General features: G+C 38.4%; 1 protein-coding gene across 1 annotated transcript; it reads left to right on the forward strand.

Annotated features, from left to right (window-relative positions):
- The first annotated feature begins 8383 nt into the window (after positions 1-8383).
- BLOC1S5 (biogenesis of lysosomal organelles complex 1 subunit 5) lies at positions 8384-55982 on the forward strand. The gene is made up of 5 exons (XM_046641154.1): positions 8384-8508; positions 14785-14867; positions 36438-36567; positions 43483-43541; positions 54013-55982. The coding sequence occupies exons 1-5, from the start codon at positions 8394-8396 to the stop codon at positions 54190-54192; spliced, it is 567 nt and encodes a 188-aa protein (XP_046497110.1). The 5' UTR covers positions 8384-8393; the 3' UTR covers positions 54193-55982.
- The last annotated feature ends 16107 nt before the right edge of the window (positions 55983-72089 follow it).

The following is a 72089-nucleotide window of genomic DNA, read 5'->3' on the forward strand; positions in this document are numbered from 1 at the left end:
CTCATTCGTGCTGTCTCTTCCACTTCAAAGAGGCTGGGTCCCTAGGGCTGGCCAATTGTATTATGGATCCTGCAGATTTGGCTTGCCATTCCTGCTGAGTGTCATCTGTCCTCGAAGTCTTGCAGTGGATAATTTTTGTCCTCCCTAACATCATCTGCTTGAAAAATTTGTGCCTGGCAGGCCTGTCTGTCCACATTAAGCTTGAAATACAGTAGCCACACAACTAATTTGACAAGGCATAGCTCTAAACAATAGGGCTGCAGGCTTCCTTTGACCAAGACCACAAACTTCCAGCCATCTGATTACAAATTCCAAAGTTTCTTTGGTGCAGTCCACAAACTAGTCTGTTCACGCAAGGGAGGCTATCCTTCTTCCACTGCCCCACTTTTCCTGACTTTCTGCAGTGCGTGCACACACACACACACACACACCCTTATCTTAAAGGGCCTTAGAGATTTTTAACCCTCTGGTTGGCCTCACCAGTTGCGAGGTTCTGACTGTTTTCTGCGTGGACTTGAGCCTTGTCACTTGGATAAAAGAACTGTGGAGTTGACTATCACTGTCAGAAGGTTGGGGCATGGGTAATAGACATTGCACTAAAGCAGTGGTTCTCAGACTTTAACATGCATCCTAATCACCTGAGGCTTCTCAAACCACAGATTTCTGGGCCCCAATATGAGTTTCTGACTCAAGAGGTTTGGTGCGGTGACCACCCCATAAGAACCACTACACTACACCTGTCCGAAGCTTAGGTGAAGTTAGACATAGAGCAGCTGCTCTCATCCAAAAGCTTGTGCTTTTGTCTTTGTGAGAAGCTGAGTCAAATTTTCTGAAGGTGTGACCAGTGTGGTGATGGAGCACGCCACGTTCCTACTGGTTGGCCCTGTCACAGGAGCACAGTTTCTCTCCATAATGGCTCTTGCAGTAAAGCACTGCGTGTTCTCCAGGTGATGTACTTACACCTGAAGCGTATCTCAGTGGAACAAGTAGGATTCAGTACAGGAAGGTTCAGTGCAGACCATAAAGTTGCAGCCTCTGAGAAGACCACTGATGCCAGTACACAGTGTCCTACTTCCCACCAAACGGCCCCGCAGGCCTAGGGTGCCAAACGCATTTCCAAAACTTCATGAAATTAACATGCAGTAACATTTAGTAGCTTACCCCAAAAGACCCTCTACTTTTTTCCCTCCTTTGCTTTTATCAGTTTCTTCCATTTTTAATTCTTTTAACCTGCTTCAAAAATAGGTTAGACAAAAGGGGATAAACAATAATGCCAACAGAAAACATTCCAGAGGAAATCGCATGGATTTGATAAAAGCAAAATAGATTCAGGAGTCCCCTCCCCCAATTATGCTTATCCTTGGGTTTATACTAATGAATGAATTTCAATTATGTTCTCAATATGTATGTAATTAAATATTCATTTTATTTTTATTTTCTAATTTTCATTAGATTCAATATGGAGTTAGCAAATAATTTACGCTGAAGTTAGAACTTCTACTAAATTAACAGTATTTCCATGATTTCTATGTCTTAACTCTCAGAAAGCACAATAATTGCAAAAATCCCTTTACAATTCCGTAGCTTAAAAGGTCCTAGGTACTTTCACCATAAGCATCTTTGCCTCAAGCATTTCCACCACACAACCAATTGGCCTCAAGGCAATTTTGCTGTAAAAGACAAAATCACAAAGAATAAAAGAGAGCCATTAATTTAAAAGGACATAATGAACCATGAAAAAATGAATAACAAAGTTAAAAAGACTTTATTGCAAAATACAAAATATTTGAATACACATAAAATGTATGTTTGTAGATTCATGGCAATACTGCACAAAGAACTGATTTTATTTATTTCTTGTGGATTATATCTAACTAAGCACTTGTCTTCCTTCTGTGCGAAACATGGGTTCCACTCAGTGCCCTCAAAGAAAAAGCCCTCGGCCCTGTTTTTCTCCTCCAATGTAGTGTGTTTCAAAATAAGAAACCAACTCTTGGGGCAAATCATCATCATCTGTCAGCTCGATAAAGCCATCAATAAATGTCACTAACTGGAAGAAATGCTAACTATTTTAAGACCACCACCGCCATCACATCTACTTGTCACTGTATAGACCATTGAGGGCTGGCTAAGATTTATCATACAAAATTGGGAATAACTGTGAGAAGTTCATCAGTGGAGAAGTGAGACGATAAAACAAAAATCTGTCAACCAGTTATTTTATCTTTTATAGCAAAACTGCCTTATGGACAATTAGTTATGCAGCAAAACCGTTTGCAGCAAAGATGTTTACAGCAAAAACACCAGTTTAAAAGTGTCTGACATTGAGAGACTCTGAAAAATGATCTTGTATAGAGTGCTATAAAGGTGGGAACATCTATTATTAAAAACAGGAGAAATATTTAGTATATGATTCCATGTATGTAATATTTTGAAATAAAGTTTTAGAAATAGAGGATACATTGTAGGTTGCCTGGGGTTGGGGCAGGACAGTGAGGAAGGTAGGTGTGGTTACAGAAAGGCACTGTGGGGGATCCTTATGGCTTTGGAACCATTCAACATCTTAACTGCAACGATGGATACGTAAACCTACACATGTGATAAAACTGTATTGAATTAAATACACACACACAGTGAGTGCAAGTAAAACTGGGGAAATCTGTGTAAGATTGGTGGATGGCATCAACGTCAATATCCTGGTTGTGATATTAACATTTGCAAAATGTTACCATTGGAGGGAAACTAGGCAAAGTGTACAAAGAATCTCTCTGTATTATGTTTTACAACTGGATGAGAATCTACAATTATCTCAATAAAAGTTCCAATTAAAAAATACACAAAAATCTCATCAATCCAGAGACAACAAGAGATAACACAAGACCTTCAAGGAAATGATATAGTCCTTTTTAGCCTCAAAACTGCGAGATTCCATGGGACAAAGACCAAGGACACACACATAGCAGCCCCAGCTCCAGCCCCAGCCAAAGGTGTAGGGCAGATCAGCACTACCAATGTGGCTCTTCTCTCACTCTTCACTGTCTGAGCTACAGTTTAAAGAGGAGAAAGAAACAGAGGCAGACACGACCTGAGCATCCCAGAGAACAACGCAACTCAGTACTGTGCAGCACAATACAACCAAACAGGTAGAACACGTATCTACAGGCTATAAAGAAAAGTAATTGTATAGTGATTTAATGTCGTCCCCTGTGGTGGACCGTAGCCTTGTGAGAGAACGAAAAGGCTGAGTCAGTCTTGCTCACCACTGTGGCCCAGCTCCTAGCACTGCACTCAGCTCATAGAAAGTGCTCAATACTTACTTGTTAAACATGCTTGAATGAGGAAATGAAAAGCTCTTATGGCCTGAGTCAGTAAGGCTTCTCTCTTCCTTCTCTCCAGATCTCCCTTCCCCACTCTCTTCACCCACCACCTAACCTTAAACACTTACATAGGGACCAAAGCTGTTTCTGCCCCATACAAGTTGGGCAGTCATTTAACCTCTCCATGCCTCAACCTCCTCATCTGTAAAATGAGGATAATAGTAATACCTACTTTGAAGGACTGCCGTGAGGATTAAATGCATTAATACATGTAGAGCATTTCCAACATGATCTGGCATGTCGTAAGTACCAGGTAAGTGTTTGTTCAATTACAACACAATTCTGACTGACTACCAGAGTTAGCACCATCCTCCACAAGATGGCCCTCACTTCCGACACTAGCCACAAGCTCCGGGGTTCCCAAGCCACCTGTGCTTCTGTCGAGCTGTCTACAAATTTCGGGGGTTCTCACTTTACCCTCTCAGTTTCAATAATTCACCAGAACAACTTATAGAACCCAGGAAAGTGCTGTACTTATGATTACAGTTTCATTGTAAAGGATACAAATCAAGATCAGCCAAATGAATAGATGCACAGGGTGAGGTCTGAGAGGGTCCAAAGCTCAAAGCTTCCGTGTCCTCATTATGTGTCTACACTCTCTTGGCACATCAATATATGACTACCAACCAGGAAGCTCACCTAAGCTTCAGTGTCCAGAAGGTTTTCATTGGGGTTCGATTACATGAAATTTCATGATTGAATCACTGGCCATGTGACTGAACTCAATCTCAAGCCCTCCTCTCCTCTCCAGAGGTAAGGCTGATATTTTGTGGCTCAAAGACCCAACTCTTTATTTTATTTTATTTTTAATTCTTTTTTTATTGCGGTAATAGTGGTTTACAACATTATATAAATTTCAGGTGTACATTGTCATATATTTAGATTTCTGTGTAGATTACAACATGTTCACCACTCAAAGACTAATTATAATCCATCACCACACACATCCCCAATTACCCCTTTCCCCCTCGTCTTTCCACCCTTCCCCTATGGTAACCACCAATCCAGTCTCTGTTTCTATGTGTTTGTTTGTCATTGTTTTTATCTTCTACTTATACGTGAGATCATATGGTATTTGACTTTCTCCCTCTGACTTATTTCACTTAGCATAATACCCTCAAATTCCATCCATGTTTTCACAAATGGTAGGATTTCATCATTTGTTATGGCTGAGTAGTATTCCATTGTGTATATATACCACATCCCTTGATGGGCACTCAGGTTGCTTCCAAGTCTTGGCTATTGTGAATAATGCTTCAATGTACATGGGGGTGCATATATCTTTATGCATTCATGTTTTCATGTTCTTTGGATAAATACCCAGCAGTGGAACAGCTGGATCATATGGTAGATCTATTCTTAATTTTTTGAGGAATTTCCATACTGTTTTCCATGGAGGCTGCACCAGTTTGCACTCCCAGCAGCAGCATATGAGAGTTTCCTTTTCTTTACATCCTCTCCAACACTTATTATTTCCTGTCTTGTTAATTATAGCTATTCTGACAGGAGTGAGGTGATATCTCATTGTAGCTTTGATTTGCACTTCCCTGATAGTGATGTTGAATATCTTTTCATGTGCCTGTTGGCCATCTGTATATCTTCTTTGGAAAAATGTCTGTTCAGATCTTTTGCCCATTTTTTAATTGGATTGTTAGTTTTTTGTTGTTGTTGAGATGTATGAGTTCGTTATATATTTTGGATATTAACCCCTTATCTGATATATGGTTTGCAAATATCTTCTCCCAGTCGTTAGGTTGTCTTTTCATTTTGTTGATGGTTTCCTTTGCTGTGCAGAAGCTTTTTAGTTTGATGTAGTCCCACTTGTTTATTTTTTCTATTGTTTCTCCCGCCTGGTCAGACATGGTACTTGAAAATATGCTGCTAAAACTGATGTCAAAGTGTACTGCCTATGTTTTCTTGTAGAAGTTTAATGATTACAGGTCAAAGCCCCACCCCTTTAATCACATGTTGGTCTTTCAGGCATGGCCAGCCCCAACCTTGAAACCATTTCAGGGGCCCAAATAAGTGACCTTGTTAGTATAAACTCAGGCCCACCATGAATAACAAAGACACTCCTATCAGTGGGGAAATTCCAAGGATTTAGAGGTTATCTCCCAGGAATCAGGGACAAAGATCAGCCAAGTTCTTCAACATAAATAAAGTTTATAGGCAGAGGGTGCAAGGAAGGCATTCCAGGAAGGGGTGATCTGAAAAGAAAGAGGCAGAAATAATGCCTGGCATGGTAGAAAGACCTGCCTAGGTGACTGGGCTTTGCTATACTGGAATGCACCAGCCTTGAAGTCTACAGACCAGTGTTCTGACCATGGTTCTGCTATTCGATAACTATAGCACCGTCAGGTGGGAGTATATGGATCATTACAGGCCATTGTAAATCCTGTCTATGAGAAGTGGGCATAATTTAAACACACACACAATTTAGTGGATTAAAACAACAAAAATGTATAATTTCTCACAATACTTCATTAGGCAGTTTTGAAACCAGTGGCGAGACAGCCATGAATGATTACTCTTAAAAGTCCTGTAGATAAGTAATATATTATCAGACTCCCACTAGGTTCCTTATAGATAGTATCTCTGACATTTGGGTCACCATGGTAACGGGTGCTTAAGTTGTTTTTCAGGAACTGAGAATCGACTCCTTGTCCAGTTCAGGCTGGTTGAGACCACTGACCCATAAACTGGGCCTGTGCAAATGTCTGATAGGTGACCTTTTGACATCAGAGGAGCTGAAAACTGCACCCTCAGATCATGCTAAGGCTGCCGTATTGTGAACATGTGTCCTATGAAGCGCAATGAAGCTTGACTGTGCTTGCACAGATCATCAAATACCTCACTTTTCCTTACCTCCAATCATCTATCCCCACACTTCAGACCACTCTGCCCCTCTAGCCCATAAATATCTGGAATCCCCATTTTCAGGGAGGCAGATTTGAGACTCATTCTCCTATCTCTTCCCTTGGCTGCCTTGTGAATAAACCCTTTCTCTGCTGCAAAACTCATCATCTCGCTGATTGGCATACTGTGTGGTGGGCAAAATAAGCCTGGTTCGGTAACAGTTTTCTGGCTCCATGTGGTGGTATCAGCTCCACTGCAGTGCGTGTGACTGCATTCAGCTGGCTAATAGCTGGGCTGAAAGATACAACTGTACATTGTAAAGTGCTAAACAAGTACAAAATATTATAGCGGTGGGTGATAAAAGTGGACCAGAGAATGAAAGCAGATTATACAGGGCTTTAAAAGGAGATTGAGGACATTATTGTAAGAATAATAACAGTTATTGAGCATTTGCCATGTGCCAGGCACCATACTAAGTTCTTTACAGGTATTGTCTTCTTTAATCATCACAACAACCTTATAAGATGGATATTTTATTGCCATTTTACAGGAAAAAAAACTGCAAGCTTGTGGCTCAGCCAGAATTTGAACCTAATTCTGTCTGGTTCCAAAGTCTTAACTATCGCATCCTGAGTTCTTTTATCACTTGTATCATAATCAATCAGCAACTGGATAAGGGGAGGTAGCAGCTACCCCAGAACTACTGAAACAGTAGTTTTGGAGACAGAACCCAGAATCTGCATCTTTAACAGCCACATTAATGTGGGAGAAACTCACAGCACTATAGTGAACCTTCTAACTATAGTGAGAAGTACAGTTGTTCAAAGACAATAAGAAGACAAGCTTAGAGGAAATTTAGTCTTGCAGGTGCAGAAGAAAACTTGAACAAGGAAAGTGCCTAGAAAAGGGGAGAATAATGAAGGGCTTTAAAAATAATTATGTTTTCTAAAGGTTGATACTAAGCTAGGGAAATGGAAGTAAGACTAGAAAGGTTAGAAGTCAGACCCAACAAACTGCAATTAACCAAGTTTACATTTTATCTATTAATTCATCTATTTAATGCCTCTTTGCCTTTGGGCTCGATATTTCCTCTGCTAGAATACTGCATGTTCCATCTTCGCCCCACCCCCGTGGCTAACATCTCTTCATTTCAGGTCTGACGACAAATATAGGCCTCCTCTGGGAAGTCTTTCCTGGCACCTCTCACCCCCAGGGGTCCCATATGTGTGCTGCACCTTCCTCCATCCTGTCGTTTATAAGCCATATATTGTACATGTTGGTTTATGTTCCCTCTTCAGCACAAGACTGTCAGACCCTTGAGGGTAAGGACTGTGCAAGAAGAGGGGAGGGAAAAAGGAGAGAGTAAGAGATGATTCTTAGAAAGAACCACTGGGTAAACATAGGAGGCAAAGGAGCCACAGCAAATTTTCATATTGTCTCAACAGGCAGAAGACTTGTTGAGAATACAAGATGAACTTTATGGAGTTCGCCAAAGAGCGGCAGTTAGACACCTGCCAGCCTTGTAGATGTCTCTTCATGACTACAACAATTCAAAGGAGCATAGCAAACCGGTCCCTTCTGTAATTACATGTATTTTAATCGTAGCTCAGGTAACAGCTGGTTGAAATTTTGTAAATACAAATGCCAAGAACAGATAATTTTTTCCTCACATTGGCACGAATGGGTCTGATAAGTGATTTGGGCAAATTAGTTAATTTGTTCGTTAGAAATGATAAAAACTATTCCTCCGAGTTGCTATGATGATCAAACGTGGCAATGCACGTCAAAAATGCTTTATAAAAGATTGGTGGCAGATAATGACATATTTATACCATTACTAATATTATTCCGTGACTGTATCCCTTCTCCTTCAACCTCACTAAACCAAAATAAATTCTAGCAAGTTTAAGGAGGAATAATAGAGTTCAGCTCTTCTAGGCATCTTCCCATTCCCGCAGCATCTGCCCTAATCCAGCATGGCGGCATCAACTTCCTCAGTTCACATCCCTGGCTATAGTACAGAAGCCTTACCGGAACCACCCGCCGGGTAGGCTCAGCTTCTCCGGCGCCCTTTGATGACGTTAAACTCCGTGCCTGGAAAGCGGTCGGCGCAGGTTTGCGCAGGCGCAACGCGCCCGCGGGTGGGAGGAGCTGGTCGGGATGAGTGGTGGAGGGACGGAGAGCCTTGTGGGCTATGAGGCCGCCACGGGCGGCAGCGACAAGAAGAGGGACTCCTTAGGGACTACAGGCTCGCCAGCGCACCTCATTATCAAGGGTACGGAGTAGTAGGGCTATCGTCCTCGTGGATCCCAGCGCAGCGCCACCTCCGAGGCGGCGCCCTGTGACCCGGGGCCGCGCCCCACGTCGTCCTCCAGACCCCGGGGGGCCTTTCGTTTGTGGGGGTTGGGGGAGTCGTGGCCCGTGCCCGCCTATTTCCCGGTGCCGGATGCCTCCCAGTAACAACCACCAACCCAGTCCCTCTTACTTCCTCAAAAAAGCCGCGGGTGGGAGCCGTCGGGCCCGCCTCCTCTCTCTCTCTCCCCAAGCCCGGGACCCCGGGACGCAGAGCCGCTTTGGACGCGGCCTCACGACCCACCTGTAATGCGAAGAGCACCGAGCTTGGGAGTCTGGGAGGGCTTGCTCCCCCAGGCGGGTCCCTTAGGGGTTGTGTGACTTTGGGTCGTTCGCTTTACCCGCTCTGTGACCCTGTCTGCTTCTGGGTCATGCAAGGAGTAAATGGGACAACATATGAAAGCGTCTTTAAAGCCCTAAAGCGCCGTACACATGTACAGATGTCCCTTTGTCCTGTCTGCTTTGAGCTGGGAGAAAGTTACAACCTAGTTAAAACCTGGATCCTCACAGATCCTGAATTAGAGTCGATTCCCAAAGATCACAACAGCCCGTTTCCTGCAGCAAAATCTTTGCCGGTTAGATACTGCACTTTCTCATCACCGTCGTCTCTGAACCCCATGCCTGTCCTGTCAGTCCCACCGTCCTGCATTGTTGGAGCCCTTGTAGGCTTCCAGAGTCCTTCAGCACCACCCAGGGAATGACATCTTTCCGTCTCTGCCTATTTCATTTTAACCTTATCTGTCAAGATTGTAGGCAGCCCCAGCACAGCTGGCTGTGGCTATTGCTAGACTTCAGGTTGACTCTTAAATCTAATTAGGAGTGCGGGAGTGGTGCATGGGTGCTAGTGCTAAATTGTAATTGTTTATACGTGCAATCTTAGTGAACTATTAAATTTTTTTAAAATTGTGGTGAAATACATGTAACAAAATTTATCTTAACCATTTTTAAATGTACTGTTCAGTGGTATTAGTACGTTCACATTGTTGTGCAACCATCAGCATCATCCATCTCATTTTCCCATTTCTCTAATGATTTCTCTAATGATTACTGATGTTGAGCATCTTTTTATGTTTTTTATGTACTTATTGGCCATTTGTGTATCGTCTGTGGAACCTTCTCGTCTTCCCAAACTGAAACTCTTAACCAATTAAACACTAACTCCCCGTCCTCTCCTTCTCCCCTACCTCTTGCAACCACCTTTCTACTTTCTCCCTGGATGTGACTACTCTAGGTGCTTCATATAAATTAAATCATACAGTATTTGTCCTTTTGTGATTGGCTTATTTCACTTAGCATATTGTCCTCGAGGTGCATCCATGTTGTAGCGTGTGTCAGAATTTCCTTTATAAAGCTAAGTAGTGTTCCATTGTGTATATATACCACATTTTGTGTATCCCTTCATCTGTGAACAGTCGGGTTGCTTCCACGTTTTGGTTACTGTGAATAAGGCTGCTGTGAACATGGGCATGCAGATATTTGTTTCAGTTCCTGCCTTCAATTCTTTTGAGTGTATACCCAGAACTGCAATTGCTGGATCAAATGATAGTTCTATTTTTAATTCTTTGAGCAATCGCCATACTGTTTTCCATAATGGCTACAGTATTTTACATTCTCACTAACAGTGCACAAGGGTTCCAATTTCTGCACATCCTAACCAACACTTATTTTCTGTTTCTTTGGTAGTGGCCCTCCAGATGGGTATAAGGTAGTATTTTGTAGTTTTGATTTGCATTTCCCTAATGATTAGTGATGTTGAGCATCTTTTTATTTACTTATTGGCCGTTTGTGTATCATCTTTGGAGAAATGTCTATTCAAGTCCTTTGCCCATTTCTTAATCAGGTAGTTGTTTTTTGTTGTTGTTGAGTTGTAGGAGTTCTTTATACATTCTGGATATTAACCCCTTTTCAGATGCACGATTTGCATATATTTTCCCCCATTCCTTGGGTTGCCTTTTCACTGTGCTGATTGTATCCTTTGATGCACAGAAGTTTTTGATTTTGATGTAGTACTTTTTTTAAAAAAGATACTTCTGAACAAGTTTTTCAAGTTAATCCAAAATTGAGTTGTAATTGAAAATATGTCTAGAACTGCCTTGGCTTTTTTTATGGAACCATTAACTCATCGTTCTGAAAATCTATTTTCAGTTCATCTTATTTGAAGACCATCAATTGTGAACAGATACTTGTTGAATTTTATTGCCACAGTCCAGTGAAAGGGAAGCATATAAAGAAGTGATTTCGATCCTTATGCCCCGGGTCTTTGAGGGTTTCTGACCCATGGGTGGGCGTTTGGAGATTGGGACTGGAAGACAGGAGGTGCTTCCTGGAGGATGGAGTGTCTGATCTGAGTCTTGAAGAATAAAGTGTTAGCAGTTAAGAAAAGAAGGCAAGGGTATTTTGGACTTGGTTTGGAACAGCACGAGCCTGGGTATGGAGGCCTGAAGCAGCCTAGCATATTTGGGAAACTACACATATTGCTGCAGTGTGACTCTGAGAGAGGTGGGGTTTGGTGAAAATCGCACCATAGAAGACTTCTTGCCTTTTTAAGGAGATTGGACTTTTTCTTGAATGGCAGGAAACTATTCAACAGTTATAAGTACAAGAGTCATGTGGTTAGATTTGTATTTTAAATAGAGCACTCAGGCAGATATCAGTCTATCTTCCTCTTGTGCATTGTGTATTTGTGAGTTTGCCTGCTTGCTAAAATGAATTTGTGACTCCACAGTCAATATTGACAGTGCTGTCAGGGTCTGTCTCACATACGTGGAGATTTCAGTCTCCCTATGCACACATTCCTGGCTGAAATTGAACAAGGCCACACTCTGCTTTTTGATTCAGCTCTCATACTGTAAACAAGTATCCTTTTTGCTTTCTATTTAGTGCCACATTTGCATTTTTGTGCTTTTTATTGGTGATTTCGCTGTTTAAAATGGTCCCCAGATGTAGTGCTGAAGTGTTCCTAAGTGCAAGAAGGCTGCATTATGCCTTGCAGAGAAAGTACCTGTATTAGAGAAGTTTCTCTCAGGCATGAGTTACAGTGCTGTGTGCTTCGTAGTTTGTGTTCAGTGTTAATCAACAATCCAGAAAAAGGAAGGAAATTTACTCATCTGGATGTGAGGCCACTCTGGAAAGTACCAAAGTAACATTTATAGTGTGTGGTGGAAAAGCAGTTAAATTTGTGGATTCATGAGATGATGACCAGTAAAGAAAGTATAGTGGACAGCATTGTTGTGAAGCAGAAAGCTGAAGAAGTTTATGTTCAGTTACCAAGGGTCGGGAAAATGTTATTATACTTGTGGGTTAGTGCTGGCTGGCACTTTCAAAGGTGGTAAAGTGTGAAAAATGTTAAACTTGGAGGTGAAGCGAGTTCTGCAGATCAGGAGGCTGTGGAAGAACTTTAAAAATACCTACTAAGTGTTATACAGGAGACAGTGTTATTGGAAGAGCAGATTTGCAGCGCTTAGATTGGCATGTTTTCCGAGGATGTTGGTAAGCAAATATATGTGACACAAGCGGTGTTTGGTTGACAAAAATGTGACCAGAGGCTTGCAGGAACCTAACCCTATATTTCCTCTGGGAGCAACAGTTCAATACTTGCTAGTTCAGTGTTTGAGGCAACTTTATAAACATCACTACTGCAAATAACGACAATTGACTCTATATGGAGTGGGTTATAACGAGGTATGACTAACTGTTGGAATAGTTGAAATGAGACAAGCAGGGGTGGAAAAGGGGATGGAATTGAGAAGCAGTGAGGAAGAATAGCATCTGTATGGTGACGCTGTGGGAGTTACCAGGAAAAATTGCTATGCAGTAAATTGTTCTCTGCGATATGTGAAGATCCACATGTTACATTAAAGGCCTCCAAGTTCAGGGCCAGAGAATAAACTTCTCCTTTTATTAGATCGTGAGAGATCTGCACTTTACTGTATTTCTCCTTGCTTTATAGTCACATAGTGTGTTGACCTTCTATTAAAGTGCTTATCTCTGTCTATTGTTTGAAGGGATATTTGTCTAACTCCCACATTAGAGAATAATTTTTGGAGAACAAAATTTTGTATCTTTTATCTTGTATATCAGACAACAAAAGAAGGCTTTGCATGTAGCAGGGCTAGAGTTAGACTTACGTGAAACTCTGCCGCTTACATTTATATTATGAAACTTAGAGAATTTATTTGTAATCCTTGGGATTCCTGCAAACTCTGAATTATTATAACCTGCTTGTTTTGTTATTGTGGTGTCATAACAGAACTAGTTAGTGGCTCAAGTTCTATGGTAATATGTATTTTAGAATCTTTTTTTCCCCCCAAATCTTTACTCTCTTAGTTTGGAGCATATTTCGGGTTGTAGAAGTGGTCATTATCCACTTCTAAACAGAAATGAATCTCTCTCCAAAGGCTTAGTAAATCCCCGTTATCTCAGGCCACAGAAGCAGATCTCCCTAAATCAACAAAGCTTAATGGCTTCTCAGTCATATAGAAAAATGCGTGTTGACCCCTGTGTCCTCTGTGGATAGTGTAAGTAATTTGGTCTCTGAGATGCTCACAAGAGGAGGGTAGAATGTCAGGGCAGTGTAGTAAGTGGTTTGGTCGCAGTCTATGCCCGGGGGCGCTTTGGGAGCATAAGCAGGGGCACTCCCTGAAACCTAGGAGGAAGCTGGATAGAATAAATGACAATTCCAAGGAAGTTTGATATCTGAGCAGTTTCGAAGGAAGAGCAAGGATTAAGTAGTTGGGGAAGGGTTCCAGGTGGTGACAGTAGCATTAACTGTGGCAAGGATGCATGAGGCAGCATGGCGTGTTTGGAAAGCTGCAGGTAGTTCAGAATTGCCGCCAGGGGAGGTGAGGTTGGAGCCAGACTGGGGAGGACCTTATGTGGCTTCTAGGAGGCTCAGACTTTAGCCTCTTAGCCAGCTGCGTTTGAAAGACACTGGTGTTCCTTGAGATGCGGATAGATATTCTTTGCAGAGTAGGTTCTCTTGTCAAATAAGGTCTATAAATTTCTGCATACAGTGGCCCTCACTTGGGCATTCGTAGTTTGTGTTAATACACTATAAGCTCCCAAAAGATCTCAGGTAATGGAACCTGTCTAACCAGGCTTTATGTGTTTCCCAAACTTAACTAAGCATAGCACTTTTTTTTTTTTTAATGAACTTCTATTATCTTCTACTAGAAATGTTCTGGGTAATGAACCATTGAAGGATTTAGGCAAAAGTAATACTTCTATTTTTTTACTTAGCATACTTCCAAAGATGTATCCTAAAAAACCTCACTAAAATAGACGATTGGAATGTGCCCAGTTGTATGTCTGCAAAAATAAAAAATTTGAGGAACAGATTATACCAGTGAATGAACATGAATGGTACATATTCTTATTTGGAGATTTAATTTTTCCAGGAATTTTGAGGTTACCACTTAAACTATACAGTTATTAACAAGTAGAATAAATAGAATGAGTCACCAAAAACAGTTAAAATTCAGAACTTTTTTTCCTTAATTGCGACTTTTTCAGACCTATCAAAAAGCATAGACTTATAATGAACACTCACCACCCATCTTAATAGATAAACATTAAGAGCCCACTGTGTACTTGTCTCCAAGTGCATTGCTCTCCTTCCTCCCACAGGTAACTGCTGTCTTGAAATCAGTGTTGATTGTTTGTTCTCCTGCATTTCTTTATAGTTTTATTGCTTCTGTGTGTGCCCCGAAGGTAGTGATATTTTGCATATTTTTAAAGTTTATATAAATGGCTTTATCTTTCTGAAACTTGCTTTTTTGTTCAACATTATATTTGTGGGATTTATGCATGTTAATAAATGTAACTCTAGTGTGTTCATTTTTACTTGCTGATTTGTAGTGTTCTCTTGTATGAGTTTGTTTAGGTTGTTTCCTTTTGACATTACACTCCTGCTGTAGTAAATATTTATAAATATCTCTTTCATTTGTGTGAGAGCTTTTCTAGGGTACCTACCTAGATATGAAATTGCTGAGTATGTATGTCTTCAACTTTATTAGATATTGCCAAATTGCTCTCAAAAGTACTTGTATTAATTTACCGCCCGTGGATGAGATTTCCTCTTATTCATAGTCTAACCTACATTTTAACCTTCAAATATTCATGGAAAATGGGAAGACTAAAACAAGCTAGAGATTGTGCCACTTAGCATGGATTAATGTTGAATTTCATTTTGTCTTTATAGATCTTGGAGAAATTCATTCACGGCTTTTAGATCACAGACCAGTTATTCAAGGTGAAACCCGTTATTTTGTGAAAGAATTTGAAGTGAGTATTTAAAACTTATTTTGTAAAAATACTGCCCTAATTGTTAGCTTGTTATTATATGGAAGAGAAATTCTCTAGTTTTAAAACCTCTGATTTCCGTTCATGTGTTTGTAAAGTATACAAAGTAAAACTTATTAAAAGGCATTGCCATTAATGGAAGGAGCGCGAGAGTAGGAGACAAGAGACTTAAGCTCAAGTTCAGCTGCCTACTCCTGGGGTATTTAATGTCTGTCGACCTCAGTTTTTTTAATCTATAAAATCAGATATAGTGAACAAAAGATTTTAAACATGAAAGAGTCTAGGTTTTCCAGATCCATTTTCTATATTTATTTTCTCAGTGGGAGCATCAGCACCCATGCAGAGGACTCAGGTTAAAACGTGAGAATCATTTTTGGCTATTAGGGCCCACAATCAGTGACCGCTTGTTCTAGACGTGACCTCGTAAGTTTCTTTCCCTTCTGACTGTGTGCCTGCTTTATCAACCCAGTCAAATCCAGTCTTTACTGCTGCCAGAGTGCTCTGACATTATTTCACTTTTTAAAACCCTTTGATAATATTTGCTGTCTATAGGATCAAGTCCAAGCATCCTTCTGTGCCCTGGCCCCTAGCTTTCTAGCTTTACCATCTGCCACCCCACCTTGCGTGCTATGGTCCAGCAGTTCTGATGCACCTCCCTGCCATCCTGTTTCATATTACGGTTGTTTTGCACGTGTGTTGGCTCACTGTGTATTAAACAGTAACATCCCAACCTACTGTTGGATAAATGCTAAATGGTCTTATACAAACAATTTTGTGATTCTGTGGCAGTTGAGATTCTGTTTTCAAATGAAACTCCAATCAAGCAGGAAGTCTAAATCTCCCAGAAGGGGAGAACTTTTTCATTAACACTTTAAAACTCCAGAAAGCCTGGTACAGAGCACTCAAGATAGCATTAGATACTACTTCTGGTTTCAACGGACACTGTTACACCAAATCTGCATAATACCTACCTCACAGCGTTGTTGCGAAGATTAAACGTGTGTGTGCATGTGCACCCACGTGTGTGTCTGTGTCTGTCTCAGAACAGGAGCTGGTTCTTATGTATAACTGACTGTTAGCTGTCTTCATGATTACTGTAGTTGTGGGATAAGAATAAGGTGAACACAGAATGTCATCCAGAGACCATTCCCTTTTCATGCTGTATAAGGATGATTACCGATCCCTTAGAATAAAGTAGTGAGAGTCAAGTCTGGGCGTGGCATGACTGTGTTCTCTGCACAGTCTCTCAAGGCTAAAATCAAGGTGTTGACCAGCCTTTGTTCTTATTTGGGGCTCGGAGTCCTCTTCCTTCATGTGAGGGTGGTGGGACTCAATGCCTTGCCGCAGTAGAATGATGTCCTCATTTCCTTCTTAGCTGTCAGCCAGGGCCCCTGTCAGCTCCTAGAGGCCACTCACATTCCTTGCCACATGGCCCTTTCCATCTTCGAAGCCAAGTAAACAGAGTCTCCTTCATGTGGAATCCCTCTCTTGCCGAGAAGATCCCGTTCCTTTTAAGGCTCACCTGATTAAGTCAGGCCCACTAAGGATAATCTCCCTGTCTTAAAGTCAGTTGGTTTGGGTGGGACCTTAATATATCTGCAGAATATCTAAGCAGCAGCATCTAGATTAGGGTTTAATTAAGTAACTGAGAGAAAGTCTGTGTACACTAGGGGCGGGGGTCTCGGAGGCCACCTTAGAATTCTGCCTCCCGTAAGCTTTTACAACTACCTGATATTTTTCTTATTATTTGCTTCTTTATCGCCTGTCTTCTTTCTTTAGAATATGGCCACTGTGAGAGTAGGGACTTATCTTTCTTATTCTCTCTTGTCTTCAAAATGCCTAATCCAATGTCTGATGCATTGTAGGTGCTTAATATGATTCAAAAGAACACGTAGCAGAGCTTCAACTAAAAGTTGGGTTTTCTGACATTCAGTGATGTCATAAGTCATCTTTTTCATAAGTCATCCTTTGTTTGCTGGTCTGGTTAATTTGAAATACTGAATAGTTTTTATTAAAAGAAAATTGTAAATATTCCTTTAAATAGCTACTTTAAGTTAAAAGAAGCATAGAATTTTAGAATTAAGATGGGTTCTCTAATCCAACCCCCTTACTTCATAGAAACTGAGCCCAGAGATGGAAAGCAATGTGTGACAAGTCATACGGCTAGTTAGTGGCTGAGTTATCTCTGGAATACAAGTGTCATTTTATGTATCTCAGTATATCTTTAAATAATGTAGATGGTTTCTGTGAAAGGACTGTGCAAGTGAAACTCTTGAATGGAAGACGAAAGAAGTGTTACATAAATGTCAGCTCTCACTTCCTGTGGAAATCTACACCTCTTTTAAGTGAGATAGATGATATTGCCAAGAGAAGGTGGGCATTTGTCTGACAGGAGAGGAATTACCTGCAGTCCGCATTGTTAAGCCCTCCAAGATCTTTTTGGAGAGGAGGCTGTGTTGAAGAGTAGAAAGAACATGGGCCTTGGAGCTTGACTATCTGTGTTCAAATCCTGACACATCTCTTACTAGCTGTGATTACTTGCTTTACTAAGGCTTAGTTTCCTCATTTTAAAAATGGGAACAGTGATACATGCTTCAGAGTTTTTGTGAAGATTAAATGAAATACTGTTTTTAAAAATTCCTGGTAGGGGCGGGCCTTGTGGCGCAGCGGTTAAGTTCGCACGTTCCGATTCTCGGTGGCCAGGGGTTCGCTGGTTCGGATCCCGGATGCGGACATGGCACCACTTGGCAAAAGCCATGCTGTGTGGTAGGCGTCCCACTTATAAAGTGGAGGAAGATGGGCATGGGTGTTAGCTCAGGGCCAGTCTTTCTCAGTAAAAAGAGGAGGACTGGCAGTAGTTAGCTCAGGGCTAATCTTCCTCAAAAAAAATAAAAATTCTTGGTATACAAGTGTTGGTAGCCATTATTAAGAGAAAGATAGCAGCAAGTACAATCAAACAAAAATGTATTAATTCAGAATGTTCAATAATTTGAATGAATTTAGTTTCAATTTTTAATCTCTTTAGGGAAAATAGGCATTTGCTAAGCAAATAGCATTATCTTAGGAAATGTGTACTAAAGAATAAAATTTTCACACCAGGTATGATAGATACGAGCTTATGTAAATGTCTTGAGCAGGACAAGAGCTTGAGCTTATATTGATGAATAAGAAAGACACGGATGCACACTTCAACGAAGCAAGGCGTTCTCTTATTGTTGTTGAAGAATGGTCTCTGAAGGGCTCAAAAATATTTTGTTGGCTAAGTTTGAGTTGTTATCTTCAACTAAATTGTATGCAACTCCTTTCCTTGAAAAGTGCTTGATCCAGTCTTTTCGCACAATGACCTCTGCCTTGGTCTTCCTGAGGGTTTAGTGTAGCATGGAAACTGTCCTGTACATCAGGCTCAACTCCCTTTTCTGTATATCATATTCTAACATTTCCTCTCAAACTAGAAGAGGAAAGCTGAAAGCATATTAGAAACTTTAGATTTGAATAGATATCTGCATTATTTACAATTCTTTTCTATCTTGATGGTCTAATTAGTAAAAGTGGTCTTTGTCCTGAATTGCACAGTTGCACAGAGAGGAATGGTGAAGCAGAGCTATCAGTATGTGCTACAAGTTTCATCTTCTCTATACCATTTGAATACAGTTCACTTTAAGGAATACTGGCTAGTGCTTAAAACTAAAGTTGTTTATGGTTTATGTATTTTAAAAGGTTAACACACCTGGCAACAATCATCTTTTTCTTTATAAAATTTTATTTCTAAAAAGAAGAGAATAAATGCCACATGGTGGCAGCATTACGTAAATTATCAAAGTTCTATTATAGCATTTTAATCTTCTCTTTTTGTTTGTAGTATTTCTGGATGATTGACTGGCTTTCTCCCGACTTTATGCCAATCTTTTATTCCCTGATTCCAGTGAACATTATGAGCAGAGCTCCCAGTGGGACCCTTTCAGGGAGCATCAGTCTGGTAGTGCCAGCAGGTAGAGGCATTGTCTGCTCCTCCATTATCTTTCCAGCCGTAGGGGAGATGTCGTGGCCTCTCTCGTCTGGAACAGAGGAGAGACCCATGTTAGTCAGCATTGATGAAGTGCTTATGGGATATATTGTTCCATACAAGATCCTTATTTCATTTTTAGCAACCTTCATTCTTTGAATGCTTTATTGAATAGTTATTGAGTACCTAGGTGTATCAGTAAGGAATGTGTTTAGTTACTAGTAACGGGTACCTGAAAAATAGTGGCTTTGACAAGTGCTTACTTTTCTCTCACAATACCCAGAGCCTAGGGCTAGTATGGTGCCTCTACAATGTCAGCTTTTTCTTCCAGCTTTTCCTTCTGTCTCCCTGGGGTGTTGCTCTTATCCTTATGCTTACAAGGTGGCTTTGGCAATTCCAACCATGAAAGGAAGGTAGGTGGGAAACAGCTAGCAGTCTCTGTTACAGACACATTACCACTCCGAATAATATTTGGGTGTTGATAGGAAGAAAGAAGAGGAGAATGGATCCAGAACTATCTGTCATACTAGATATGTAAAATAAATAAGAAAATGTCTACCTCCAGGAACCTTACAGTCCAGGGAGAAGACAGACATGTACACAAAGAATTTTATTTTTATTTTTTTTATAATTTATATATGGTTTGTTAGGGTTCTAAATGTGGTCTGTCCTTATCAGTGCAGAAATACTGGCACTAAGAAGAGTTTATTTTCTTGTTCCTGTATTTATCAGTAATCAGCTTTTCTCTAGACTAGACTTTAGGTCCCATTTCTTGCTCATTCTTGCTTCTGTAAACAGGTCTAATAAAAATATATTCCAGCTCTCTCACTAATTCAATAATGCAAGTAAGATTGTTTTGAATTCTTTATCTCAAAAGAAGAAAACAAAGCTTATTCCCCCTAAAAAATTCAAGGAAGTTTTGAAAGAACCAGTAGTAATTAAAAATTAGTTTTTGATTTCAAGCTTGTGTGCATGGCTGAGGATCCTGAACTAGCTTTCTACATGCTAAATTCTGCACTGTCACTGTTGGAGGAATTAGAATATGTCAGAGCATGAAAACTGTATATATAGCTATAAAAAAAATATTAGCTAATATGGTAAAACTTAGAAAAGACGCCACATAAACTCTCAATCTCGGATTAAGTACTGACGAAAACCTACCAAACCACATGTCAATGGATTTATTGTTTTTGCACAAATATTGAAATGACTCACAAAAAATTTTAAGACATTGGAATGGAAAGGTAGAGAGAGTTTGGGCTGTCGTATATCAATACAGAGAAAATTAGCTGGTTTGAAATATACAAGCCATGAAATAGTTTAGTGGTAACTGTTATTTAAAAGCAGAACTTAGATACAGAAGAAGAGTATCAAAGAGGTCACATCTCACCAATGATTCCAATCAGTTGTTCCGTGGGAGCGTCACTAAAACTCATTCTCAGGCTATACCTAGGACCCTCGGGAAAGCAGGACAATGATAAATTTGCTGTGACTGCTTAAATTCCAGAATAGAAAGTACTAAAATGATGGTCAGATATTTCCCCTTCTTTGCCCATAGTTAACTTCTTTTAGTTACAGTGAATTATCATTGCAACATCGGTGGGATTGGAGTAAATAGAGATCAAAATAGATAGCTGATGATATGTTTAAAGTCAGATCACTTTGTTTATAACAAATTTTTCTTAATTCTAAAGAATTTATGCTGCTCTGCGAAGAGATACTAGAACCTGTAAATACAAACTAATAAATCTGTCAAATGATTGAGTGAGTCCCATCCAATGAAAAGATGAAGATAGGCTAAGCATAGGAGTAGAGGATGATCAACAGGAGTCGTTCAATTTAGCTATTAACCAGGAAAAAGAAAATGATGTCATGAGAGGTAAAGGCAGTGGGAGGAGATAGAAAATGTCCCAAATGTTGAAAATGGGAAAAGTCAAGGATGGTCTCTTGCAGGGGGGTCATCTTCAAGGAACTGAAAATTTCACTACACTGGTCGCAATTCATGTTTTCCTGGGAAAGTCTCTGAGGTAGGGCCATTTCTAGTATACAGATAAATATCCATGAAGAGATAAATATGTCTATGAAATTTGAATTCTATTTAATCCATTGTAATACATTGTTTTAAAAATTCTACATATGAGACTACCTATCATATGTACATATTTAATGCAAGCACCCAAGGCATATTTTCTTGAAAATATCTAACTCATAGTCACTTTCCTTCTCCCTCTGCAAATATGTTCCTTCCTTCAACAAGCTGTTCTCCAGCTTCCCCATTCTTAACTAGATTTCCTTCTAGTGTGCACTCAGCAAAACCTGTCTGCTTAACAGAAAGAAAGAAAGAAAGAAAAAATTAAAAAGTACCCAGAGAGGAGGAGAAAGGAAGAGAGCACATTATGGCTTGGGCCTAACCAGGGATGAGAGATCCTGCATATCCTTCAGGGATGTGGTCCTATGGTCACATGTCACATCTGCAGTGATAGGCAGCTCAGAATTGAGACAACTGTAATCAGAGGTCTTCAATCCCCCTTAGCCATCAGGCAGTATTGTGTCTGGGTCCCCTGAGTTGGTTTTGATGAGGATAAATTATCCATAGACTACACGTGTGAACAGAAGTTTTTACTCAGAGCTGTAAACATATAAAAATCTCTAGAAACGGAGTTAGAAGACTTGGGTTCTAGTCTTAAAATTGCTATTAACTATCTTTGTGACTTGAAGCAGATGACATAAAGTATTTGAAACTGTATCTTCATCTGCTGAGGAATGATATTATGCCTTTTATATCATGCCTTCACTATCCAGGTTTTTCCACAAAAAATAGAATTCCTTCTAGATATCTTTTTTTTTTAGCTGAGGAAGATTTTCCCTGAGCTAATATCTGTGCCAATCTTCCTCTTTTTGCTTGAGGAATATCTGCCCTGAGCTAATATCTGTGCCAGTCTTCCTCTGTTTTGTGTGTGCCACAGCATGGCCACTGACAAGTGGAATAGGTCCACACCCAGGAACCAAACCCAGGTTGGTGAAGCAGAGCATGCTGAACTTAACCACTAGGCCACAGGGCTGGTCCCATAATTCCTTCTAGTTCTCTTTTACTCTTTTTTTTAGACAATTTTCTTACTCCTATTTGTGGTCTTCTCTTTCCCACTTAAATAAGTCCCTTCAGCATTTCTTGTAGAACTTGTTTCTTGGTGATAAACTCCTTTAATTTTTGCTTGTCTCGGAAACTCTTACCTCTCCTTCCATACTGAATGATAACCTTGCCAGGTAGAGTATTCTTGGCTGTATGTTTTTCCCTTTGAGCACTTTAAATATGTCATGCCACTCTCATCTAGCCTGTAGAGTTTCAGCTGAGAAGTCCGCTGATAGCCTTATGGCATTTCCTTTGCATGTCACTTGTTGCCTTTCTCTTGCCGCTTTTGGGATTCTCTCTTTATCTTTAATTTTGGACATTTTAATTATATTGTGTCTCAGTGTGGGCCTGTTGGTCTTCATCTTGTTTGGTGCTCTCTGTGCTTCCTGTACTTGGATGTCTGTTTCCTTCCTTAGGTTAGGAAAGTTTTCAGCTATTATTTCTTCAAATAGATTCTCTGCCCCTTTGTCTCACTCTTCTCCTTCAGGGACACCTATAAGATGAATGTTAGTGCTCTTGATGTTGTCCCAGAGTTCCCTTAGACTGTTCCGGTTCTTTTTAATTCTTCTTTCTTTTATCTGTTCAGCTTGGGTGACTTCCTCTAGTCTTTCTTCCAGCTTGCTGATCCGTTCTTCTGTATCATCTACTCTGCTATTGAGTCCCTCTAGTGAATTTTTCATTTCCACTATTATAGTCTTCATTTCTGATTGGTTCTTTTTTATATTTTCCACTTGTTTGTTGATATTCTCACTGTGTTCATCCAGTCTTCTCCCAAGATCAGTGAGCATCCTTTTGAGTTTTTATTTGAACTCTTTGTCAGGTAGATTGTTTATTTCTGTTTCATTTAGTTCTTTTTCTGGGGTTTTGTCCTGTTCCCTTGCTTGAAACGTATTCCTTTGCTTCCTCATTATGCCTCTTTCTTCGTACTTATATCTATGTATTAGGTGAGTCAGCTATGTCTCCTGATCTTGGAGAAGTTGCCTTATGTAAGAGATGCCTTTTGAGGCCCAGCAGTGTGCTTCCCTCTCATCACCAGTCCAAATGATCCAGGAGTGACCCCTTTGTGGGCTACTTGTGTCCTTCTGCTGTGGCAGGGCTGCTCTTACTGCAGGTACCTGGGGAGTCTAGGCTTTCCCTCCCTGGCCGGCTGTTAGTAAATCAGGTTTGGGGAGCCCCAGCACAGTTGGTTGCAAGGTCTAGTAGCACACTCCTCTTGCAGTTTTTCTGTTAAGTGAATAGGTCCCCAGGGTGTCTGGTTGCTAGGCTCAGGGACTTACAATTGCTGTAGGCCTCAGGCCTGCAAGGCTGTTGTTAGCTATCTTAGGATTGCAGCTGAATGGTGCTGAGCCCATGCACAAGAGCACCCGATTGTATCAGGCTTTGGAAGGTGGGGCCCAACCCCCTGGAGTGTACACAGTCGCCCCACTACAAAGGCCCCCACACTCTCCACCGGTGCCCTCCACAGTTCACCTGTTCCTCATGCAGGCCCTGCCCCACAGAAGCAGGCACACTGCCCTGCCTGTGGAGAATCGAGGCACCCACTCTATGCAAGCTGACAAGTAACCTGAGGGCTTAATGTTAGGTGGAGTCAGTCCCTAGGATGCGCTGCCTGCTCTGGCTGAACTGGATTAAATCTGAGCTCTAGTGTGTGTGGCAGACCCCTGGGCTAACAGGCCAGGGGAAGAACTGCAATGGTTCCTGCCAGTGTCTGTGTCCACCTGCCTATACTAGGTGACAACAATGGCCGCCACCAATGTCTCAGTCTCTGAAGAGGTCTCGCCTCGCACTGAGATGCACCCAGAGCCTACCAGGTGAGTCTCTTTTCACCAAAGGACTGTGCACCTTTCTTTCTGGTGATTTTAGGTTGCTCTCTGAGAGAGGTGAATTTGTACGTGGGCCCTTTAAGAGCTGGCTTTTTTCTGCTTATGTCAGATAGCTTTTCTGGGAGGTGTTCCCCTTTGTAGTTAATAGCTAGCAAAGTCAAATAGTAGGACACTCGTCTCAGTTGTGCTGAGTCTGAAGGATGCTTATAGTGGTAACGCACTGCCGCTCAGGTCCCTCCTCTTCCAGGGAGGGCTCCGTACCCTAGGGTGGCTCCCACCCAGCTGGCTGTGAAGCTCCACCACTCATAAAAGTGGCTTATTTCTCTCCAGAAGGAATTTCTGTCTCTTCCGCTTCGGTCAGGACTGTCCCTTGTGGGGTGCTTTTTATCCACTTTTCAGTTCTCTCTGTCAGGTACTTTTTCCAAGAATAGCTGTAACCTGGTTGTGTTCATGGGAGGAGATGAGTTCAGAGTCCACCTACACCACCATATTGATGAGATCTCTAAACAAAGAATTTTAATGGTAGAATTATTATGATAAAACAAGCACAAAGTCCTTGAGGTCTCAGAGGAGGAAACAACTCCTAAAAGAGCTGGGAGGGAAATTTACTGTGGAAAACAGTATGGAGATTCCTCAAAAAATTAAGGATAGATCTACCATATGATTCAGCTATTCCACCGCTGGGTATTTGTCCAAAGAACATGAAAACACAATGCATAAAGATACATGCATCCCTGTGTTCATAGCAGCATTATTCACAGTATCTAAGACTTGGAAGCAACCTAGGTGCCCATCAAGGATAAATGGATAAAGAAGATGTGGTATTTATACGCAATGTAATACTACTCACCCATGAAAGATGATCAAATCTGGCCATTTGTGACAACATGGATAAATAAATTCTGGCTCAGCTATAGGCTATTTCACCTTAGACAAATTATTTCATGTCAAGGTGTCTTAGCTTCCTTATCTCAAAGCCCTCTCATTATCTCCCCCAACTCTCCTGAGCGCGCTGTAGATTTTCCCATCGTGCTCTTCTGAGCCCCACCCTCTTCCCGCCATCAGTCTTTCATATTCTCTCATCAGGACTCCTCACCCATAGACTGCGCCTCCAGTTGGTCTCTCCTGGCCCACGGTGGTCTCCACCATTCTCAGACTCACTCCAGTGCATTTCCAAGCTCTACATTCTTCCAGTTTCTCACACTGACCACACACAGAGCTCTAATTTCCTGGTTTCTCAGAATCCCCAGTGCCCAAAGCTTGTATTTCTGAGTAGTTTTCCTGGATTCCTGGATGAACAATACTGCGATTTTAGTCTGGATTACGGCAGATGTGCTGTATCTCATTTTCAGGTACAGGAAGCAAGAATTTCTTCCCCCCCCCAATTTTATTTATTTACTTATTTTTCATTGCAGTAACATTGGGTTATAACATTATATAGCTTTTGGATGTACATCATAATATATTTCGAATACTGTGTAGGTTACATCATGTTCACTACCCAAAAACTAATTATAGTCCATCCCCTCACATGTGAGCCTAATCCCCCCTTTTGCCCTCCCCACCTCCCCATGGTAACCACCAATCCATTCTCCATTGCTATGTGTTTGTTTGTCATTGTTTTTATCTTCTACTTATGAGTGAGGTCATACGGTATTTGACTTTCTCCATCTGACTTATTTCACTCAGCATAATACCCCCAAGGTCCATCCATGTTGTCACAAATGGCCGGATTTCATCATGTCTTATGGCTGAGTAGTAGTCCATTGTGTATAAATACCACATCTTCTTTATCCATTCGTCCCTTTATGGGCACCTAGGTTGCTTCCATGTCCTGGCTATTGTGTATAATGCTGCAGTGAACATAGGGGTGCAGGTATCTTTATGCCTTTGCATTTTCAGGTTCTTTGGATAAATACCCAGCAGTGGGATAGCTGGAACATATGGTAGATCTATTCTTAATTTTCTGAGGATACTCCATACTGCTTTCCATAGTGGCTGCACCAGTTTGCACTCCCACCAGCAGTGTACAAGGGTTCCCATCTCTCCACATCCTCTCCAACATTTGTTGTTTCCTGTTTTGTTAATTATAGCCATTCTGACCAGAGTGAGGTGATACCTCATTGTAGTTTTGATTTGCGTTTCCCTGATAGCTAATGATGTTGAGCATCTTTTCATATGCCTGTTGGCCATCCGTATATCTTCTTTGGAGAAATCTCTGTGCAGATCTTTTGCCCATGTTTTAATTGGGTTGTTGGTTTTTTTGTTGTTGAGCTGTATGAGTTCTTTATATAATTTGGACATTAACCCCTTGTCTGATATATGGTTTGCAAATATCTTCTCCCACTTGTTAGGTTGTCTTTTTGTTTTGTTGATGGTTTCCTTTGCTGTGCAGAAGCTTTTTAGTTTCATGTAGTCCTGTTTGTTCATTTTTTCTTTTGTTTCCCTTGCCCAGTCAGACATGGTACTTGAAAATATGCTGCTAAGACTGATGTCAAAGAGTGTACTGCCTATGTTTTCTTCTAGAAGTTTCATGGTTTCAGGTCTTACATTCAAGTCTTTAATCCATTTTGAGTTGATTTTTGTGCATGGTGTAAGAGAATGGTCTACTTTCATTCTTTTGCATGTGGCTGTCCAGTTTTCCCAACACCATTTATTGAAGAGACTCTCCTTTCTCCATCATATGCTCTTGGCTCCCTTGTCGAATATTAGCTGTCCATAAATGTGTGGGTTTATTTCTGGGCTCTTGATTCTGTTCCATTGATGTGTGTGTGTGTTTTTGTGCCAGTACCATGCTGTTTTGGTTACTATGGCTTTGTAGTATATTTTGAAATCAGGGAGTGTGATACCTCCAGCTTTGTTCTTTTTTCTCAGGAATCCTTTGGCTATTCGGGGTCTTTTTTTGTTCCATATACATTTTAGATTCTTTGTTCTATTTCTGTGAAAAATGTTGTTGGAACTTTGATAGGGATTGCATTGAATCTATAGATTGCTTTAGGAAGTATGGACATTTTAACAATGTTAATTCTTCCAGTCCAAGAGCACAGAATATCTTTCCATTTCTTTGTCTCTTCTTCAATTTCTTTCAACAATGTTTTATAGTTTTCGGTGTACAGATCTTTCACCTCTTTGGTTGTTTATTCCTAGGTATTTTATTATTTTTGTTGCAATTGTATGGGATTGTATTCTTAATTTCTCTTTCTGTGATTTTGTTATTAGTGTGTAGAAACACAACTGATTTTTCTACGTTGATTTTGTATCCCACAACTTGACTATGTTCCTTTATTGTTTCTAAAAGTTTTTTAGTGGATTCTTCAAGGTTTTCTAGATATAAAATCATGTCATCTGCAAAGAGTGACAGTTTCACTTCTTCTTTTCCAATGTGGATCCCTTTTATTTTTCTTGCCTGATTGCTCTAGCTAGGATTTCCAATACTATGTTAAATAAAGAGTGGTGACAGTGGGCATCCTTGTCTGGTTCCTGTTCTTAAAGGGATAGCTTTCAGTTTTTCTCCGTTGAGAATGATGTTTGCTGTGGGTTTGTCATATATGGCCTTTATTATGTTGACTTATTTTCCTTCTATACCCATTTTATTTAGAGTTTTTTATCATAAATAGATGCTGTATCTTGTCAAATGCTTTCTCTGCATCTATTAAGATGATCATGTGATTTTTATTCTTCATTTTGTAAATGTGGTGTATCATGTTGATAGATTTGCAGATGTTGAACCATCCCTGCATGCCTGGAATGAAACTCACTTGATCATGATGTATGACTTTTTAATGTATTGTTGTATTCGATTTGCTGGTATTTTATTGAGGATTTTTGCATCGATGTTCATCAGTGATATTAGCCTGTAATTTTCTTTTTTTGTGTTGTCCTTGTCTGGTTTTGGTATTAGGATAATGTTGGCTTCCTAGAATGAGGAAGCCTCCCCTCCTCTTCAGTTTTTGGGAAGAGTTTGAGAAGGAGAAGTGTTAAGTCGTCTTTGAATGTTTGGTAGAATTCACCAGGGAAACCATCTGGTCCTGGACTTTTATTTTTTGGGAGGTTTTTGATTGCTGTTTCAATCTCCTTACTGGTGACGGGTCTATTTAAATTCTCTACTTCTTCTTGGTCCAGTTTTGGAAGGTTGTATGTTTCTAAAAATTTATCCATTTCTTCTAGATTATCCAATTTGTTGGCATATAGCTTTTCATAGTATTCTCTTACTATCTTTTGTATTTCTGAGGTGTCTGTTGTAATCTCTCCTCTTTCATTTCTGATTTTATTTATTTGAGCCTTCTCTGTTTTTTTCTTGGCGAGTCTAGCTAAGGGTTTGTCAATTTTCTTTATCTTTTCAAAGAACCAGCTCTTGGTTTCATTAATTTTTGCTATTTTTTTTTTTTTAGTCTCTGTATCGTTTATTTCTGCTCTGATTTTTCTTATTTCCTTCCTTCTGCTGATTTTGAGCTTTGTTTGTTGTTCTTTTTCCAGTACCTTTAGATGCGCTTTTAGGTTGTCTATTTGGGATTTTTCTTCTTTGTTGAGGTAGGTCTGAATTGCTGTGAACTTCCCTCTTAGAACCGCTTTTGCTATATCCCACAGATTTTGGCATGTCATATTTTCATTTTCATTTGTCTCCAGGAATTTTTTGATTTCTCCTTTGATTTCTTCATTGACCCAATCGTTGTTCAGTAGCATTTTGTTTATCTCCACATTTTTGTGGCTTTTCTGGTTTTCTTCCTGTAGTTGATTTCTAGTTTCATTCCTTTGTGGTCAGAAAAGATGCATAGTATTATTTCAATCTTCTTAAGTTTATTGAGCCTTGTTTTGTGGCCTAATATGTGATCAATCCTGGAGAATGTTCCATGTGCATTTGAAAAGAATCTGTATTCTGTGGTTTTTGGATAGAATGTTCTGTACGTATCTACTAAGTCCATCTGGTCTAATGTGTCCTTTAAGGCCAGTATTTCCTTGTTGATCTTCTGTTTGGATGATCTATCCATTGGTGTAAGTGGAGTGTTAAAGTCCCCTACTATTATTGTGTTACTATTTCTCCTTTTATGTCTGTTAATTGCTTTATATATTTAGGTGCTTCTATGTTGGGTGCATAGATATTTACAAATGTTATATTTTCCTGTTGGATTGTTCCCTTTATCATTATGTAGTGCTCGTCTTTGTCTCTTGTTACAGTTTTTGTTTTAAAGTCTATTTTATCTGATATAAGTATTGCTACCCCCACATTCTTTTCTTTGCCATTTGCATGGGATATCTTTTTCCATCCTTTCACTTTCATTTTGTGAGTGTCTTTAGGTCTGAAGTGTGTCTCTTGTATGCAGCATATACATGGGTCTTGTTTTTTTATCCAATTGGCCACCCTGTGGCATTTGATTGGAGCATTTAGTCCATTGACATTCAAAGTAGGTATTGATAAATATGTATTTATTGCCATTTTATTACTTTTTTTTTCCTGGGTGTTTTAGTAGTTCTTCTCTGTTCTGTCTTTTTCTCTTGCTCTCTTCCCTTGTGGTTTGAAGGCTTTCTTAGTAGTAGGTTTGATTTCTTTTGTCTCACTTTCTTGCTTGCTTATTATAGGTTTCTGATTTGTGATTACCATGAGGATCCTATTTAATATCCTATGTATATAACAGTCTACATCGAGTTGATAGACTCTTTAGCTTGATCTCTTTCTAAAATCTCTACTTTTTCACTTCCCTCCTCCCACATTTTATGGTTTTCAAATCGTATATAGTCTCTTGTTTAGTGTGTGTCTATCCATTACCCTCTTAGCATTGAAATAGGTGATTTTAGTACATTTGTCTTTTAACCTTCATATTATCTTCACAGGTAGTTGATCTGCTACCTTTACTATATTTTTACCATTACAAGTGATTTTATTGCCTGGGTTTTTTTTATCTCTGTGGTCATTGCTTTCCCACTTAAAGAAGTCCCTTCAGCACTTCTTCTAGAACTGGTTTCTTGGTGATAAACTCCTTTAATTTTTGCTTGTCTGGGAAGCTCTTTATCTCTCCAGGAAGCAAGAATTTCTTGAGCCAGCCCTGATGCCTGGTACTTAAAGTTTGACACTGTGACTACTTTGGCCACCCGGCTTCAATTCCTGGTTGCAGAACCACACCACCTGCTGTCAGTAGCCATGCTGTGGCAGTGGCTCACATAGAAGAACTAGAACAACTTACAACTAAGACATGCACCCATGTACTGGGGCTTGGGGAGGAAAAACAAGAGGAACACCAGCAACAGATGTTAGCTCAGGACGAATCTTTCCCTACCAGAAAAAAGGATTTTTTTGTTCCCAGTCTCCTGTAGTCACGAACTTCCAGTTTCTGGGTTTTCAGATTCCCAACTTCCGGGAATCAGCCACAGGGTGCTGAATCTTAGCCAAGGTCTTGTTTCCCATCAGACCACACAATGTATTCTCTGAGGCTTGGGTGGGCACTGATCCTAAAAGCCTCTGAAGCAGCGAGCTCAGGGAGGAAGCTGTCTGGCCCCAGGATGTTCAATGCAGCATTGTAAGAGGGAAAATCACAAATCATTCAAACAAGCCATCGATAAGAAATGACAAAACGAAAACTTATTTCAGTTTTAAGGAATGCTGCCCCAAACCCACAAAGACTAAACTATGGCTGTCCACATTGACATGTTAAATTCTCCATGTAAAATATAAAGAGAGATCAAGTTGTTGGGGGTTTTTAGTACAATCCTATACAATTCTAAAAGTATATATTTGTTAACATTTGAGCTTTGACAAGGATATATTCTTATTTAACTTTGATAACTGAAGATTCTATGTTTAGCAGAACAAATTATAATTTTGTGGTTGTTTGAGGATACTTCTTTTAAGGGGGATGAGAAGTTTGGGGTATTATAATTTACAACAAATATTATCCATATTTTACTTGTTATCAAAAATAAATCAAGGTTTTAAAATAAATAATGTACCCTATCCAGGTAAAGACAAGCATACAGTTGCTGAAAAGCAAAAGTATAAGGCATAATATATTCCAATTCTAATTCTTAGCGAGTGCTCTGCCCAAATGCTTCTTGAAACTCATTGTGCAAATACAGCATCTGATGTCTTTTGTTAAACTGCAGATTCCAATTCAGGAACTGTCAGGCCTTTACCTTTGGTTAGGAAGCAAGACTTACTGTGGAGCAACCTCATGGTCTGCATGTTAAATATGCATTTCAAAATACTTTGAAAACTGATACCTGAATTGACTGACAATTCTTTACTCACCTCCAAGTTCAACCAGTGCAATGAGCAAAGAAAATAAAACAGGTGCAGTACTTGAGAGAAAACTCAACACAGTCGTTATCTGCAGATAGCATAATCATCTACCAGGAAAACTGCAGAGAGTTCACTGACACATACTGAGTTCAACAAGATGTATACAGCAAGATCAAAATACAAAATACAATGGTTTATTCCATCAAGGGAAAAACCAATTGTAAAATACAATAGCAAAACCTGTTTAAAATGAAAGAAATAATACTTCAGAAATACCTAGGGACAATCCTACAGAAAATGCATGAAGCCCACAAGGAAGAAAATATAAAGTTTAACTGCAAAACATAACCTACATAAAGAGAGAGTTATACTGGTGTAGTGGGGAAATCTTAATATTTTAAGGAAGCCATTACCTCCAAATTAATCTACACAGTCAATGCAATCACAATCAAAGTTCCAAGATATTTTTCATGGAACTTAGTAAACTAGCTATAATGTTTATGTAGAAGCAAAAATACAAAAGGAGAGGCAGCACAGTTGCAAAGAATATTCAGTGATCAAGTGTTCACATTTTCCCATTTCTTACCCTCTTCTTTGTCTTGACCAAACTTTAGTCAGGCTTATCTCTTTCCTCCAGGCCCCAGAACTCTGCTTACCCTCAAGCCTGAACAAGTACAAAAAGGGGAACTGCCCCCCTTGTCATTTTCTTCTGAATTGACTGACCACAGCGAGACTCTTCCGCTCAGAATCCACTGTTAGGGTCATGCAAGGACTCTGGGAATATTGCTCACCTGAGCCTTTCCTAAGGCATTATTATATTATCAACAGAATGAGTTTCAGACAACCAAAGTGATTGGCAAGACTTCTACCTGACAACAGTTAGTAACCACTAAATATGCATTTACTTATAGAACCAAGACCAAATGGTGGTTATAAGGGAGACAGTATAACATGCTGTGGCTCTGTGTTCTGACAATGTAGATACAGTCTATCAGAAAATGGAAGGAGCGAAGAGGTTATATGAAACGTAGAATATCCTCACTTGTTGCCTTATAAATATTAACTAGGAGTCAATTCACATTGGATCCTGAGGGAGGGGAAAAAGCTAAAGAAAGAAGAGATGACCGCCTAATATTAATATTGCTTATTGTAGGGGACCAGTAGACAATAGCCAAAAAGTGGAGACCAAGGGTATTATATAAATTGTTAGTATAAACATAACCATGAGAGCAAAAACACCCACTTTTCTAAATGCTGAGAGATACACCAAAAAGAGAACAGATAGACCACATGACCGTAGAGAGAAAGATTGCATACATAGAGTGTGTGCGCTTATGGTTTTGACTTAGAAAGTGAAATAAGAAAAGTCTATATCATGTTTCTGTTTAAGAAGGAAGGAATTGAAAAAATATGTATCTACACACTTACACGTATGCATGTGTGTATACATACGCAAGTAAATGTGGATGTATATCCTTATACTGAAAACAATGGCAGGATAAAAATCTTAAAATAATTACCTAAAGAGAGTGATAGAAGGAATAGGGTACAAAAGATAGGGATAGGAGCTAGACTTTTTTGAATATATATTTTTTTAGAGATGTAGTTTTGGAGCTGTGTAAATATTTTAGATAATTTAAAAGAAAATTAAATTTTAAGAAGCAATCTCTAAAAATCAAGCAAAATGTAGAAAAGCAAACCTATGTTTCCAGATGGTGGCATTGCCAATGCAGAGAGAAATTGTTTTCTTTCTTTCTTTCTTTCTTTCTTTGGTGAGGAAGATTGGGCCTGAGGTAACATCTCTTGCCAATCTTCCTCTTTTTTTTTCTCCGCGAAGCCCCAGTACCTAGTTGTATGTCCTACTTGTACGTCCTTCTAGTTCTTCTCATGCGGCACGCTGCCTCAGCATAGCTTGATGAGCTGTGTGTAAGTCCTCGCTCATGATCTGAACCAGCAAACCCCAGGCTGCCAAAGTGGAGCCTGCTAACTTAACCACTATGCCACCGGGCCGGCCCCGAGAAATTGTTCTAAGTAATTTTAAAGCAGTAATTTGTACATTCCTAGTGAAATATCCCTTTAGAACAAAGAGTTTAAAAAAAAACCCTCAAGTGTTTTCAATAATCATTTTGCTGATGGTAGTATTAGTATTGTTACTTGACTGAATTAGTGATAAAGCAAGTGAGTCATTATTTGGTGTTTTGAGAAATGGAAAGAAACAGATAAGACAGAGAGGGTAATTAAAAACCCTATCATCCTGAATTTGTTTGACTATGAGTATGAACTTAAAATGTATCTTTTCTTTTAAAAAAAATACCTATTTCCTCTCCTCGTCCACTGAAAGGTCTAGAACTAATAACTGACCCAGGAGCAGTGAGCACCCTTAGTACCCAGTCTCTAAATGCCATTTCTGAATACCAGTGGTATTTAGAGACCTGCTGATTCCAAGTCTGGGTCAGGAAATGTACAAGATTAGCCTGGAGCATCAGGCCATGTCAGAAAGCAAAGAAACTATTAAGGAACACTAGGGCTTTGTCTAATGTGTTCCAGAGTCGACCTGAATGGGCTCCTACTAGACAAAGATAGGACACTTTAAGCACCAATAAGGAGAAATACTGTAACAGATTGAAAAGCTTCAAATATTTTTAAATCTATGAGTCATAGGAATATATAAAAACAAACAAACAAAAACCTTTAGAGAATACTAGGGAACCACATCATTATTTTTAAAACTGGTGAATAAGGAGAAATAATCATTTTGTTTTGACTTTCATGTATGAGCATTCCTCAGAGTAACCAAATAGTTGATGAGGGCAAATTTCTCTTTATAGAAGTAGGGATTCCTGCTAATAAATGAAGACGGAATGCTACCAACAGCCTATTGAAAGTATGCAGCCCACCTCTGAAATATTCTTACAGACACAAAACAACAAACCTTGAATCTGATCAAGCCTCTAGTTCTAACTGCTAATTTACAGGAAAGAGAAGAGACAAAGGAATATGTTAAGCAAAGGAAAAAAAGTGATGGAGGCGAAATCTATAGATTAGAAAAGATTTAAGAAACATATTAACCAATTGCAATGTATGAATCTTATTTAGATTTTATTTTAAATAAACTGGGAAATAAAAACCATTTATAACATTTGAGGGAATGCAAATCCTACCTTGATATTTAATGATATTAAAGAACTGTTGTTGAGTGTGTACATGAGAGACAGGAGGGAGAAGAGAGGTGGTCTTATTGTATCTTTTCTTTAAGAGGAGTCTGTCTTTTAAAGATAGATGTTGAAATACTTACAGTGGAAATGATATACTCCCTGGGATTTGCTTCAAGAGAGTCTAGGATTGTGGGCAGGGGCATATTGTTCCAGAGGGAACAAAATCAGCCATGAGTTGAGCATTGTTGAAGCTTCGTGATGAGTTCATGAGGATTCATTATTTTATTCTCTGTCAACTTTTTCTATGAGTTTTAAATCTTTTATTATGGAAAAATTAGAAAGAATAAAAATCTGGCCACAGCTCTTCCATTAGGATGGCTCAAAACAGAACAAAGACCCCAGTAACATAATTAATATTATTTTCTTGGAATCAAGTTTACCACCCTTCTTTTTTTAATAAACTTTTTGTTTTGTATTAATTTTAGATTTACAGTGAAGTTGCTAAGATAGTGTGGAGAGTTCTCATATACCCCTCACCCAATTTCTCCCATTATTAATGTCTTATATTACCATACTACATTGGTAAAAACTAAGAAGCTGACATTGGTACATTACTATTAATAAAACACCTGACTTTATTTGGATTTCACCAGTTTTTCCATTACAGTCCTCTTTCTGTTCTGGGATCTAATCCAGGGTACCACATTGCAGTTAGTTGTTATGTCTCTCTTTGGTCTGTGACAGTTTCTCAGTCTTTCCTTGTTTTTCATGATCTTGACAGTCTTGAGTTCTGGCTAGTAGCCTGTAGAATGTCCCCCAATCTGGGTTTGTCTGATGTTTTTCTTAAGATTAGATTGGGGTTATGAGTTTTTGGGAAGAGTACCACAGAGGTAAAGTGCTCTTCTTGTCACATTACATCAGGGGGTGCTATCACCATGACATCACTGATGATGTCAACCTTCATTGTGTCTACTGTGAGGTTAATATTTTTCCCTTTCCGTCCTCTTTTCTTTGGAAGCAAGTCCCTAAGTCTAGCTCAGCCTCAGAGGGGCGGGGTGAGGTGTTAAGACCACCTCCAGCTTCAGTGCTTCACTAGAAAAACTCAAGGACTCAGCATACGGTTGTGCTGGTGACTAAGTTTTATTATGGTGAAAGAATACACAGCAAAATCATCAAGGGGACAAGTGCATGGGGAGAAACCTGGGTGAAACCAGGTAGAAGCTTCCAAGCATCTTCTTCCGATGGAGTCACACAGGATGCAGTGCATTCCCCAGCAGTGAGTTGTGACAACGCGTGTGAAATGTCATCTACTAGGGAAGTTCGCCTGAGCCTAGGAGTCCAAGTTTTTTATTGGGGACTGGTCAAGTAGGCAGTCTCTGCCTAGCATGTATCAAAATTCCAGACTCCCAGATGGAAAGAGGTGTCTTATCATTTACAGAAAGTTTTATACAGTCACGCACCACATAATGTTTTTGTTGACGATGGACCGCATATATGATAGTGGTCCCATAGATTAGTACAATATAGCCTGGAGGTGGAGTAGGCAATACCATCTGGGTTCATATACATACACTCTGATGCTTGCACAACAAAATCGCCTAATGACGCATTTCTCAGGACATGTCCCTGTCCTTAAGTGATGCATGACTGTACCCGTGTAAGGAAGTGTTTACTGGTCAGGTTCTCAGCCCACAGGCGAAGGCCAGCCTTACAAGCAGCCTTCCTAAGGATAGTAGCCTCAGACCTTCAATGTTGACTCTTGGCTGCACAGGGAAGTATCTAATGGATACTTGAGCTCACATTTTTATTTGAGAAAAATGGAATCAGATAAAAAATAGTATAATAATAGAAGCTATATGATAAGAATGAAAATAATGAAATTAAAATCAAATCAAAGGTATCTAATTTCTTTCTCTGCCCTCACTGAAGGAAATATGTAGCAATCTAGGCCTCTTTCTTGTTCTTTTACTGTATCTCATGCCATTTTTAAACATTGCTATAAAAATATTACTCACTGCAACTTTTAAAACATTTCATAATAAAAAAAATGCCTCGAGGTTGTGACCTCATTTATTGCCAAATAATTAGAAGAAGGCTCTGTAAATTTCAGTAATGTGTAATAGCATAACCAAATCTGGGTGGAAATCCCAGAAAGTAATTACCAAGATTTAAGACACGCTATGTACTAGTCACTTATTTTCTTTTAATAGGAAAAACGTGGACTTCGAGAAATGCGAGTTCTTGAAAATTTGAAGAATATGATCCGTGAAACAAATGAACATACAATTCCCAAATGTAGAGAAACGATGCAGGACAACTTAGACCAAGTTCTCCAGAGATGTAAGCCATTGACTTTTTAATACTGCTTTATTTCCAATGAATGCTGTGCCAAAATGTGTTTCCTTGAGTATTTTGGGATGTGGAGAGAGAGAAGTCTAAACAGAGCATGTAAGAGGGAAGCCCTGTCACAGAGAAAGTGGTTTTCTAGTGATGAATGAGTGTTGCCGTTGGTGTTAAGAGCATTAATCTCCAAAGCGAGACGTGTGCTTCTGGGGTGCACGGAGGTGGTCCTTTTAGAATGTGAGAAAATCAAAGCAGTTTTGACCTTTAAAAACTTATCCATAAAAAAAGTTTGATGACCTTCTTTTTCAAACAGGATACTAGAGTTAACTTTTTTCAAAAAAAAATCCTGTCATAAATGTTTGTATCTTACCACTTTTTTCATTAAGCAGAATATTGTAATGTGAAGAGAAAGTTGATCAAAAAGAATGTTTATGAAACACATCAAATCATAACATAACATAAAAGTTTTATTAGTACCTAATTTTAAAATCAGAAATATGTCAGAAACTCATGGCTTCTCCTTGGATCTGTATTGACACTTTCAGCTTGTTCAAGGATGATGCTGATAAATAATGATAGATTACTGAAGTGCAAAATGAAAAAACAGCTTTCTGGGGAAAAAAAATAAAACTCGCCAGTAACATATGGCCTGTGAAGGGGAGCAGGGGACACGTTTTGGTGAGCCCGTCTTTGTGGGTCCGTCCCACTTAGTCTTTTGTGGGCTGATGCTGAAAGGAGGCTGGCACGCATATCCCCCAGGATCACATTCGCTTTCTTTAAAGGGGGATGGCAAAAAGCCTAAAATTGACTTGAGACCTTTGCATTTTACTACACACGTGCCCCGTTTGTTCATACTGTCACTTCCTTAACCTTGACAAACATTCTAGATATTATGCTAAAAGTAAAACTCAGGTTATTATTAATAAGAATATGTATACATTTGAGATGTGCCTGTAACTTTCCTTTTCTACACTTTGGGTATATAAAAATAAATTGGGCAAAGCTTGGTAAAAATCTATGAATGGTTGTTTTGACTTGTTTCGTTCTTGGGCTGAAGTTATTTCTGACGTGAGGACTAGCCTCTGAAAAGTAGACACTTCACAATGAAATAGAGAAGTATTGCTAGTAATGTGAAATCCTGCCCGGAAATGTATTTTCCTGAAAGCAAGGATTAAAACACATAAAACTTGAAGTTAACTAAGGTTTTAACGTCTGTGGACTACTTGGAGTCTCATTGTTAGCTTTAGAAACGCAGCAATGACTTTCGGAGGGGTTTTCCTGCTCGAGCAAGAAAGACTTCCTCAGTAGGCTCCAACATCAGTATTTTTTTGTAGCTATTATCATGAACGTCACAGCTATAATGGAGATAATTGTCTGCTTTTGTAAAGCTCATGTAGTTTTAAGAACTCACCTGGGCCCAGCTGTGGTTCCCGGGGAATGTCAGTTTAAAAACTTGACATTTTAAGTCATAGTGCTGGCTTGTTTATTTCTACTACTAACTGAACAGGGGGTTGTGCAAAATCATGCAAACGAGTGTTTATGCTCTTTTAAGAGCAATGACTTTATTTATTTTTATTATTTAAACAAAGGACGTATGTTTAAGTAAGAAGAAAAAGGAAATGAAGAAAATAAGAAAGAAAAAGAAAGGAATAAATCACTTTAATAACGACCTAAAGAAAGCCATTGCTTTTTAACTTTGGTGAACATCATTTCAGAGACCTTTGTGTATATCCAAACAGAAGGATGAATGGAGGGATGATAGCTGAATGAGTAGACGGAAAGGTCTGAGGGAGAGAAAGAACATGTGATAAGGATAAGATCATACAATTTTAAGTTGAGGTATTAATTTTAAATTTTATTTGAATTTAACAGAACAAAAACTTAAGTAAATACTTAAAATAAGTGTTTTTTACTATAAAAGATAGTTGTTACTAAAACATCATTCAAAGAAAAATAATTATAAAAAACATCCTGCAGTTAGAGCCCCATTGTTATTGTTTCTGCGTTAATCAGTGCCCTGTGAGATGAGCGGTTAGGACTCCTATACCTTCCCTCTGTGTCTCTTCCCCACCCTCTCACTTGGGAGTTTTAACTTTGTCAGGGTTTGCAGAGTATTTGCTTTCTATCCTGCAGGTATAATACTGCCAATTGTTAATTTAGTTTTAGACTATTCGATTCCTTTGTTTCTGATTTATTTATTAGATCTGTAATGATGTTAGAGTTCTCAGTTTGTTTCCTTAGCTCTGCGATCTCATTTTTCATTTCATGCTGTTTGTTTGACGTCTTTTAGTTCATACAGTTATTTTGTATTAAAAGTACCTATGGAGAATTTTATTATGGAGCTTTGCTGTCTTACATGTCTTTCACATACTTTGTTCCTTTCTCCCCAAATCTGTTTCTCTACAAATTAAAGCAGGTTAGAGTTCTAAGAATTTTGTCAACTCATTTTCTTTTTCTGACTGTTGGGGGTGGAGTAGTTACGGTGAAGTAAGGAGTCTCAGTTCTTATGCTCGTATTCTTAGTCACCACTTTTCACAGTTTATAGTTTACAATTACAGTTCTTACTTGTTCAGTAAATGATTGAATTTTTTTACCTTTTTTAAAACTTATTTATTTTGTGAGACATTTAGGGAACTAAGTTTGTCTGATTTTTGCTTCATTCTGTCTCTTTACCTAGAAATCTTTAAGAACTCATTATGATTTAAAATACTAATTTTTTATAGCACTTCAGTAGTTAGAATTTTTATCTGTGTTTTCTTCATTGACTGTCATAACTACAAAATAATTGCTTATTCTCCTCTCCAGTTTATAGTTGAGGAAACTGAAATTCATAGTGGTTTGGCATCCATGGTTCTCCAGTAATAATTGGAGGAACTATCGTGCAAACGCAGTTCTTCTGACTCCAAAGCTCAAGTTCTTTCAACTTCAGGATGTTGTTTCTGTGCATCTTTAAAAAGGTAATAAGGAAAGTTGGCCTTTCCTTTTGGGCCATCACTTTCTCCTGGATTTTCTCCCACGACTTCGGCTCCTCCTTCTCAGTCTCCTTTGTTAGTTTCCACTTCTCTCCTTGGCTTTTAACATTGGGGTGCCCTAAGGCTTGACTCTGGGATATCTTTTCTGTCTATACTCACTTGCTCAGTGATTTCATACAGAAGCACAGCTTTAAACATCATCTGTATGCCAGTCCTTATTCCGCGTTTATGTTTTCACCTTGGACCTCTCCCTGGAATTCCAGATTTTTACATCCAACAGCCTAGTCCACTTAGATGTCTAATAAGCATCTCAGTGTAACATGACCAGAACCAAGCTTGGGTTCTTTCTTCAGTTCTGCTTTTATCTCATTCTCTCCCTGTTCAGTAATGGCGTCAGCATTTACCTAACCGCTCAGGCTGAAAAGCCTGAACTCCTGTCTCTCTCTCCCCCAGCATCTGTCTTTCTCTGGAATGCTCTCTCTCCATCTCCTCTACCTCCCTCCTTCCTTCTTTTACTCTTCCCTCCTCTCCCCATCCTTCCCTTCCCTTTCTCATTCTCTCTTCCTTCTCTCACATGTATTTTATTAGCAAATCCTTTGGGCTCAACTTTAAGAATATAACCAGAATCTGATCACCCTTACCACTTCACTTCTAAGCCACTATCATCTCTCACCTGGATTGTTCTAGTAGCCCCATAATGTATCTTTAAACTTCTCTCTTTCCTTCCTGTACTGTGTTCTCCATGTTGGAACCTGAATGATCCTTTTAAAGTGTAACTTGGTGCTTGTCATTACTATATCAGAATCTCCTCATCTTGCTTAGAGTAAAAAGTCAAAATCCTCAAGTGGCCTGAAAGTTTCTACATGATGGCTCCCACTCTGATTTTTATTTCCTACCATTTTCCTTTTCTTTCACTTTGTTCTAGCTACACTGGCCTCCTTATTCTTCCTCCTGTGTGCCAAGTACATTCCTGCCTCAGGGCCTTTGCACTTGCTGCTCCCGCTGGAATACTCTTTTCTCAGATTTCTGTGCATTCTCATTTCCTATAGGTCTCTGCTCAAATGTCAACAGTGAGACCTGCCTTGGCCACTCTGTAACATTCGTCCTCTCTCATTCTGGCATTCTCCGGCCTCTCTTACCTGACCTTGTTTTTCTCCATAGTGTCCATCACCACCTAGACATGCTAAGTATCTCTATGTTGTTTCTTTTCCCAACTAAAATATGAGTTCCATGAGCTCAGGGACTCTGATTGTTCTCTGCAGTATCCTTGGCATCTAGAACAGTGCCTGGCACATCGTAGCCACTAAGTAATTATTTATTCCTCGAAATGAGTGAATGATGATTAGCCAACATTTGCTTCTAATTCCAAACCAAGATTATTTTCTTATGTATGTGTTTGAGATTTATATATATGTACCGTGACCAAATGGATTTGCTTCCCTTTTATGTGAGGACAGTCAAGACATTGTTAACTGTTGTATGTGGCACAGTTACTGTATGCTGCTAATCTCCTCAAACAATCTTTTGGTTGAGAGAAAATAATTTGATAAATTTTTGGCTGTTTAAAGTCAACGTAGTCTCCTAAAACACTGAGACAGCTGTAATTCCTGTTGAATTAGGTGTCATGTGATGTGAACGTGAGAGGAAGCAGGGATGGTGGGTCTTCTCCTCTTGGAGGCTCTCCTCATGAAGGAAGGGAATGATTGGTGTAGTCAAGTGATTTTCTTAGATTTTAGAAAAGCAGATTTCATTAGATTCAGAAAGCAGACCTTTGTTATTGTGTGGCTAAAGAATTAAAAAGTAAATTACTTCAAAGGGAGTGAAATTTCTAAAAATGGTTATTCTGTCAAAGCAGAAAGACAATCCTGATAAGGAACAAAAGTGTGCCTTTGTCAGATGTGTTCTAGTTAAATTTTTAAAGGATATAACAAATGATGAAATAAATGTCATAGTCCTGTAACTCTTCTTTTAGATTAAGATCTGAAATGATCACAGAATGATCTGAAAATGATGAAGCACCCAAAGACCAGAAAATGGATTTTTTTTAAGTTATGTTCAGAGCCAGAAGGAAAAAAGAAAAAAAACCCAAGCAGGAAATGAAAGAACCACTACTCAGGAAAGATGATGTAATATTAATATGCCGCAGAAAGAAGGCAGATCTAATCAGCTCCTGTTTTGTTTTCATCTTTTATGTTAAAACAAACAATGATTGGGAACCTAATTTTTAGTACTAAAATATTATCTTTGATATAACTAAAATGAATGGTTACTGATAAAAACATGACTTTTTACAAGCAGAAACCTCCTCTTTACCATATTCTCACAGGGAGAGGCCTAACATTTTTCTAAAAGAGAGTCACTGCCCCTGCCCTGTCACGGAACTGTGCCCTCGCTGGGGCCAGGTTGGGGCGGGAGAGGAAGGCATATTGTACAGCATCTGGGGGAACCTCCGTTTCAGCAAACTCAAGATGATGTAGTAGGATGCACACGTTCCTGATGAAAGGATTTCGAAAGTGAGAAAATCCTTATAGGGAAAGGATTAATCTGGGAGGACTTTATGAAGCCAGTAAACCTTGAAGTGGGCTTTTAAAACAAGTAAAACATTTTCATTAGAGGCAAGGAGTAAGGAAAGCACCTGCAGTAAGGATAGTACAATAAATAGAATAGCAGTCACTAACATTTCTTGATGTCTCACTATGTGTGAAGAACTGCTCTAAGTGGTTTTTATTATTAATATTTAAGTTATTTTTAAGCATTATATCTATTGTGTTATCTCATTTAGTTCTCATGTCACTTCTGAAGTCCTTGTATACTGCGGTGCTGAGAGATTCAGAGCAGCAATAGTAACAGCCCCGGGCACATAGCAAATGCTCAGTAAATATATGATGAATGGGTGAGTGAGTGAGCAAGCAGACACGCCCAGGATCAGTTACCCAACCCGTTAAGTGTTCAGCTCTAGAGTTGGTTGACTAGGGCTGACTCAGCCTGCACACTGAACAGAGAAGTGAGTGAAAACATTTGTGTACAGAAATAAAATGGATCCGGTAAAGGAAGAAGTTTGAGTAACTGATGGATTAAAACCAGTTTCACTGATGAAATCGTAAGAGAGTAGAGTGCTGAGGGTAAGAGCCAAATCTTTAGAGTCGGAGATCTGATTTTAAATCCTGCTTTCTGTATTTATTGGTCGTATTACCTCCTTGAGTGACACTTCACTTCTTTATGCCTCAATTTTTTGCAGATGCCAAAAATCTGTAAAATGGGATAGTGATCCTCTCCTAAATAGGAAAGTGGGATTAAGAGGAAGAACACATGGAAAGTACTTAGCACAGGTCTTGGCACATAATTATCCTCAATAAATAACTATAGTAATTATTACTAGCAGTTTTGATTCATTAGAAAGGGAAATAGCTCAATGAAACCAGTCCAGAGAAACTTCAACCTGGCAGTGGCAGCCAGGACGAATTGGAAGACAGGAGAGCAGAAGCAAGAAGAATAGGGAAAAAGTCGTTGAAGCGTTCTAGATAGCAGTTACTGCCCACAAGAGAGTAGTGGTATGAAGGAGAAAAAAGGAGTGGGAGGTTAATGAATCAGAGACACTGTGAGGGCGTAATCAATCAGAATGTAATGATAAATTTATCAGGTGTTTTATCTTTTTAGAGAATTCTGAGGTCACTGTTGACAACTTATTGAAATTAGTACTTAAATGTCCTTGGCTTGCAGCTCAAAGCTCAGGAATTCTAATGGTTCTAATTATGACATCCTGAATATATTGGCAGAACTTCTTTTTTTCCCTTCCAGCCACCCTACCATGACCAAAATAATACCAGTCTTTTTGCGGTTTTTTGAGATCTAAAACAATCAAAGTATTTTATTTTTTCCAGGTAAGTCTCTCCTTGAGGGAAGGCTGCTGATTGAAACCCCATTGTCTGTTTTATTTCAGTGCACGCAGCTACTGACTCAGTCTGTAGACTCCAACAGAGGGAGCAAGAACGAAAAAAGGTAAAAGTAGATCATTTGGATAATGGGGCCTGTAAGTCCAGGGCTTTTATTATCATCATGTTATTAGCAGTTGCTTTTGATCAAAAAATTCTCTGAATTTGTTTTCTTTTATAGCAGTGATTTAAAAAGATTTAAAAATGGCTAATTTATTGAAGATGTGTTGAGGTCTGGGCACATGATTATACCATCCATATTTTTATAATTCAAATTGCAGACCTCTTTTTTTTCCTTTTCAACATTTCCATCTTTTCCCTGAAAGTGGTGTTTGTCTCAGGGAGGAGAGAGAATAGGATTTTTACATGGAACAAAAAATACCCACCCGATTGGAAATATAAATCTTTCCTTTGAGCCTGAAGCGTTGAGTGTGTTATGTATATTTCTTCTAGAGAAGGAAGCATTCATGCCTGTGGATGATTATTTAATGAATAGTCATAAGAGTGTGTGAATCACTTGCTGGGTAGTGCTTTGCTTATTTGAATTATATCTTAACTAAATTCAGATGTGGAAAAACAGCACAAGAATTTAAGTTCCTGTGATAATTTGGTGTTTTCACTTAAAATTTTCATAAAGTACTTTTATGGCTTATTTATTGCTCTAAAATAATAGACTTATTAAGAAATGTTGAAAATGCTAAGTCACCCTGAAAATAATGCCTTTTTGCATGTGTGTATATCAACAAATGTTACTATCTCCATTTCTCTGGAATGTGTGGTGGTTAATCCACAATAATAATTCAGATCTGCACGGTATGAAAATATACCGGAGTGAACCTTGCTAGAGTTAAAGTTTCTGCACCCTCTGCTCAACTCTAAAGGTTGATACAAAGTTTAAAAATCCAACAATTTGATGAATCAAGCCTTACTGAAAGGACTAGATATTTAAGCCAGGTGGGAAGGCCGCCCACAAGGAGCAGGATCCCAGCAGGCCAGGTCAGGAAGCAGGGCCATTGCCAAGCAGGTTGATAAAATGGCATGGCAAAGCCATGGGCAGGAAAATCTGGAAAATCTGTGTCAGGGTGTAGTGCTCGCACGGTGTCCGGAGAGCACTGTAAAGGCAGGCACGGGCGTGCAAATGAGCTGTACCAGGCTGGACGGCAGATACCTCTTTAGTTCTCTACTTCGCTAGGTGCCACTGGGATGAAAGATTTTAGTTTATTAAGTTTGAGGCAATTTGTTCACTCAGGAACTAAAAGTCTAGAAGAGGAGGCCCAAGCCACTAACACTAAGTAATGTAGGATAAAGAGCGAGCAGTGGTCAAGATACAAAGAGCTTTGTAGGAGCGTGGTAAAAGGAGCCATTTCTTAGGAAGATGGTGGCATTCAAGCCCAACCTTGATTAGTGAGGAGGAATTCAACTGACAGAAAACGGGAAGAAAGATTGTAGGCTGAGGGATACAGTGTAAGCAAAGGCAAAAGGCGTGAGAAGTTAATAGTCTTATGGAGCCTGGTGTGTAGCGTCTGAATGGGTATGTCTGGAGATGATTGTGGACGTTCTTGAATGCTGCATTAAACAATTTGTTGTTTAAGGCACCAAGAGCATTTCTGTTTTTGAGAAGCAGAAAGACTGTTTGATAGAACATTGGCTGTAACATATGCAATTCTCTTGGCTTTCAAAATAAAAATTGAAGAGGTGTTCCGTGCCGCATGTTGCCTTTCTAAGAAACACGTTGCTGTGTGATTTAAGCAGGTTCATGAGAATATGCTCTCACATTATTGGTCTTTTTTCTAAGACATTGTCAGAGCAGTTAACGATTCTGATAAATGGCAATTCTTGTCATTCTTGAGCAGAACTAACCTAAAATTAAATTATAATTGGAATAATTCCTCTTGTTACTTGGAACTTTTTTCACATTTGGTGTATTAACCATATATAAGGAGGAAAATGACCAGGTTAGGTAAAAAAAAAATACCTGGTATCTTCTCTTTCTGGTGGGTCCCTTTATTTGCTAGCTGTGTGCCCTTGGACAAGTTCTTGAGTTTCAAGCTCCTCGTCTGCAAAGTCAGTACCTGTTCTGCTTGCCTGATAGATTGACGTTCTTCTTACCTGTTAAATAGTTTTATATAATTTATGTGAAATGGCTTTGTAAATTGTATAGCACTCTCCAAATGTAAGCCAGCATTTTTGCCCTGCCAGCTCAGGCTTTTGTTTAAGTCGCTGGCAGTCACCCTGTGCCTAAGAGACCTGCTGTGGTCTATTAGAGTTGGTGAAGTGCTTGAGAATCCTGCCCATTCGTAATTTTCTAAAGTAAATGATGCTCTTCCGTGGTGGCCTCAAGAAATACTAAAGCCCTTAGAATGTTTTAGTCTTAAATATATTTCTTATAGATACTATGTCAGAGAATATTACTAAACTATTTTTTCATGGCATACACATTAAAAATTAGTGTTTTAGAATATACTGAAATGTTGTGTTTCACTAAGAATTGGCGCGGAGTCTATGAAACCTACATGCATAAGCAGCTACCCTGATTATTTTCTTTCCCCAAGATAATTTAATAAAGTGAACCAGCTGAAAGTTATATACAAAGATCCCTTTTTTAGAGCTCAGAGAAAAGTAGAAATTCTTTATATTCTTCCAGGGCAATAAACTTTGTCGTTATGTCTTTTTTAGTGCTTCCCCTAGTTAGCAGAACATTTCAAATATGAATCTTTGAGGACTTTTTTCTTATTGACCATATCTAGCTTTTGCTGAAACTTTGATGAGTTTTCAGACTGCATAAAAAGACATAGAGATGAAGTTTAATTTCTCATCTCGCAAGCATGTACAAAGTGAAATTGACCTCTAGCTGCATTTTACAATCCAGTGTTAATCGTTCCCCTTGGTTTTACTGTTGGCTACAGTTGTATATTTGAATGGCTCCAGAACAAAGAAAGATGGGAGTAGTAAGAGAATAAAATAGACTATTACCATTAATTGTTAATTCTTTTATGTCAAGACAATTTGTGGAATTCTGTGGGAAGTAAATTATGATAAACGTCATTCATTCAAATCGCATTTCCCGCGATTGATATCCTACAATGCACATTCCCCAGTTATTTGACATGTGTCTTGAAAACTACCCGTTAATACAAAGTTGCATTTTAGGTGCTAGCAATAAGAGTAGTGAAATGAAAATAGAACTAGCTTATAAAATTCATTGGCGCCTGAAAATATGCCATCAGGGAAGATGGGCTGGTTAATATTTGTCCATAGTTTAAACTTAGGTTCATATACCAGGTCAACTTGTGAAGCCCCGTTCAGTCAGACTAGAGATACTCATAAAGTAAACATGAATCCTTTGATTCATCTTGTCCATAAATATTTATTAGATTTATGATACTCTGTGATACTGTCTTCATGAGAGCAGTGAGATAGCATGGCTTATACATTGTTCTTGATAGAGTTTGAAAATGCAGCGTAATAGATCAGTATGTACTACTCTATGTAAAATCATTGTTGACAGTTGTTATTCTGACACTCCTTACCAAAGTAAATACTTTTTTGTTTGTCTGTGTTCGGCAGATGTGAAATTAATGGCACGCGTGTTACTGAGAGATGTTCCAAAGGGCCTTTTAGACCTTAGGTGGCTTCTTCAGTCTTTTCCCTTAGACCAGGGTTTCTCTACCTCCACACTGTTGATATTTGGACCAAATAATTCTTTGTTGGGGAGGCTGTCCTGTGCTTTTTAGGATGTTGAGCAGCATTCTTGGCCTTTTAGCCAGAAGCCAATAGCTCCTTCCCCTAACCTGTGTTGTGATAAATAAAAATCTGGGGGACAGAAGCATCAAAATCACCCCCTCGCTGAGTAGGCATCTCACGGGGATCCAAACCGGCAAACCCTGGGCCACCAAAGCAGAACATGCGAACTTAACCGCTGCGCCACCAGGTCGGCCCACAGAGATTGTTTCTTAACAAGCCTCACAGGACAAAACCCCTAATGTTAAAGAATAACAGTGAGAAAAAAATGCAAGTAGTGGTTTTTTAAATTTTATGCAGATAATCATACCAGTAAAAAAAACTGAAAAATTAAAAAGTACTGTAGAACCTGAGGAAAAAAAGTAAGAGATTATTAAAGATTTTTTTTTTTTCCTTTTTCTCCCAAAGCCCCCTGGTACATAGTTGTGTATTTTTAGTTGTGGGTCCTTCTAGCTGTGGCACGTGGGACGCTGCCTCAGCGTGGCCTGATGAGCGGTGCCATGTCCGTGCCCAGGATTTGAACCGGTGAAACACTGGGCCGCCGCAGTAGAGCGTGCGAATTTAACCACTTGGCCACGGGACCAGCCCCCTTTTCTTTTAAAGATTTTTTTTTCCCTTAATAGTAAGAGATTATTAATTTTAAGTACATTAATATTTTTTTTGAAAAAAGGAAGAAAACCAATGTCTACATATTGGTCTGTCACAGTAATGAATAGTAATATTATAGTTTGCTTTAGATTCTTATGCAGGTTTGTTAATTACTTCATCAAATTTGATCTTTGCATATTCAAAGTAAATAGTATAAATGGATTTATCAACCTTTCTTGACTCATAGTTGATTAAAAATGCTTTTTATTAATTTTAATTTTGAAGAATTTCTTTTACATGAAAAAACAGATATGTAGTTTGGAAAAGTTTTAAACATAAGAGTAAGTCTGAAAGAGATTCATAAAAATCACACTTGACCATAAATTCCAGAAATTGCAGTACTGTCTTTGTTTCTTTGGAAACCATTCTAGTAGATCAATGTCTCCACAGTATAAAAATTTTAAGTCCAAGGGAAAACATATTCAAATTTAAGTACAAAACAATGGTAATGTAGAATGATAGAATTGAACTAATTCAGGTAATTGCTGTGTTATCATTGTTTAAATGCAAGAATATTTAATAACCCTGGGGTTAGAGAGACTGAGCATCCAGAGAAAGGTGAAATGATTCTGAACTGTTAGGAATTTTCTTTTGAAACGAACATGTGTAGCCGACTTCACCTTTGTCTGAGACTGGCTATCTAACTGAGAGTCCTCTAAATTAACTTCAATGTGGAATACAAAGTTTATTAAAGGGGAAGCAATAAAAATGTCCTAATTTGAAACATGTATTATTAAAATTTGGCAATAACCTCAGCAATTATTTAGAACTTAGACCAAAGAAAGAGTTTTGGTTTAGGAGTATTTTATCACTGACATTGTTCAATGTTGCCAGTGCCTGGTGATAGTAAAAAACCGCTTCCAGTTGTTTGTGGCATTGATTTAAGTTCTGTACAGACAATGCTCCGCCTTATTGCTTGCACCCAGGCTGAACTCTCCCACCCTCCTGCTGCGGGTATGCCACTAGTACATATTGTTATCATTGTGAAAGAAGAAAGCTGCAGACCATCATATGTTCTATGACTTCATTTTGTTGTAATTAAAGAAATATGTTTGTATAAACATAGGAAAAAAGTTTGTAAGGGTACCTATCAAACTATTAATGATACGAAGAAAAAGGATAGTAGGGAAAGGATTTGGTGTGTATGTGGGAGGAATTATCACTTTCTATTAGACTTGTATGAATCCGTTTGAATATGACTGGTGAGATATGATCATTGTTTTTCAGAGGTATTTTCATTAGAGGAACCCTTATTTCAAACTAAATCTTCCATAGAACCTTATTTATTGAACATAAAAGCAGAATTACTGTGTTTGAAGCAGTGCTGTGTGCAGGTGATTATGATCTGCAGTTAGCTCAGTATTTATAAAAGGTTTTTCCTTATTTCTGAGGTCTTTTTAGTTGTAAACAGATTCACTGGCATGTTTGGCTAAATCTTTGGATTTTATAACTTTCTCGTGTATGACCTGGGAGGCATGCTGATGTTAGAATTGTTTCAGTAGGAGTGAGGACGTATTGTGGCACTCCTTTAGGAGGCAGGATCTTTGCTTCTTCAGATTAAGCAACAGTCCAGCTCCTTGTCATTCTATTCTAGTAAAGTTATAGCTGACCAGACTGCCTTTCCTCACGTTTTAATAGCGATACCCTAAGATAACCTTCATTCCTAGTGGCTTAGAATACTTTTTAACTTTCTCCTAGGTGATATGTAAAATATAGCTAACTTGGGGTTTTTCGGCTATTTTATGCAAAAAACCTCGTGTGTCTAGAAATCTTAGAAAATGAATTACTCTGTATAGCCAAGTTTGCCACAGAGCTGAGATTTCTGTCTTCTTTAAGCACGATACAGATCTTCCTTGAGTTACAACGGGGTTACATCCCGTTAAATCCATCGTAAATTGAAAATATCCTAAGTCGAAAATGCATTTAATCCACCTAACCTGCCGAGCATCATAGCGTAGCCTCGCCTGCCTTCAACCTGCTCAGAACACTTACGTTAGTCTGCAGATGGGCAAAATCATCCAACACAAAGCCTATTTTGTAATAACGTGTTGACTATCTCATGTAGTTTATTGAATACTGTACCGGAAGTGACAAGCAGCGTGGCTGTCTGGGTGCAGAACGCCTGTAAGCGTATGGGTTGTTCACCCTCGTGATCGCAGGGCCGCCCGGGAGCAGCACTCACAGCGCTGCCCAGCATCACAGAGAGGCTTGTGCCGCATGTCGCTGGCCCGGGAAAAGAGCAACATTCAAAATCTGAAGTATGGCTTCTACTGAATGCTTATCACTTTTGCACCATCATAAAGTGGAAAAATCCTAAGTCCAACCGTTGTAAGTCGGGGACTGTCTGTGCTTTTATAACTTTAACAATTTTGGATGGAAATCTTTAAAAATATATTTCATACTATTCTGGTTTTTATTAAAAAATTATTGAAGGTTACAAATTTTCTTTATGAATTAGAAATTATTAAAAATATACAAGTTTTATGTTGCAGTGAATGCAATGATATCCTCAAGGAATAAGAAAGAAAGGGAGTTTCTCTGTTTCAAATGCCCTCAGATACTGTGTGTTTTAAGTTTTTGTATTTGTCTTCTCCTTTACTGTAAGACTGACATCTATCATTTTTTCCCCCTCATTTATCAGCGTTTCTTTTTCTAATTGTGACTTTTAATGTGGTGTAGTTTTGGAAGCCAGTTAACCTGGTTAGAGTTGCATGTAAAGTGGATTCACAATCAGAAGAGCTTTTCATGAAAACTGCGATGTTTGTAAATGGACTTTCTAGCATCATTTCTTTTTTCTTCAAGGTCCCCGACTTACAACAGCTTCAAGGTCTTACCATATAGTTCTCAACGAAGTTTCAGATAGATGTTATTTCCAGGTAGTTGAGTTTTCTTTGTGAAGACTACAATATTGTCAGTAAATGAATGTATAAGCTGCCCCTCCTTTTCTTCTTTACTATTTGTTGGAAAGAATGCAAGATTGCCTAGCAGTTATTGTTATTAAAGGTGGGAGACTAAGAAAAGATAGTAGAGTGACTTCAGGAACTTCTCGATAAGAAAGCAAGACTAGATTTTCAGTTGGGTTCAGGAGTAGTCAGCATTCAACTCCTCATGACCTGGACTATGAGGCCAAGAAGTGATATGTCTTATGTGAAAAAGCTACTTGGCTGTATATATCTTTAGTCATATATTCTGAAACTTGAAAACAGTGATACTGGTATTTGGCCACATCTTAATTAAAGTCTTTTCTTATAGCCAAGTGGTAAATAGTGGATTCATCGGGGAGGAATGAATTGCATATGGGAGTAGGAGGCCGAAACTGCTGCTTCCGAGTTGCCCGGATTGTCTGAATTATTACGAGATTCTGTAGCTAGAATTATGTTATTAAAATTAAAGAATAAAAAACTTAAATTGGGGAGAATAAAAGGATAAAAAGTGATTTGATCTGCCTTCTAGATGCTTTGCTTATGATTTGTATAATACTGTTTACCTTTTACTAAGCACCCCAGGCAGTGAGCTAGACACTTGACATGTATTACCTCTGGTCTTTACAGATATTATTTATGAATATAAAGTATTATTTTCTGCATTTTAAAGTTAAAGAAGCTTTAACTTACTCAGAGTTGTGCAGCTGGTAACAAGTGAACCACAGTTTGAAACGAGGTTTTTTTATTGTTTTTTGGGGGTTTTTTATTGTTAAGATTTTTTATTTTTCCTTTTTCTCCAAAGCCCCCCCAGTACATAGTTGTGTATTTTTAGTTGTGGGTCCTTCTAGTTGTGGCATGTGGGACGCTGCCTCAGCATGGCTTGATGAGCCGTGCCATGTCTGCACCCAGGATCCGAAGCGGTGAAACCCTGGGCCGCCGAAGCAGGGCGTGCGAATTTAACTACTTGGCCACAGGGCCTGCCCTGAAACAAACGAGGTTTATATGCCTCTCAAATCTTCATTTTTCTCCATTGAGCTGACTGGATAAAGTGCTGCCTGGTGGGAAGTGGAATGGGCTATTGTCTTGTGGTCCACATCACAGGGTCAGCTGAGCCAGTTATGTTATCTCAATTAAAAAGAAAAGAATAATCTATTAAACAACATTTGAGCATGCATTTTAGTATTCTCTGTATTTATTTATTTATTTATTTTTATTTTATTTTATTTCTTTTAAAGATTTATTTTTTTCCTTTTTCTTCCCAAAGCCCCCTGGTACATAGTTGTATATTCTTCGTTGTGGGTCCTTCCAGTTGTGGCATGTGGGACGCTCCCTCAGCGTGGTTTGGTGAGCAGTGCCACGTCCGCGCTCAGGATTCAACCAACGAAACCCTGGGCCGCCTGCAGCAGAGCACGCGAACTTAACCACTCGGCCACGGGGCCAGCCCCTCTGTATATTTTTACAGCTAAAGCAAGATGCCATTTTGAGGAAGTTTATTTACATTTTTCTTTATTTTAGTCTGACTATGGCTTTTCTCTTAGAATATAATAGTTTTTGCAAAAGTTGCATGAAAAGACTTTAATGAACTCTTCATGTTTTATTCATCTTTTGGAGAATTACAATCCATGAGGCTGAAAAGTTAAGAAGTGTTTTGTATTTTGTTTAACCTGCTTCACGAATTTATTGAATCTGCAAATGCCTCCTTAACCCTCTTTTCCCACCACTGTAATTCCTGTTCGGATCCCATGGGTCTGTGGGACATATTTTAGGGGAATGTCTCACTATAACTCAAACCTCAGACTCACTTCAGCCTCTTCACTTGCACCACTTCCGTTCTTAGGAACGTCATCAAACCGACAGAAAAAGGTCTTGGAATAGCTTCTTTTTTGTCTTGTGAAAGTGACTTTTAGCTATGTATGTAACACTTCCTCTGGAAAGATCTGATTTGTATTTTGTGATAGAAAAGGCATGGGTTTGAGTGTCATAAAGACCTGTTTGAGTCTACAACTTCATAACTGAGTGACCACAGAGAAGTAAATGTTGTCCTTAAGCCTTCATTTCTTCATCTGTAAAATTGGAATAACGTAATCCTATAGGAAGGATTTTTAGAAGTAGATAGGATATATAGAATGACTAGCATAAATATGTATTTCATAGGTACTTAGAGCATGAGGGCTTATTCAGCCTTTCATCCTGCTTCTCATCTTGACCCAGACAAGAGAGAAAATAGAGCAGCAAGGACATTATGGGCAGCGTGAAAACCCAGTTCCCGTCTTCTTCCTATTAGCGTCTTTCTGGTGGCCAGCAGCTGGATTACCAGCATCTGAGTGCACCAGTGTCCTGTTCACATTAGAGCACTGGAATTGATAATGACTTTAGGTGCTTTCTAGGTTTTTATGGTATGCATCCGTCATGGTTTTTGCTTGTTTGTTTAGTAGGACTTAGTTTCTATCAAAACTTAACTTCTAAAGACATGCATGTAGAATCTTCGAGGCAGGGGTATAGTTATTTTTCATACTCTCTTTTTCTCTTTAGCTCTTTGTTGTCCATATTTAAAGATAATTGAAATTATACTAAATGTGTGCCTTTTTATTTATACATCGTCTCATCTTTATTGTTGTGGTACTCAAAAGAAACGAATCTTTTCATCCTTATATAGAAATATTAAGGAACATCTCAAGAAGAACTTAGATATTTGACACAGATGCTTATGGTGTTTCTTTGCTTTAAGGAATGGAAATGAACCAGAAGATATTTCTTGAGTTCTTTTCCAGTGATTAATAATCTATGATTCTTTTCAATGCATCTAAAAAATATTTTATGTGAGGCATGCATTTTCATTTCTTATAATGATGATTCTTTTGGCATATATTCTTTAAATTTGATTTAAGAATTATATGTAGTTAAATGGAATTTGAGGAAAGACAGAGGTAGAAAATTACTTGGATTGCATTCAATGTTGTCATTTAAAGATACTAGACATTTTTAAAATTTCAGAAATGTGAATATCCATATTCAGTCATAGTAAGAGAGGCCTTCGCCTTAGATGTTTCTAATATGTTATGTTCCTGTTAGACATTGAAACTATAGTGCAATTTTGTCATTGTGACTTTCAAGCTGATTGCTATAGTAACCAAACATCAAGAGGTAAAGTTATGTTTGTTTCTTCTGCGTAGAAAAATAATTGTCTGGAAAATGTCATGTGACTTTCAAATTTTCTTTTCTCAGATTCATAATGACCATTTAATAGCTAGTGAAAAACAGCATATAATCCAGTGGGAGGATTTCATGAAAGAACAACACAATAAACAGGCTGAAGTGGATGAAGAGCACAGAAAAGCTGTGGAGAGACTTAAAGAACAATATGCCGAGATGGAGAAGGACCTAGCAAAATTTTCAACCTTTTAAGAAACTTGAAGCCCAACAATGACAGACTAATCAGAAAACATTGACTACTCCCAGAAAACTATGCTCACCAAACCATTTAGCCTCTGCTTCAAGCTTAGCAATATATTCAATGGCACTCTCACTTCAGAAGAAAGAAGCTTCTACTGGAGTCTTAATTAAATGTTTAATAAAAGAAGAGTGCTACATCTTTCCAGTTTTAAGTGCCTATATATGATTATTTGAATAGGGAGGAGTAGGAGGAAAAATGGGATAAATGTATTCTTTGTTAATCAGAATTGGTCTTCTTTCCATTGATTATCTCAGAGAACTGTAAGTGTAAACTTCTTAAAGAGAAAAATAATTTAATTCGTTCTTTTACAGGGTTAATACTAGTTTATTATTGTGGCTTAGAAGGCAGATATAATAGCTGCCTGTCATGGCCGCCTCGGCTATTGGAAGAATGTGTAAAGTGTTATTCCATGAGTAATGTAGACAGCAATGACTGTCCTGGGAACAAAGATCACATTTAAGAGAGGCGGGAGTCCAACCCTGTCTCTCCTGCGGCAGAGATGGCCGTGCTGCTGGTGGACCTGCCCGTTGGGAAGCTTAGCGGTTTTGCAGTGCAGCATAATGCCGTGTGTTTCACTGGGTGACAAGACACACGGTGAATTCTGTGGCCTTCCAGCACTTAATATGTTCAGCTTTTAAAACATGCTTAGAAGGAAAAGCTTACCAAAAATATAGTTGACTTTGAGCCTTTCCAAGAACCATAATCTTGCCCATAGTATTTACCTCATTTTTGTGTCTGTTTGGCTGTGGGTAAGCTTTGTAAGATAAATAATGTCTATATATATTTCAACTGTTTAATGAGTAATCAGCACAATCTGCCAAGGGGTCCCTCTGGCTCTATATAAAGATTCTGGCTCTGAATAAACCAGAAGTATTTGCCCACATGGCAAATGATCCATGTTAAATGTAAATCCTTTTTAGTGTTTAACGTCTGCTCTTATAAGCAGGTGTATTATGATGAAACATGTACCAATTCTGTCATCACTGTGATCTTTAAAAATCTGCATTTAACAAGTCTAATTGAGGAACTAAGTTAATTTTTTATTTACCATTAACCAGGCAAAGTTAAATGCAATAATTTCAAGAGATTTATGGCAAATGAATTTGAGGTATAGATAAATCTTTCAAATATTTTTTACTGCTCTTCAGTAAAGAAAGGCACAAGAAAGAAAATACTCAACTCTCTCATGTTATCTCAGTGTTGCTACTGCAGAAAAGTGACAATGCTTGCTTGTGTAAATTTATGGCTTACTGTCAAAGCTTCATTCTTGGCTGCATGTTGAAAATGTGATTAAAGTTAATAGAGGAGATGAAATAAGTATTTGAGATTTCTTTCAATAACACTGAACTTCTGCCAACTTTCTCTGTCCGCTACTGTAGACTTGACAGGTTCATCAATCATCCTCTGGTACCTGGACTAAAAAGAGCACTTGCTGACACTAAGGCATGTTGGAATTTTCTTAATTCTCTTTTAGTGGATGGAAAAAAAAACATACTTCCAAAAATATCGCACACATGAAAAGGGAGGGGAACCTTAAATGAAAATTCCCTTTGTACTGTATGTAGGCAGTTTTAGGAATGCTATTAATTGCCAATGCTCCATTGAACAGATGCTGTAACCAAGAAATCAGGACTGTGTATGTGAGAAGGGAATGTATCTTAACTGTGGTTGCTCAACTTGTGCAGCCAAGATTTCTCATAGTGTTTGTTCATCTCATAAGAATAATAAATACTTTACCATGTGAGTTTGTATATATTACATAAGGATCTAAGGGACTTCTTAAACCAAAATGAATTGATGGGCTTTTTGAGCTTTAAACATTAAGATGATAAATTATTTCTTTGTAACTTTGTTAGCTATTCAGTATTACTTCTAAAAGAGACAGTTGGTTTGCCTTTTAATATTTTTAGTAGTGAACACTTTCACTTATATTTCCAAGTTTCCAAATCATCTTTGATATGTTTATTATTTATATATAAAAATTAACTTTAGTAATTACATAATTTACAGCATTTTTGCTGTTAATGCTGTTGAGCAGTGACAATGTGGGTTCTGTGTAGCTCAGAGGGTTATTTATGATGAAATAATATTTTGTCATTTTAAAGTGCTATAGAAATGTTTAAGTTCTAAGTATTTTCTGTTTTTCATTATGATTTCTTTTTTGACTCGCGTGGGCTTTTTTATTTCCTAACATGTAGATTTTTAAATTCTTCTTATTGTTCTTATTGTTGATTTCTGCTTTAATTGAATTGTGGTCGGAGGATAGATCCATATATGCCTGATGTGTTGAAATTTGTTGAGATTTGCCTTATGACCTAAAATATGGTCATTGTTTGTAAATGTTTCATTAGTGTTTGAAAATATGCATATTTTCCAGTTGTTGGGTGTCCATTAGACCAAACTTGTTAATTATTTTGTTCAAATTGTCTCTATTTTACTGTTTTTTCCTCTACTTGATCTCTCAGATTCTGAGATGTGTTGAAATTTCCATTTCTAGTAGATTTTCTGATTTCTCCCTGTAATTCTGTAATTCAATTTTTGTTTTAAATATTTTGGAGCTTTGTTATTAGGTACATACAAATTTAGAATTGTTTAATCGTCCAATTTTAGAATTGAATCTTATATTTATAGTCATAGCCTCTATTTCTAAAAATGTACTTATTTCATTTTATGTTGCTTTAAAATCTGTATTTTTAAAAACATATTTATATAGGCCATACCAGCTGGTTAGTATTTGTATAGTATATATTTCTTTATCCTTCTGTTGGACTTTTCTGTTATGTTTTAGATGTGCTTCTTAAAAATGGTAACTAGATTTTTTTTTTTTTCCTTTCTATCTGATTATCTTTTAACTGGAGAGTCTAATCTAGTTGAAATTACACATATATTAGGATTTATTTATACCATATTATTGTGCTTTTTGTCCCACTTTTTTCTGTTTCCTCATTGCCCTTGTTATTTTGCCTTCTTTCAGATTGATTGATTTAGTTTTATTTTTTCATTTACTTTTCCTCTACTAGTTTAGAAGGTAAAAACTCAATTTTTATCTTTTAGTGCTTACCAAGAAATTTAATTTGCATAATTAACTTAACAAAATAAAGTTAATATTGTTACTATCTTCCTAGACATTGTCATTGGAGACTTTTGAACCAAGTTTGATTTCCTCCCCTCAACTTATAAATTGGTGTCTAGAATTTTAGTTTTATTTTGGTCTGACTCCAAAAAATAGTTATTTTATGCAGTCAGTGTTTGTCTAGATTTACCTACAAGTTTACCATTTTATTATCTTGGAGAATTAGCTGGGTATATAATTCTGGATCATCAGCTGTTTTCTCTCAGTATTTAATGACATTATTCTCCTATTTTCTTGCTTCTGAAATGACAGTTGTCAGTCTGATCAGTACTCCTTTGTAGCTGTGTCTTCTCTTTCAGGTTATGTTTAAGGTCTTCATCTTTGGTGTCCTACAAACAAAGTCATTATCCTACAATGTGTCTAGCTGTGGATTTCTTTTCATTATCCTGTTCAGATTCATTGAGCTTCTTGAAGCTGAGAATTAGTGCCTTTCATAAATTCTGGAAAATTCTGAACTTTCATTTTTTTGACTATTGTACCTGCCCCATTCTCTGTTCTCTCCTTTAGGAAATCAAATTAGATTTATATTTTATGTTGCACTCTGTTCTCCATATCTCTTTATCTCTGTTTCATGTTTTCTATCTCTGTATGTGTCAAATTCTAGATAAGTTCTTTAAATCTTTTGTCGAGTTCATTAATTCTGTCTTCTCACTGTCTTTAACCTATTTAACTTATCGAGTTTTTAATTAAGGTTATATTTTTTTTCATTTCCGGAAGTGTTGTTTGGTTCTTTCTCAGACTTTCCTGGTCATTTGGGATAATTCCATTATTGCCTCTTTTTCTTTTTTTTAAACATAGTAAATGTACTTATTTTATGTTCTATATATGATAATTTCCATATTCTTGTCTTTTTTGTAGATCTGAATCTACAGTTTGTTGTTTTGTCTAAAGCAACAAGTTTATGATGACTTGTTTTCGAATGTGGTCAGTGATTTTGATTGTGAGTTCATATCTTCTGAGCTTTATTTTGGGAATTTGTTTTCTTTGAAGTGTGTGCCTACAGAGAAACTTTCTTCTTCCAGCCGCACCAGTCTGTTTCTTGTGGCGCTGCTAGCCCTGGACCTCTGCAAAGTCAGTTTCCACCTGGGATTTCCTGCCTCTCCCTCCCCGTCCTTCAGTGCACGTGCGTACACACTCACACACGCTTGTAAGTAATGGGAATTTCATCGTCACACACATGGGAGTGTTGCGCTGTGATAGAGCATTCCTAGAGGAGACCTTTTCCTCCTTCACAGCTCTACTTCAAGTAAAGAAGAGAAACTGCAGGTGTTTACTTGCTCACTGAGAGTGGTGCCCTTTGGGGAGTTCACCAGTCCTACTGCTCCTCCAGCTCAGTCCCTGTTAGGAACTGAACTGTGTCCCCACCTCACATTTGTGTGTTGAAGGCCCAACTCCCAGTGTGACTGTATTTGGAGATAGGGCTGTAAGGAGACAGTTAAGGTTAAATGAAGTCATAAGGATGGGACCCTAATCTGATAGCACTGGTGTCCTTATTTATGAGACAACAGAATGCTCTCACCACACACACAGACAGAGAAAAGATCATCTGAGGACACAGCAAAAAGGTGGCCGTCTACAAATCCGGGAGAGAGGCCTCGCCAGAAATGGAATTTTCCAGCACCTTGGTCTTGCACTTCTTGCCTCCAGAACTATGAGAAAATAATTTTTCGCTATTGTTTTAAGCTACCCCATCTGTGGTATTTTGTAATGGCAGCCAGAGCAGACTAATAGAGGCCCAGACCGTGATTCCTGTCCCCACGCAGGCATGGCACCTTGAAACAAGTCCTTCTAGGCTACAGCGATGGGGAGATGCTGTTAGCACAATTACCACTTCCAGAGCTAAATTACCCACTTTTTCCTCATCTGCCTTCAGTTTTCATTAATTTGCTGTGAACTTAGCCATGAATTAAAAATACACATTTTTTTTCTGGCATTTTTGGTGTTCAGTAGCTGTTGAGGTTTCTATGTACAGAAATGGCATGTTAGACAAGGATATGTTGATTTTATTAAAATTTATCCCCAAAAGAACGTGACCATATTCTAGTATAAAAGATAGCTTTTCTTTCCATTATTGTGCCAAATACTTTCTATCCGATTGCTGCTTTTTACTATCTGTGAGCAAATTTGTTTCTATTACTACTATTGGATTCTTTCTTTTTACTATTTGTGAGCTAATAAAAGCAGATAAGAGTGCAACAGTCTTGTTGTGAACCTGCATAACTCATATGAATATTTTGTTTGGGATTCGTTTTTCTTCTTTTCAGAACATTATTGTGGTTTGTGAGGATGTCCCAGGGCCCTACTATGGACGTAGACAGAAGTACTAGATCTGTGGTATTAAACCCAAAGTACCATGAAAATCTAGAGGAGTCACAAATGCCTCCGAGATGTGTCATGAATTCTCTTCTTTGCTCCTGTAACACGTAGGCTATCTGGACACTTCCATTTACTTTCTGAACTGTTTCCTAATGTACATGTGTTTCGATATATTGGGTTTGGGTTGCCATTGCAATCAAAAGGTGGGGGGTTTTATTGCTTTGGAATTTAGCATAATGACAGCCTTTCCTGAATTGTACCCAAGGGGCTCTTTTTTGCCATTTAGGGCTGTAAGTCTATATCTCAGGATAAAAAAATACCAGAAAAATATTTTAAACATTATTCAGTCAAACTATTTGAAGCTACCATTATAGAAAAAATATTTTCTAGTAGTTTGTTCTTAATCCTACAGAAAAATTTTATAATTACTTCATTAATTTTCAACTCCAATAAAATGAATATTAATATTTTATTAACTTAGTGCAACTCAAGGTCATACAATGAAGGGAGGATTGAAATCCGTCGTATCACGTGCTGCCTGCTCTTCCTTGTTCTTCTCATTTTTAAATTTTAGCTGCTGAAAACAATGCTTTCTTGTGACTTGTGTCTGGCAACAATAGCAAAGCAGGAGTTTCATAAGCAAGAGAAAAGAAACTTAGATTTTCAAATATGATGCACTCCACAAAGCAATAAATTAATAAGTAGACTAACGTTTGATCCCCACAAAAATTCTAGGTTCAGATTATCTCTGAAGAAATAGTCAAAATCACTTTAAGGTAAGTAAACACAATACTTATATTTGTATAACACAGTTTACAGCTTCCAGTGTGCTTCTAAGGACCTTAATTGTAGTTTAATCTCACTTCATCCTTATAACCAAGACATACTCACTCTATTCTTTTATAGAAAGAGTTAAAAAAAAATACAAGGAATATCATGTTTTGCTCACCTAAATTTGAGCTAACCTCCACACATCAGATAGAGTAACCAATATGTTTTTGGTTTAAAAAAAATCCATAAATGATATCTTGAAAATCCATAGTACAGATGTATCCCCAAATTTTTCTTTGTAATTACATAGTTTTTAAAAAAGAATGCTTTACGTACTACAAACATTAATAAGTCAACATGTGAAATTTCAGTCTTCTTAAATATTCTGAGTTAATAAGGTATGTACTACTGTTTGGTGATTTATTGGATGGTTAGGCTGTGCCACAGGATAGAGTATAACATGAGTGCCACCTGGGGAAGGACCAGTGGATGGTTCGAGATTACTGAGAACCGTCAGCATGCACCAGGTTCAAGTGGTCCAGCTAGTAAAGCAAGAGGAGAGAGAGATTGCACAGGATCCAGCCCCTTGCAGTGTGTCCTGCCCTCTTGGCCAGTTCATCTACTCCGTAGCCAACACAGGCAGTACTATACTTTTTAAAAATTGAAATGAATAGAGAATATATGGTTTCCATCATTCCTTTGGAGTAATTGTTTTCTCCTCTTAAACTTAAAAAAGAAAATTAAGTTTGGTTGAGACCAGGTGGGCATGGAAAAGTTAGCCTCCATAGAAATATTATCACTGTTTATAAGTGAAAAATTAGACTATAACAGAAGTCAATGTCATCCTCAAATAGAGACAGTTTCACTTCTTCTGTGATATTTTATATAGAAAATCATAAAGACTCTACCAAAAAACTGTTAGAATGAATAAACAAATTTAGTACAGTTGGCAGGATACAAAATCAATATACAAAAGCTAATCGTTTTATATACACTAACAGTGAACTGTCATAGAAATTAAGAAAATAATCTCATTTCAATTGCATCTAAAAGAATAAAATACCCAGGAATAAATTTAACCAAAGAGGTGAAAGATTTGTACACTGAAAACTATAAGACATTGATGAAAGAAACTGAAAAACAAACAAGTAAATGGAAGATATTCTGTGCCCATGGATTGGAAGAATTAATATTGTTAATGTCCATAATACCCAGTGGCATTTTTCACAGAAATAGAACAAACAGTTCTAAAATTTATATGGAACCACAAAAGACCCCAAATAGCCCAAACAATCTTGAGAAAGAACAAAGCTGGAGGCATCACACTTCCTGATTTCAAACTATATTACAAAGCTATAGTAATCAAAACAGTATGATGTTGGCATAAAAACAGACAAATAGATCAATGAGAACAGAGAACCCCGAAATAAACCCACGAATATATGGTCAATTAATTTATGACAAAAGAGCCAAGAAGACGCAATGAGGAAAGGATAATTTCTTCAATAAACATTGCTGGGAAAACTAAACAACCACATGCAAAAGATTGAAACTGGACCCCTGTCTTGTACCATACACAAAAAACAACTCAAAATGAATTAAAGACTTGAATGTAAGACCTGAAACTGTATAACTCCTAGAAGAAAACATAGGGCATAAGCTCCTTGACATTGGCCTTGAAAATGATATTTTGAATCTGACACCAAAAGTAAAAGCAACAAGAGCAAAAATTAACAAATTGGGACTGCATCCAACTAAAAATCTTCTGCACAGCAAAGGCAACCATCAACAAAATGAAAAGCCAACCTACAGAGTGGGAGAAAATATTTGCAAATCATATATATCTGTTAAGGGGTTAATATTCAAAAAGTATAAAGAACTCATATAAATCAGTAGCAAAAAACAAAAATCTGATTTAAAAACGGGTGAAGGAACTGAATAGACGTTTTTCCAAAGAAGACATACAGATGGCCAACAGGTATGTGGAAAGGCGCTCAACATCAGTAATCGTCAGAGAACTGCAAATGAAACCACAATGAGATATTCTCTCACACCTGTTAGAATAGCTGTATCAAAAGACAAAAGGTAACAAGTGTTGGTGAGGATGTGGAGAAAAGGGAACCCTGGCGCACTGTTGTTGGGAATGTAAATTTGTGCAACCACTATGGAAAATGGTATGAAGATTCCTTTAAAAATTAAAAATGAAGGAAATGGAATCACTATCTGGAAGACATATCTGCACCCCCATGTTTATTATAGCATTATTTAAAATAGCCAAGACATGGAGACCACCTAAGTTTCTCATTGAGGGGTGAATGGATAAAGAAAATGTGGTATAGATATATATGCAGGGGAATATTATTCAGCCATAAAAAAGAAGGAAATCCTGCCATTTGTGACAACATGAATGGATCTGGAGGGTGTTATGCCAAGTGAAATGTCAGGCAGATGCTGTATGATCTCACTTATATGTAGAATCTAAAACAAAAAAAAAAAAAACCCAAACTCCTAGGGACAAACAGATTGGTGGTTGCCAGAGGTCGGGGAGTGGATGAAATGAGTGAAGGGGATCAAAAGGTACAAACTGCCAGTTAAAAGATTAATCAGTTCTGGGGAGGTAATGTACTGCACGATGACTATAGTTAACAATACTATATTGTATATTTGAAAGTTGCTGAGACAGTTCATCTTAAAAGGTCTCATCACAAAAATTACGACTGTGTGAGGTATTGGATGTTCAGTTATTGTAGTCATTTCATAATATATACGTATGTCAAATCATGTACACCTTAAACTATTACAATGTTATATCAATTATATCTCAATAAAACTGGAAGAAAAAAAGTCAGTGTAGGAAGTTAACTAGATTGTGTTTAAAAGTTTCTCTATTACTCCATAGATCTAATTCTTGACTTCTATGAAATTGCCCATGTTGCTAAAATTACAGTTCTTCAAAGAATTCTGTAAATGTTCTTAAGGTTTAATATAATGCATTTCCTTAAAATAGAACTTGTAGAGAATTTGAAAAGAAAGCCACATCATTTTTTTATAAACTTCATGTACTCAGAAATGCTTAAGCAACTTTTTTGTAAATATATCTTTTTAAAGAAAATAGTTCATAAAATTACAGTGAGATCATTGTCGCAGAAAAAAAGAAAAATCTGATGTGGTCAATTATGTATTAAATAAATTTTGTTTTAAAATAATTACATATCAAATAATCCCTTAAAATGGAAAACATTAATATTTAATTTTACTAAGAAATTTTGATGCTAAAGAATCTGTTCTTCACTTGAAATCTGAAATATACAGCTAAAAGCCAGCAGGTGTCACTGTGATCACTGGACAAAAATACCAAATTGTAGGAAAGCATGTACAGTATCTCAATACTTTTGAGAATTGTCTTTTTTCCTAACTCTCTTCACGTCTCAAACATACAGATTCTTTCACTATGTAATTGATGTGAGAGTTTCATTAACAGGAGAAGTGCAGTGAAAGCCCCCTGCTGATGTCTCGGACTTTATCTTGAGGTGTAGACTAGTATACAGTTCACTAGGTTGCAATTTCTAGAACCAAAATCTAATCAAGAAACAGAGCACTCCCAGGAATGTTCTCAAATGGATTTTGAAAAACCCTTGGTCCTTTCCACCAAATTAAGGTAGAGTTACAATTCCTAAATTAATTTTTAGAGACAAACTTATGGTAATTGATGGAAAATAATAAGAAGAATTAAAAAGCTTTTGTTGGGCTGTTTTTTTCCACCTAGTATGGAAGCCAAGTAGAATTTAATAAGCATTTATTCATTGGAACGTCACGCTGTGTCTGGATTCTATTCCGAGAGACATATTCTCAATAATAGCACACCATCTTAAAGGAATTTGTAATAAAGTGCGCATCTAATAATAAAACAAGAAAAACTAAGACCGTAGTGTTATATAATATCATATCAAAGACTATGATATATCTAGAAAGTGATTTATGATTAAGTGTATTCCAAGTAGGAGCTATCTTTGTGAATTGTGATCAGAGAATCGTTAGTAATAAAGATAAAACTTGAATTCAATAGGATTTAGAGAATGAAAAGGATGGCAAATACATGGTTCCCTTCAGTTCAACAGGTATTTATGGAGTACCTGTATTCCAGCCACTTTATATTCCTAGACAGATAACCAAGTATGAAAAAGTGAATAAAGCTTGGTTTCTGCCTTTGTTTGTCAAAAACACGGATGGAAATACTGGCAAATTCCAATGATAATTAATAGACTTCTTTGATGTTGAAAACAATGGTAGATAAGACGAAATTGGGAAGTACACTGGTTTGGAAGTCAAAAAACCTAGGTTTTAGTCATGCTTCCGTCACTAAATTTATACAGGGACTTAAACACAGCACTTAGACAATTTTCACGTCATTTCCAATTTTAGTAATTTGTGCTTATCCTGTAGGTGAAGGGACTCTTGGAGTCAGTGGCACGATGAAAGTGTTACAGGAACGTTGCTCTATAGACTCAGCTGTGTGACTGATAGAGGAAATTACCACCCTGCACGTGGATTTTTGAGAATGTAGCTGAAAATAGCCATTCCTAGTCTAGACAGGGCAGGATAGAGATGAAGATCTTGGTTTGGAATTTAAGATTGTGGGAAGTTTTAACATCCATATATAGATAAGTCTATGCGCTGTTTATATTACTTATGACAATTACTAGCACAGCTTCAGATTTAGATAATGAGCCCTCTTGCCTTTTTATATCTATTCATAATTGTTAGCCCAAGTGACTGAATTTTTGCTTTTGAGAACACCAATCACTATAAATTAGGAAAATCAAAAGATACTAAGATATCAAAAAGATATCTTATGTCTTTTAGATAAATATTTTGCTTTTATATAATTAGTGAGAAAATACCATGGTGTTTTATTAAGCAGCTACTCCTATTTAAGGATTTTCCATTTCCTTTCCCGGAAGACTAAATTGTGCAAGGACAAAGAATGTATTTTATGTGCCATGCTTAGAATATGTGCTGATTAAGAAAGGAAAGTTCTGTCCATAGTATAATGCTAGTCCTGAGTTTGATTAAGGAAGGTTTGAATTATCCTTACTATTTACATTACATTTGTGTTTTACACTGATTGAACGTGAAGATAAAGACCAAAGGAATGTGTTCATTACTCTGTCTATACCATCACTAGACTAGATTTCTAGTCTATCTTTACCTGATTTAAAATATTTGCTATTTCTCTCAGAAAAGCTTTTAAGGTCAACTATATACTGTGAAAGTAGAGGCTTGACATCTTCTCTCTCTGAAAAAAACAATTACTCCCAATTAACAAATATAGTTTTTTTTCTAAAAATTTAGGTCATCTATTTCGAACTTGGAATGAATCTTCAGATAGAAACAATGATGTACATAGGGATTAGGCTCTAAGCTAGCCCGTGAAGACTGTCGTGCCTCAAAATATAGGACCAGGGGGCCGGCGCCGTGGTCGAGTAGTTAAGTGCGTGTGCTCCACTCGGTGGCCCGCGGTTTCATGGGATCGGATCCTGGGCATGGATATGGCACCGCTCATCAGGCGATGGTGAGGCACCATCCCACATTAGCACTATCAGAGGCACTCACAGCTAGAATATACAACTGTGTACTGGGGGGCGTTGGGGAGAAGAAGAAGAAAAAAAAAGATTGGCAACAGTTGTTAGCTCAGGTGCCAATCTTTAAAAAAAAAAAATTATAGGACCAGTAGTATGTAATGATGTAAGCTAGTAATCAGCCCCTGTATTTAATGATTTTTTTGAGAAACGAATCCAGAGTTTCAACACGTGGGACCTGGAATGCACCTTTCTTGCTGTAGCTGCAAAGTAGCGTTGCCAAACAGGCACAGGGGAAGCAGAATCTCTTAGTTCCTGAGGGGAGGCTTCTAGAGTTTAGGCCAAACCCTTCCAGCCTCACACCAGTCTACTTCCCTTCCTATTGGTACACTTACTGTCTTGAAACGGAAAGTTCTCCATTTCACTTCCAGATGAAGTCTGTTTCTGTCTTATCTGGTGCTGAAGAGATTTTGAAGTTTTTAATAGGATTTGTTAAGAATAAGAAGTAGATGAGAAAAGAGAAGCGCCCCACCACCACCACCACCACGCACGCCAACACATCCTTATATGTACTAGGTGACAATGACAGATCTTTAAACCTGCCACTGGATAAAGGCATCTCCATTTGCAGATGCAACGAGCTTCCGTAACTTTTGACCTTGGTTTTCTAAGTGTGGGCTGTTCTGTGAGGTGACAAGCTGTGAGCTTGCTGCCTATAGGATTACACTGGGACTGGAAAAATGACAAGTCGGGCTGAAGGGAAGTCTCCAAGGGCTCATTTTCATTTCTTTCCTTCTTTCTTGCCCAAACTAGCCCTGCATTCACAGACCTGAGTTACCATGAAGTAAGTTAGGATGGTTTTGGAGATCCCAGGTGCCAGTGGTGTCTACAATCAAAAGACTGTAACAAAACACCTTCCTTTCTTCTGCATCTGATTTGTATATGCATATCTCTTGCATCCATCTTGGGTTTATTGTCCTAGAGTCTCATGTAGGTATCTTCTTAAGGACACAGAGTAAGACCATTGCTGAGTCCTGGAATGTGTTACCAATGTTAATCGCCTGCGAAAGAGGTGATTCTTAGAGAGGACAGGTGGGTGTGAGACCCTCTCTCTGCTCTTCCCAGCCTCCCCTCCCCTTTCTCAGTGGGACTCTCAGAAGTTTAGGCACACTTGACAGCATTCCTAGAGGGTAGGAGTCACAGAGAACCTCTGCCACATGGAGGTAGTCAGGGAATCATCTTTGTAAGAGTGCCTGAGCCAAAGATGAGTGAGTTATGCTTTATAAACCATATTATCTAGTTTTATTTTTGGCTATTTCCATTCTGTAACTCCCAAATCCTAAGTGAAACCTTGTTTAAATGTTCCATTGTGATCTCACCTGTGTGGAGGGACTTACGGAGAGAGCTGTCCCTCAGCATCAAACATGTTTGGTGGTGATGGCAGGGAGAGATCTCCAAGCACAAGTTGGTTGCTGTACCTGTGAAGTCTGGTTACTGCTCTCCAAGCGGAGATTGCTTCTCCCTTGTCCACCTAGGCGCACCTAGATTTGATTTTAATAAAGGAGAGGGCAAGTTCCCATTTTAAGTGTTAGGCAAAGGAAGACTCAGGGCTATAGCAACTGAAAGGTACGAGGCGATATTTCACTGTTGCTGTGGCCAGCTGACTGGCTGAGCGAAGCCTAGATGCCTATTTGTGTGCCACCTCATGTCTTCAACAAAATAAAACAAAACCTTGATCAAATTTGTACCCGAGAAGAATGCATGTTTCAAACATTAGTTGTTGTCAATTAAACAAATTTTCTTTTGTTTCCGTTTTTTCAGCAGATGAAAAGATAAAGATTTAGAGATTATGCAAAAAAAACTTTAACATATTACAAATGTGTTAGAACTGCCACCGAAATGCCCTCCCTAGGGTCCACATTTACCCTCTTAGCTACTGCTCCATTGTCTGCTCACAGTTATAGCAACATGCCTGGAAAGAGCTGTGGGTGTTGGCTGCTGTCTCCGCTGATCGTACCTTGAGCCCTTTCCAGCCCATCTTTCAATCCCACTTACCCACTAAAACCCCTCTTGTCAAGGTCACCAGCACCATCCATCGAGTCAAATCCAGTGACTGGCTCTGAGTTCATATTATTCTACCTCAGCAGTTGACACGATTAGAAAGGCTCCTCCTTCTAGAAACACTTTCTTCACTTGGCTTCTGATTGCCGTACATTCCTGGTTTGCCTCCTGCCTCTCAGGGTCTTCCTCGTCTTCCCAGCATCTTATTATTGATATGCCTCGCAGTTAGACCTTCAACCTATTCTCCTCCCTGCAGCCAGTCCCATCACTTTAACTATCAGCTCCCCAGTCTCCAGCCCTGACTTTTCCCCCTAGCATATGCACCTGCCTGATAGCATCTCCACTTAGATATCTAAAAGATATCGCAAACTTCAATGTCTAAACAACTCTTGATGCCCCTTCCTCCCAAAGCTGCTCCTCCCCCAGTCTTCCCTATCTCAGTATACAGCACCATTATTTATCCAGTTTGCTTGGATCGAAATCTAGGCGTTGTGCTCAATTCTTCCCTCACACCGCACATCCAATCCATCAGTTAGCCAAGTTGGCACTGCCTTCATAGTATATCCCAAATCTAACCACTGATTCTTACCAACTCCACTGCTACAATTCTGGTCTAAGCCAGTGTCATTTTTTACCTAGACTACTGCTTTTTAACCAGTCTCCTTGCTTTCACTCTTGCTCCTCCCTACCAATCCATTTTCCACACAGCAGCCACATGTCTTTTAGAAAACATGATCCAGGTCGTGTCATTCACCTACTTAAAACCATCTGATAACATCCTTTCCCATTCAATAAAATCCAAACTCCTTGCCGTGGCCTGTGAGGAGGTCCTGTCTGTGTCACATTTCATCTCCCACCTCTGTGCACCTTGCTTAATTTCATCCAGCCATGCTGGCTTTTCTGCTGATCTTCAAACATATCCAGGCTCACTTCCACCTGGGAGCCTCTCCCTGACATGCTCCTCCCCTGGATCCTACCAAGACTCCCTCCCTCACTTTCTTTAGCTCTTTATTCAAATGTTGCCTCCTCAGAGAGGCCTTCCCTGACCACTCAGTCGAAAATAGTAAGCTCACATTTGTGTTTAATGTCTCCCTGACTAGAACATAAGTTCCATGAGGTCAGGAACCTTGTCCATCTTATCCACTCTGTATTCTCAGTGCTTGGCATATGGGACTTACTGATTGGACGGATGGATGGATGGATCCGTGGATGGATGCATGGATGCCTGGATGGATGGGTGGATATGCTGTAGTCTAGCACTCTTCACCTGGATTTCTTCACACCTGATTTTTTTTAAGCGTAATATGAAAAAACTGAGGTATTTCTTAGTAGTTTAATTCTACATTTGGTAGTGGATTTTCAAAAGCAGTTAAAGATAACACATCCTTAAACTTCTGAATGACAATGCTAGGCATAGATATTCCATAGTAACAGTTTCCTCTTTATTGAAGTATCATATAGCAATACAGCATACTCTAAGGGAAAAATAAAACATCTCTACAGTAACTATTGGAAGCTAATGTTGAATCATAATAGAACTATGGTGTTTCTATTAAAAATATTATGACTCTAAATAGAAAATTTTCAGTCCTTCTCATTTCTTTAACAAACCATCCAAATAATAACTCTATTAAGAGGAGCTAGGACCATTGTATCATAACTGAGTCAGACAGAAGTGTCTGAGAGCTATGAGGGATGGGAAAGCTGAGAGGGTAACAGTGTTCACTAAATTCCATCACTGCTACTTCTTAACTAGGTGACCATGGGCAAGTTACTTATCTTCTCTGTGCCTCAGTTTCCTCATCTGTAAAGTAGGGGTAGTAAAAGTACCAAAACTTAGCTCATAAGTTTATGTTGGGGATTAAATGAGTTAACTTATATATTTAAAACAAAGCCTGATGTATAAGTGCTATCTTTAATGTTTACTTTTATAATAATTTCTTATTATCATCATCATTGATTCTAGATGTCCATTTGGGGATTTACTGTTTGTAATCCATCCATGAAAAGATTGATATGTCATGATCATAAGTAGTTTAAGCTTCTTAAGGTGAAGTCCACAGCAGTTCTCCTTGGAGCACTTAGCTGAATTAGACTGCTTTCTGTGATCTTAAAATACATGTTAAAGCCAAAGAAATGCTAGTTTTGTAAATCCTTAGATGGCACACCCATACAGCTGGTACCACAAATGATGTCACATTTCAGGAAGATCGGCTAATATATTCCATGGAATCAAAGGTACTTCTCAGGATGAAATGTGTTTTATTTCTGGTTCCCAGGCTAGTCTTTGAGACCCGAATTAGAGAAAAATCTAGCCTTTCAAACAGGTCTCTGCTGCACCCGTTTTGATAGCACTTAATTTACTGAAGTTATTTATTACCACATTTAGCAATTTGGTGAAATTTCTCATTTCTCAAAACAAGTTTTGCTTACGCCGTTTCAAAAGAATGTTATTGGTATGTGGGTAGGTTGTCTGGGGCCAGCCTCTTATCTAGAGACCAGATTCAGAAAGTCTGCGTTCAGCGAAGTGACTTAGACTGCTTGCTTTTGTTTTGTTTTGTTTAATAAGCATGTGTGGGTCTTGCTAAAACACAGCGCTACCCCCATCTAGGAACAATGCTGCACACATCATTTCCTGAAATAATCGAGTTGGAAGGCAATTATCTACTCACAAAACAGGCTGAAACAACAGTTCCTGATATTCTTCTCAAATACTTTAACTTCCCAAGGAATCCGGAAAAAATAATTCCATGAGACGGTGTTGTGAATGAAGGTATGACATTTCAGTTTCCTTCGCTGGAATCCAGTGACCAGCAGACATGAATTACTACCCGCTTGGCGTTCCTGAGAGGGGCTCTGGCCTGGTGAGTTGTTGTCTTTGCTTTGGAAACCGTACTGCCGTGTGGCCTCTTGTGAGACGATGGCCTTCGGTTCCTTTTGGTCCACTTTTGGGAACTGTCCCAGAGATTACTTGCAGCTTCTGGAAGTATACTTAGTCTGTGACATTGTTTTGCTTTTACTCCTGAAGAGAATTTGGGACATCTGTTTCAGACTTTCCGGATGAGAAATGTATACTTTCTAGAAAGAATGAATATCCATTTCATCAAAACATGTTTTATAGTAGTGTGAGAGCCCTTTGAACCCTGTGGCCCTTTTCTGTTGAAAGTGAGTTGGTAGATATTCCTGATAAGAGCTGTCTTCTCTGTGATTGTTAACAATCTACACTTCACCAATGTGGCCTGATGATGTCCATGGCAAACAATCGCAAGAAGATTAATATTTAAACATTGTCTTCTGGAATTCTCATATGAAGGGAAACTTGTACAATAAATTATCTCATCCAGGAGGCACACACAGGGTTTCTTCTTCATAACCTGAGAAAAAATTGAGGACAGTCATCTGGATGTTGAGCCTGTACGATGCCAATGATAAAGCTATTTGGAACTTCCAGAAGATTGCCTGTTTCGAATTTCATCTGAATGTTTGACTTTGTGTTGATATATCCTCCCTACTAAATAATAGGTGTAATATATTGTGTGTGAGTGAAACAAGGAGTGACGTTTAGCAGAATGAAGAGAAACTTGAGACACTGTAACATGACTTAGGGAGGTTGTATAAGCTGTCTCCAGAACTTTGTCCCAGAAAAGTAGACTATTTTCAGTCTGGCTTGTTTGGGTATTCATAAACCTTCTCCTTGTGTGGAAGCTTAGTGTCTTTTCAGTCAGACACATCAGAATCAAGTTAGTGACATTTTCTCTAATCAAATATATGACTTTTAAAAAGGTAGTGTGAAATTTGCATTTAAAATTGTTTATTTCTTATTGTATCAGAAATTTGCCAATTCTTTGGAAATAATGGAAATAACTAAATTGAGATTTTTTCCTTTACGATGTCTTTGCGCTTAGCCTGGCCCTTACTTGGCTGAGCAACATGGCTGGCAGCCTTCCTCTGGCTCCTCATGGCCACAAGTCCACCTTAGAGGATTCCT

This window comes from Equus quagga, chromosome 15 (assembly GCF_021613505.1).
Source record: "Equus quagga isolate Etosha38 chromosome 15, UCLA_HA_Equagga_1.0, whole genome shotgun sequence".
Taxonomy (NCBI): domain Eukaryota; kingdom Metazoa; phylum Chordata; class Mammalia; order Perissodactyla; family Equidae; genus Equus; species Equus quagga.

What these genes read in the sequence shown, in the direction of transcription:
- BLOC1S5 (XM_046641154.1), top strand. Translation starts at nt 8,394, where the DNA reads ATGAGTGGTGGAGGGACGGAGAGCCTTGTGGGCTATGAGGCCGCCACG. An exon ending in AGCGCACCTCATTATCAAGG is followed by an intron (nt 8,509 to 14,784) that starts GTACGGAGTAGT and finishes TTGTCTTTATAG; the next exon opens with ATCTTGGAGAAATTCATTCA. An exon ending in AGACCAAGTTCTCCAGAGAT is followed by an intron (nt 36,568 to 43,482) that starts GTAAGCCATTGA and finishes GTTTTATTTCAG; the next exon opens with TGCACGCAGCTACTGACTCA.